A 72,089-nucleotide genomic window follows, 5' to 3' on the forward strand; every position below is an offset into this window, starting at 1 on the left:
AGGCGGCGCAGCTGCAGGCCGCGAGGAGACGAAACGTGATCCAAACGCTTCGCTGCTTCCAGCCGCCTTTCGGCCTTGCCTGTTGTCAGCGGAGGGGGGGCTGTTGCCGCTGCGTGAGCTCCTGTTCTCTTAAGTTAGCAGAGACCGGCATGGCAGCTGTACCGGGAATTGAGGCTGGGAAACAAATGGCCAAGGGAGCCGCTCAGGTTCCTTGGCAAAGGGGGGGGGGGCGCGGGGGCGGCATTCCAAGCTGGGGAGGTTGATGGAAGGCATGAACTCCTTCCCCAGGAGTGCAATTTATGATGACTGAAGGAATACCGATCGCATTGAGATCCTGCATTAGTATCTTATTAAAAACAGACGAGGCGAACTCGGGACGTTCGTTAGGCCAAGTTATCACGTTAGGCCAAATGTCCCAAAGCACGGGACATTTGGAATTTCTGTTAATGTTATTAAGCAATAACATCCACGCAGTAGGAAGAACTAGAAACGCTCGGGACCATTTTCTTCACCGTGCAAAGGATGCTTCTAAGTCCTGCCGCCGCCGCCGCCGCCGCCGCCCTGATGAATTCCTTACAACCCAAAGCAACCCTTTCTCAAACTCACTACCCAGCAGAGACCGAAGACTTCTCCCGCCTTCCCCTTCCCAGACTTTGAACCTCGAAATCTACACATCCCGCACAAAACACCACCTAGAAACTCCGAAGCCTCCTTCAAACAACCGAGTCCCCGCTTGCCTCCACCCCACCACTCTTTCTTTCTTTGATCCGATTTCTTCTTAACCGATCTGTTCGATCCATTGCGGCCGAGCAGGGAATCCCTCTAAGAACGCGTCATCCTAACCAAGGAAACCCGCGCTCGCGTAGTACAACGCAAATGCCCATCTTTGGCAACGACAACTTGCGACAATGGAACAGTCTAACCCTAGACGCTGGGGGGGGGGGGCGTGAAAGGACGAGGCCTGGACCCAGGATATCGAGCCCGTCAAACGCCCTGGCCGGCCTATACTCCCGTGGCAAAGGGGACTGGATGAGAGAAAGAGGCCAGTCGTCCGCCTGGGTATGCTGCGTCGGGCTTAAGAGGAAGGGTGATCTCGGCCGCCGCCGCCGCCTGCTCGTTCGCCCGGTGGGAGGTTCCGCGTTGCGAGGCGGGGTGTGGCTAAGCTGCCAGCTTGACGTTTGCGAATCCACATGGTACACATTTTAAGAGGCAGGAGACGGAATAATAAGAACCGTGGATTTGAACTAATGCCATTGCACTGACTCATCCAGGGAGAGTAAAGGAGCTCAGAGAAAAGGATACAGAGAGAGGCGCTTGGCAGAAAGTAGGCGGGGGGCTTGTAACAAGAGGGGGCGAGATCGCCTTCAAGAGAGAAGGGGCAGCGTCAAGGGTTAAAAGATCATTAACTGAGAGGCACATTTTTAACAACGACAAATAAACAAACAAAGATCCTCAGATCCCGGACTGAATCATCCAGTCCGGTTAGAGCAGGAAGCTGGCACTTTTCTGAAGGGCTTAATTACACAGGAGGCGAAGATCCCCCTGACTTCAAAACTACAGTGCCACCGAGGCTTTGAAAGCAGAAGAGGGATCCACAGGAAGTTGGAAGGCAGGGGATCGGGCGCATCTACCGTGACGGCTTTCTCCTCTTTAGATGATAAAGGCGCATTTGGAAAGGGAAGGAGTTTTTTATTAGCATATCTCCGGTTTAATGAACAAAATCAAGTTTTAATTTTCATTCGAGACTCAATGATTTGACTCTAGAGGGAGTATTTTTTTTTCTATTTACTATACGCAAGGGAACGTTTGGGGGGGATTGTTTTTAGTTCTCCCAGTCCTGTATCTGAAGGAAAGAGAATCTCAGGAAAGGACTGCGTTTTCCACGGCTTGAAACCGAGAGAGGGAGGAAAGCGCCAAACGCAACAACTATCTCCGTTCAGTGTCCTCGGAAAATCCTAAGGCGGCAAAGCAAATAAAGATCGGAAGCGAGCGAGCCAGAGAGGGACAGAGGAGGCAGCGCGCTGGGAGTTTTTTTTTTTAAATTAAAAAAAAAGAGTTTATTTCCCTCCTGCTTCCACCTCGGATCATGTACCAGGACTTTCCAGGGAATTTTGATACCTCCTCCCGGGGCAGCAGTGGTTCTCCTGGCCATCCGGAAACTTACTCCAGCGTGACACCTCAACAGGTAGGGGCGGTCGCAGACACTTCTGCCACGAGCTGCTGCGAGCGACATTTCGGAGTCGCTGTTGTTTCCCTTTCATTCTGAAATGCGCTTCAGTGCTCTGTGCCTTTTCCCCCCTTTGGCCTAGAAGTACAGCTTGGGCGCCCGGCCTTTCTTGAGCAGTGTTTCTGGGTTTGGGATGCCATCGTACTAGGTACAGACGCCGGGCTCGCGTTGTCCTCGCTTTGGACCCCCACCCGCGGGTCTCGGCAGCCCGCTCTCCCCGCTCCCTACAATTAGGCGAAGCCAGCGATAACCTGCCTTCCCTCCCCCCTTCCTGCTCCGTCCCTCAGAGCGCTCCTTAACCAAATAGTAAAGTTCACTGACCACACCCAGTCCACCTCCTGCGAGCGCGCTCAGACCTCTCCCTGCTCAGGAGATTCGAGCGAAGACGACTGGGGTGGCGCGTCTCCTTTGGCCTCCAGTCCAACAGCCGGCCTTCTGCGCTACACCTTAAAAGGAGGCGGAAGCGACTGCTGGCGAGGCAAGAGATTGGGCGGGTTGGGGGGTGAGCGCAGACTGGACTAGATCGCGAAGTTCCAGCTTCGGGGGGCCCGCGCAGAGAGAAGGCTGCGTGCGGCTGTGAGTCGCTGCCGAAGCCTAGCAGCTGAGTAAGTGGGAAGGCGGTCTGCTCTTGGTGAAGGTCTGAGTCTATAAAATGGGTTGACTGGAAGGGGCCGGGCTGGGGCGAGCCGCGCGCTTGGAGAACGACCCTGGGGGTCTGCGCGACCGGTCTGAAGCGGCCGTTTTCTTGGCGGGTTGTGTCGTGCGCGCTTCTGGTGGAGCGAAACTGGGGCCGAAGGGGAGAAGAAGGGATCTATGGAGAGGGAGAAGACAGTAGCCAGCTTTATGGCGGGTCGGGTTGATAATTTGTTGCGAGCACTGCCAGAGTGGGACTCGTCTTTGCCTAGTGGTCGTTGAGGCGCTTCACCTTGAGTATCAGTTTTGCACCTCAGGAGGCCACCTTGAATCAGTTCCAGGATTCAGACTCACTACACGTGCCCTCCCAAACCGAAAGAGGAGCCTTCTTTTTCAAACGCCGTCTCCTACTCGCTCTTACGAGCTTTGTGAGGTGCTTGGGGCAGAACAGCTGCGGTGTGTGTGTGTGGTATGGAAATATTGGCGAGGGAGGGGGGAGAGCCATGCAGTCACTGAAATTTCAAGTCTTTAGTACTTAATGCTGAGATTTCCATTGGAATAGAAGCAATATGAAAGAACAATTCTGGCCTCACAGCCTGCATATGGAAAAGTAAAACATTCCAATGTAGTAGTGCTGTAGGGTTGGAGAAGTAGTTTAGGCCATAAACCTACAAGTAGTTGAGTTTGTGAACTGCAGTTTAACTGTGGTTGAAATCATTGATAAAAAGTTTCCTTGGATTTACTCTTTGTCCTGTCCCAAGTCCTTAAAGCGTCACTTTATAATCACATTTCTGAAGATTGTGGATTTGGATTTGATGGAGCTTTGTGTGAGACTTCTGTCTATGGACTCTGCCCAATGATTAAAAGGAATTCTGCCCCCAGGCATGCCATGGTGGTTGCCCAGACACCAGAATGCCTTTTACATGCCACTTAGATGCTTTGTGATGGCTTATGTAGAATTAGAATCCTAGTAGAGAAGGGTACCATCATCATCATCATACTCCCTTGACCTTTGTTGATGTAAGCGGTGTGCATAGGTCACCTAAGGGAGGCTAAGGGAGACACTGACTGAATTAGTTTTTCCTAAGTGTCTGAGTGGATTTGCTTTCTTTTAAAAATAGTTTTAAGGTTTAAAAATGGGCTCAAGATGCCTCTTACTCCTTAAAACTTCTTGCTGTTTCCCCTTCCTTAATTCCTTATCTCCTTGTTTGACACATGCACATGTATGTATAAACATGGCAGATGGGCTGATGAAAGGAAACGCCATCCTAATTTCCTTGAGCACAGTCCCAGATTGATAATGCATTTATGTGCATTCCCAGAAACCAGCTAGTTGGATGCCAGACTTCTGTTAACCTAACTAAATTGGGGTTTACTTTTCAGTGATATTTTTGAGGCTTGATGAAAGATTAAGCATGGGAAATTAAAGACTCTTTCCAGACATTAGGCAGCATTAAAAATTGCAAAGGAGCAGGGCCATCGACAAAGTGAGGATGCAGTCCATTTCAGTTCAGTCTTAACAGGTTTGTAGGTTGAGCTGTGGGGTTTTTTGCGAGACCTCTGTGCATATCTAGAGAAACGAACCCTGTTGTTTAGTATGGTTTCTCAAAGCCCTGTTTAAATAACTCCATTCTGTTTTCATTACATATGATTCTGGGGGAGGAGTGGGGGTGTTTAAATGTGTGTAGGGACATCAGATCAAGTCCAGATACACAGTTGAAGATCTATGTATAAATTTACCTAATTTGTTAATTTTTCTTTGCAACACTTGGGCAGTTTTCTGGGTATTTTTTTCTCTTTTGTCTAAGCTGGTTTCCTGAAGAGGAAGGAAAGGCACACACACACACACCACTGACAGATGTAAAAATATATGGAGCAAACCACTAGAATCTTTGTGGACACTTGGTTCAGATCCATCTCACACAAGATGCACAGAGAAACATTGCTTCCCTCTCAGCTCTATTTCTACATTTTTAAATCTTTAAATAATTTGAATATTTGGATGGTGAGGAATTTTTAAAAACTCTCAACAAGTTTTAAAGTAATGAACCATACAGAGTTTAGGAGGCAACAACTTTTTAACCTTTTACTTAAGCACTTTGTCCCCCTTTTTTGTTCTAGTGTTCTATGCTTGTGCCAAATATTTTTTTCATTGATTTCCAAAAACACCCAGGCTTGTTTTGTCTCCTGAATCTTCAGCGGAAACAATTTAGATTTCCAGATTTGTTTAATAATCATGATGGCTAGAAATGTTCACAATAAAAAATAGATTAAAAAGCTGAACAATTCTGCACTAGGAAGTACATAAATAACAGTCCTTACTCTGGAAGTGTAATTGAAATCACTGGAACATCTTTCCAAGAAGCGGGTTCAGGACTGCAGAGTATGTTAGCCTGATTCTCAGCACAACCTAACACAAGTTCTCAAACTGGCAAACAACATATCAAGCTTAAAATAAGACGGCTCTATGGACTGCGAGTTCAGAATCCAAATAAAGATAAATATGGGCCTGTTCTGATTTCTGTATCTTTTGTTGTCTACTTTTATATTTTTCAGGACAAACTTACCATTTTTTTCTCAATATTCTTTGTAAATCCAACTATAAATCCATTCTATCCACAACAAATTTTATTAGCAGTGGAGCATTACTACTCCTTATGTTATAAATATGTTCCAAAAAGTCTTCACGTGGGTTAAAAGACTGCCCTTATTGGCCACCACTTAAGTACCTGGCTAATTTTGAGGATGTTGCCACACAAAATATTTGCCACAAAAAATATTTTGTGTAGCAACATCCTCAAATTATTGCTGTTAGCCAGTGTTTCTGACTGCGATTAGTTGCAAAGCTAGTGGACTCTTAGTAGGTTAATTCCACTATTCTGTTTTTAAAGAAATAATAAACATTTTGTAAAAATCTCCTTTCTTTCTCTTGCTCATTTCCCCATCCCTATTTTGTTCTATTTTGAATCTTTTTATTCCTCCAAATTAACTATCATTTTACCTGCTATACAAAACCATGATGATTTCTGTGCTATGGTAGTGTTTAAGTGCTGTGATAATCTCCTGATACATAAACAGTTTCTGTTTAAAGTAGGCATTTATAGTGAGTTTTAAGTGTCTGTCCAGGAAGAAGATGGAATGTATTTTTTTTCCCCTAGTGGCTTACATCTTCAAGCAAAGCTGGGTGTGATATTTTGTCTTTCCTTTGGTATTCAGACATTCCTTGATTGACTAAAGGGAGGTTGTTGGTATTTATTGTTGATTAATTTTGACCTTCAGAATGCAAGTTCTTACAGGGCTCGTACGATTTGACCACATTTTTGGGATAGCTCTTATGGTCAGCGTTTAGTCTTGAATGATGTTGGAACTTGAAGAATGAGAAATATTTCCTGTTGAAACTGAAATATATGAAATCCAGAAGGCTACTTGCTTCCTTGCTGTCTTCTCAGTTTATATTTTTCTTAGGCCTTTCTCGAGGTGTTTTCTTAATGTGCCGGCATAAGCAAAACCCATGGCTTCTGGAGAAGATATTGCACAACCTCATTAGTTACACAAACCTATATTTCATAACTTGTTTACATCATCAGCTGGCCTGGCTTTAACTCCCCCCCCCCCGGCACTTTCTTGTGCTTGTATAAAATGTGTGAAATGTACAAGCAAGGTGAGGCACACCAAACCTCTTTCTCATATCAAGTAGCTTTAGGGTGTCTTAAAAAGAAAAACCTGTCCTGTATAAAACTTTGCAAGTGGTGCCAGTCTGTGACATTCCACACATCAAATACTTTTTTTTTTTACCAGAAATTACTCTTGCAGCGTCCAAGTCCTCACCAAAGATATCTCTCGGGTGCCCTCTGTAGGCTGTTCCACTTAGACTTCCAGAGATTATACACAATGGAAAGGAATTATTTGCTCACTTACAGTGAACTTGGGGAATCTCGCAGGGGCTGGGTGGAGTGAGATTTTCAAAGGCTTGCATTGTTTGGTACCTCTTGTAGCAATACCTAAGTCTTTAAAGAGATTGCTGTTAAATGTGTGCTCATTATGTTTTCAGTGTGGCAAGTTTTCCTTCCATTTTCAGTGTTTCATATAAGTCTTCCCCAGTGCTAACCAGGGGCTTTAATTCACTACTACACCCTGCTGTGTATTTTGTTCTCTAGGTCTAAATCAACTCTACCTTCCTGGATTTCACCTTTCTGTCACTATAAAAGTGGCAATGCTGGTCAGGCAACTGACTGATCAAATATTGTCAGTGGTCCATTGACAGTCTGTTTCAGTCTTTCTCACCATTGGACTTCCTTATTGTTTCACAATTAGCACAAGTTTTGTCACAGTTTCAATGTGCGATCCAGCAATTAACCAAGCTGTTGTATTCTAGTAACTGTCTCTCCCATCTGTATGTTTTCCAGACATATTTCTAAATGCTGCAAGGAAAGGCAGTCTGCTGCAGTTGCCCCCGTGTGTCACACTTCTGTTTTGTACCTGCTTTCACTTGCTGGGTTACAGGATCAGTGACCCTGATCCAAACTGAAGTCTGTCTGGAACTTATGCCCTCTGTGGGCAGGGTGTTCATGGTAACCTGGTGAAAAAAATATTCCTTGTGTTATCATGGTACGTGTTTCAGGGCTAAATTTTCACACTGAAAAATTAGGTGGGACAGAGAGAAAGAAAAAATACCAGAATACAGCCTTCCATGAGCCTCTGTCAGGGACTGCATTCTCTTGTAAGGTGCTGGGAAGTGTCTGCATTGTCTTACCTTTGATCTCTGCAGGTGGTGTAGATGTTGCACAAATCTCTTTGTCATATTAAGAATTCATGTTTTGTGAATTCTTCACTGTACATGTCAGTTGACTCCTATCAGCAGAGAGAAGTATATCTTAACCGTATTTCTTCCTTTTTGATCCTTACTTTTGTCTGCCTTCAAAAAATTGTGTGTGTGTTAGGGTGGAACTTATCTTTTGAAGCAAGATCCTTTTTATTGCTTTACCCTTGAGGAACCAGGCTGTAGGGGTATTTCAGGAAACACTGTACTTTTCTTTACTAATTAAATATGGTATCCTATATCTCATACAGGCTTGATGAGATTACTTATCTCGAATTATCCTGCAAGATTAAAGCTGGCTAAGTTAGAAAGGGCTGGACTTTGCTGACTTTTGCTGGTCCCCAGCTTTTCTAGTCATGGTGCTGGTAACCTGTAGATGTATAAAATAGTTATTGTGTGTTTAGAAAAAATAGGTAAAATAAGACTTACTTGATAAATCTTCATTTATATCTGATGACGAAAGAATATGAACGTCTGCACTTTTCTATAGCACATTTCTTGTAAGATTTGTTCTAGGAACAGTTCTTACATGAGGGAGGGGGCTTCCATCGCTTCCCATTCGCAAGCATATTTAGGGTTGCCAACCTCCAGATGGGACCCAGAGATCCCTCAGAATTACAACTGATCTCCAGCTGGCAGAGAGCCATTCTCCTGGAGAAAATGGCTGCTTTGGAAGATGGACTGTATGGCATTATACCCCGATGAGGCATCTCTTCTCTCAAGCCCTGCCCTCCACAGGGTCCACCTCCAGGAATTTCCCAACCCAGAGCTGGCACCCCTAAGCATAATACATTTTTAAAGGATCTTTACAGGGTGGGAGGAGAGAATGTTGGATGTGAAGGCCCTGTTTTGTCATGAGACTGATAGACTGTCTTTAGACAAGTCACTGTGTTTCTGGCTAACTGACCTCACTGGGTTGTCATGATGGAAAATAAGATAAGTGTGATAAAATACGCAGAAATTATACATAACAAAATTCTTCAAATGAGCATGAACTGTAACGGTTTGTTCATTTGTATAACCTTGTTATTAATTGGTGATATCTCTTACTATTCTAAAGGGCATTGTTTGCTACATACTATCCTTGGATTTATTGACCCTTGTTTCCCCTCCTTGACCTTGAGAGCCAGCATGGAGAGAATGTTGTAAATTTCTTTGGATCTCCATTGAAAAAAAATATTTTGTGTGTTTATTTCTTTTTTATCCCTCCTTTCTCCCCAGCCCAGACCCAAAGGGCTTAAAAGAAACACAAGCTTCACCTGTGATGAGTATATAATTTTTCTTCCTACATGCATGCAGTTGAAATATATTATGGGAAACAGTATGAGCTACAATAAAAAGCCTATCTTGTAATTTTGCCTTTATGAGTAGTTGTGTGATCTGCTCTTATTAACTATCCATCTTAGCGGATAGGTATATAACATACACATAAGGAACCTAGGTCAAGTATCAACTTCAGTGGCATTTATGAAGATTATAGTGGCCTGACCTTCAACTCTTAGTTGTTTGGGAGAGGTTTGTTTCTGACTAGGTTATTTGAAGGTCATTATAATTTATGTGACTTGTCAAATATGAACTCCTCCTTGATTATTAGTCACTAGACATTAGGGCAGACGTCACTGAGAAGGTAATTTTGCTCTCGTGTACACTCCCAACTCCTAGCTCATCTTCCAAAACATAAGCTGAAGAATTATAATGCAGCTTACATTCATAGCTTTCCCCTGGAGCCTCTTAAGTACGTATTTCCAATGTTTGGCAGAACTGGTCTATTTCATTCATGCAAAAGCAAACAAGGATTTTGTAGTGTGATGCTGAATGATCCAAAGAAGCAAATGGCTTCCATAACGTCTACTGGCTGTTGCTTGTAAATTTTTTTTGAGAGACAGAGAGAGCAAGAGTGTGATGGGTATAATTCCAAGTCCCGTATTTGGAAGATAATATTTTTTCCTCATACAGAAGCTTTATGTTTGATAGAATGTATGATAAACCTTAGATACAGCGCTAGAAACAAATTACATCAACTGGGCCTTTTCTTCTTTGGATCCAGATGCCCTAATAAATTGTCCTCCTCAAATGTTACATGTATGTGTATTGTGGTGTACAACTAGCAACATCTTCTGTTATGGCAGAAAATTATGATTAAGGCTTGGGATCATTGAGATTGCAGAATGGAAGCAAAATTAAGTGCAAGTTTGTTAATTATGAATTCCTGTATAATTATAGAAAACTATCCAGAAGTTTGATTTGTATCCCTTGGGATAATAGGGATAATAATGGATAATAAGGAATTATTCAACATGTATTTTCTCATGGCAGATAGATTGGTCTATCAATGGATTGTGAAAGCCAGAGACATAACTTTCATGCTCAGAACGTACATGTATGTATCTGAGGCATTTTCTCTCTCCTCCTTTTGCTTTCTTTGATAAAGATATACTGGTTGACTAGGACCGTAAACCATTTTTCATTAATGGTTTTAAAATTCCATTGTTGGGACATGAGATGACTGTAAAATTAATGTGTGTCTTGAATGGCTCCCTTGTTAAACAAAAAACATTCTTTCTCTTGGTACTTTCCCCTTCAGGGGCAGTCTAGTATGTGTGTCTCCCCCTCCTTCCCCTAGCAGTTTAGTGCCAACAAACTATCCAAATGGATTTACTTCAGTCTGGAAACAAGGTATACAGGTTTTCTTTTTTATTATTTTGCAGGCAATCATTACCTAGTGCCTTTTTTAAAACTGCTGCTTTGTTTTGTCTAGACAGAGCAGAGGGCTGCAGGGAATTTTTCTGATCTGAATCCCAAAACACATTTTATAGGGTATTATTAAAATATATGCACGCAAACCTGCTGCAGCTAGAGGCATCTTTATATTCTGTTTCATTTACATGTGGCCCCAGAATTGATATTTTGAACAGCTATGCCTATGTTTGGAGCCTGAAGGAGAAAATCAACTGTACTGGTGGTAGAAGAGGCACCAGTAAAGAGCTTGTACCTAGCTTTCTTTTGTGATGGGATATGTGTGTCTGTGTGAGTACAGTACGCAGGGTTACTATTGCTCTTGTAAGATTTACCCAGTGTGCTGGGCACACACACCTTGGAGGGAGATATGTATGTTCAGGCAGTTATGAAGAAAGTAAAAAAGAACAGAAGCAGATTCTCACTCTACTAGTTTTAGGTTCACCTCTTTCTTGGCTTCTACGTAGCTGTGGACACGTGTTCCATTTCTTGGGAAGGGCAAAAATACTACTTGCCTCGTGCCAATGTCTTTTCGAGAGTAGAGTGGCCCTGTTTGTTACATGAGTCAGTTCCTCCTTGAGTTGACACGTTGCCTTCTGGGAATGGGAACAGCAGGGTGGGGTGTCACCAGGGTACCTACATAGGTTTTGTCAGGAATGAATGGAAGATTTCAAAATAGGAATCTTATGTCCCCATCAACCTAAGTTGCTTTGACACTTACCATACATCCATCACATTGTATTCACTGTATATGTACAAGTTTATTTTTATATATATATTGATGGCAAAAATAATTGTTCAACATACATGCATCATTTCCCACAATCAAAATCCATGTAAGCTGCTTTGGATTCTCAGTAGAGAGAAAGATGGAGTATAAATAAAGTATAAAAAATCAGGATGAATGAATGTTCATACATAACAGAAGCATGTTGTACATTATCAGAAGTATATTCTGCATTATATTGTACTCATATTAGGATGTACACGCATACAACAAAAAGTACTTGCATACAATGTAATATGTGAAATACCCTGCATTTAGTGAACTCAATGAGAAAAGTTTAGCTGATAGTTCTAACAAACTAAATCCAAATGTGTGCTATATTGCCAATAAATATTCACTACACATGTTGTGATAGCATTTTTAGGCTTCACAATATTTGATGGAAATGAGAAGGGAAAGAAACGCATGGCAAGTTCTGTGTTTAAGCTGCTAGCCTGGCATTCTGGGCTCTTGGCAATCCACTGAAATGTCCTGTCTTTGAAATGGGAATAAAAAGTGTTGGGAGTTTTGCATGTCTAGAATTCTGTGCTAAAATGACTATTTCTGTAGGATTAAATAGCAATGTTTGTACAGTTCTGTTCTATTTGTGGGTGATTGAGTAGGTGAATTTGCATCTTGACCAACGTTCATAGCTACAAAAATATTTGATTGGTCCATTCCTGGCATAATTGGTTTATTCTTTTTTTGCATGTAAATGAGACAAGCTGGAGGAAGTGGAAAGGATTCTAGTAAAGATGGAGTTACCTATGGCATTCAGCTTTTTTGGGGGGGGGGGTAAATCTGGTAGACTTAAGCAGTGCTAGAATTTAACATTGTGCTCTCATTGTCATAGGTTGTCTTAAAGTTTGCTCTGAGCGAACCAAAAAAAGTAGGTTCAAATATTTTGTTGGACTGTGATGATGAAAGAACATGCTGGGCATTTACTGTCACTCTTGATTTTCCAGAATATTTTCATTTGCTGATTTAATTATGAACACAAGTATCTCTCCTCACTTCGGCTAGAGCTAATATATATTGATTAGACAGCCTCCATCTTGTCAAGGGACTTGCCAGGCTCTGATCCTCTTGCTTCCCTGCTTTGACTGTAACTTTCGAATTCAAAGATGTGTAAATTATACAAAGACCTAACTTGCCACCTACATGCTGCAAACTATTCCTCTCCAAACATTCCATGGCCTGTCTGTTGAAGCACCATAGAGTGTGGAAGTAATGGGCCTAACTATAGGAAAGAGGGGAAAAAACAAAGAGAGGTGCCCACTTCTTGATTTGGAGTAAGGAACTAACTGACTGTTGAGATGCTCAGGAGAAAGGAAGGCATATGGATATTCTAAATAAGCAAATGATTTGAGCTGCTCCATATTATTGCTTAGTTCCCAGGCCTCAGTTTTCAGATTAAGAACTTTCTCTTTTGATATTCCTGTTTGGGAAACGTGCCAGTATGGTCAAAGGAATGCTCACAATTATAACCATGATCCACCCAGTCTCTTCCATGGGATGTCTATCTCAGTTTCAGAATCTGTAAAGTTGGTGTCATTCAGAATGAACACTATGGGGCGAGGTGTACTGTAACTATCACTTGGTAAAAGGCGCTTCTTTTTTCTTGACTTCCATATTGTATATATTTCAGTGGTGTTCTGGTATCTCTGATTTTTTTTCTCTTTCTCTTTTTCTCTCTCTCTCTGTTCCTAGAAATTCCGGGTAGATATGCCAGGATCGAGCAGCACTTTTATCCCCACTTTGAACGCTATTACCACCAGCCAAGACCTGCAGTGGATGGTCCAGCCCACTGTGATCACCTCCATGCCAAGTGCCTACTCTCGCTCGCATCCCTACAGCCATGCTCTGCCAAATCTGTCTTCAGTTTCTGGCCACACAGCCCTTCAGAGACCTGGAGTTATTAAAACCATTGGGACAACTGTAGGCAGGAGGAGACGAGATGAACAGGTAATCACACTGATTGACGCTACTGCATATCACCCACTAGCTGGGATGGCTTGGGAATCACTGAAACTGAATACCAACTGCCAGTACAATAACCTCATGCTCCAGTTATTGTTGGGGCTGACCTATGCTGTCATCTTTCTTTTTCAAAGTGATGCAGTATTTCAGGTTAACTGAAACCCAGTATTTCCTGGATACTTTTGTATAAGGAGAGGGGTGCAAACAGTGTCTAACATCACATGCTTCTGTATCTCCAATACACTTTTGTCCCAGCTGCAAGTGGCATATATGATTCTCCCTTCCATATTTAATTCTCACAACAATTCTGTGAGGTAGCTTAGACAGAGCGTTTGACTGGGTCAAAATCATCCTATGCATTTCATGGCAGTTTGGGGACTTGACCTGTCTGCCATATCCAGCACCTTCACTACTACTTTCAAATGCCTCACCTCATTTTTTTCCATGTGAGGCCTTGCTTTGGTCCCTGGCATTTCCAGTTAAGAGATTTTGGTCAGTAGGGCTTGGGATCTATAAAACTAAATCAGAGAGACTGGCCTGCAGTTAGAACTGATGATGCTGAACAAGATCATAATATGAAAAAAATACCATTCAGAGTCTGTGTCTAATGTTTGCTGTGCTTCCATGTAGTTAAGATAATTTTACAATAAGGGGCAACAGGCAGGATTGTTGTTTAATGGTTACTGAAGTTCTTGTCCTAGAGGTAAATTGATTTCCGAAGCCAAAGTCTTGTGTGTGGCCTTATTAATAAATGTTATCTAGAATTGATTTAGTTTTAAAACAGTTAATGTTTGTTTATTTTAGCATATTTTTATACCACTTGTCTCCCCAATGCCCCCAAAACAGCTTGCAAAATAATACTATTACAATTTAAATAAATTTAAACAGACAAAACACAATGTGAACAACAAGCAAAAAACAAAAGTTACACAAAACATCTTGGGTTGGGGTGGCCACAGACTGCAAGCCATGAGCCAAGACTTAGCCTAGAGCTTGCAGTCTGGTAGCCATCTCCCTACAGTTCTCTCCACCCCTCCCCTCTGCACAAACTTTCCTCCTGCCAATTTTCCTACTTGGCCAGTCCTGAGGACACGTGGCTACAAACAGAAGAGCTGTTTGGAAATGTGCTAGTTGGAATTATGCCTTATAATTTTTCGTGTTGTCTCATGATCCTAATTCCTTGTTCTTCAGTCTATTATCCTAAAACTTGTTTTATTTCTCTGGCACAATTCCCTATACTACCTAATTGGTTTATGGTACATGAGATGATATTTTGGAGTTGGCCCTTGGCTTGCAATGATGTTAAATATATTTTGGAATTAAATTCTGCACGGGCAGAATGTAGTTCTGGTAATATGTTTCTAAAACTAGAGCTCTGTCAAGACTGTAGGTTGTGAGTTGCCCCCTGTGGGTAGTCCTAAATTTGGGGGAAGTTCCAGACTGAAGTTTTGAGCTGCATGAACATGGATCGTCTGCATTCCCTTTCCAGTACCTGAACAAATTCAAAAGCCTAGCTTGTTTGTGTATAGTCCACCTTTCTCATAGAGACTCAAGGCAGATCACACAGTGTAAATCAATATGATCAATGAGACATTTTGAAAAACCCAATACAATAGGGTTTGCATTGCAGAAATCTGAAAATAAACATAAATCCCGGTACTGGAGTACAGAGATTTTGCAGTTTGTGATCAATAGGGGCAGAATTTAACTCCCAGAAAGCAGTTGTATGCAAACCACACCACACAAATTTGGTGGTGAGAACTGGCTTTTAATCTTAGACTGTGATTATTGACTATACTCTGTTACGTGCCAAGGGGCGTTTTTGCTCATTTCTCTCTTAAAGCACACATACACGTCACCACTGAAAATAGCAGTTCCATTTTACAGTGCCCCTCCTTTTTTAATATATGGTTCAACTTACCTTGTATCCTGGCAGTAGTACATACTATCCCTGCTTCTGCCAGTAATACTGTGGCATGGGGTGCAGAAATTCTCAGCAATGCCAAGACATGAGGCAGATTGAACGACATGTATGTGGAGTCGTAGAAACTTGACACAGTGTCTGGTTTTGGTGGCAGCTCAGTATATCCCCCCCCCCCCCGCCCCTCCACGTGTAGTTCCATTGTACAAGAAGTTACTCATTTTAAAAATAAATTGAATCAAACCAGGCGATAAAGTCTCCTGGCCTGCCTGTTTTTTCTTCTCCAATGTGTGCTCTTCATTTGACTGCACTTCCATCCAGTTAAACTAGCCAGAAATTAATTGTGCTGCTTGAAATTAGCTTGCTCTTAAACACAAGCCTGTCAAACAAAACAAAAGAGAGGCTCCCCTGCGACAAGAACTTCAGGATGAGTCTAGCTGTAGCTACAAGAGGAGTGTTAAAGGTGCCTCACGTCATCATGAGTAACTTCTAGTAATCTCGGTTGAGGATCTTGTTAGCTAAGCTCTTTTAACTCCCAGCATGTTTGACTGTATTTGCATGAAAAGGCATTTGCATGAGCACTGATAGCAGAAAGGCAAATGAAGCCTCAATGCTAGAGGCCTGTTTTCAGAGAAGCCTGAATGGGCATTTTGAGTGCTTAACTTGATTTGGAGTCGATAAGAGTTCCTGCAGCAGCCCGTATGGATGCAGCCTATTATGATTTGCGCTCATAGGTATTTCCAGGGCAGTTTACAATGTTAGAAATACTCATGTTGATAAAATGCAAATAGGTCAGATCTCTTTCTACCTGGATCTAAACCAGTTGTTCATGTTCAACCCTTATTAATTTATTTAGTGTTTTTTTTCCTCCTCTGCTTTCCTTGTACGAGATCAGAACAGTGAACATAGTTCTCCATCTTATCCTCACAACAGCCCTGTGATCTAAGTTGGAAATTGTGCTACTGTAATAATTTACTCCAAGCCATTCCTAACAAGACAGGAAAAAAATATAGGAGGTGAACGTTTACAATAGCACAATATCCAGCAATATGTGGTATGTTCATATATACTGTGGAAACATATGCCCATTAGCCCCCAAACAATTATTCTCGAGTAGTTCTTTTTGCCAACCTCATGCAATCGGTGGAACTATTCTTAAACAACTGGTTATAGAAGAAGGAAGAAACAATGAAAGCTATGCAGATTTTTTTTAAAAAAAATCCTAGGCCCTCTGACCCTGTATTTTTTTAAGTGCATTTCCATCCCAACCTTCCTTCCAGGAGCTCAGTGCATGGGTAGCCCCTCCTGCATTTTATCCTTGCAGCAATTCTGCAACATGGATTAGGCTGGGAATGAGTGGCCCAAGGTTACCCAGTGAGAACAAGCAGGGATTTGAACCTAGGTTCCCCCAGCCCCTGTTCAGCATGCTAACAACTGCACCACTCTGGGTCTTGATATATGTTAACATCCGTGGTTGGTTCTGTCCTTGACAGTGCATGAAACCTCTTAATGCACAGTCACAAAGCGCCAGTGTGTGGCTATAGAATGGATTGGGCAGTTCTTAGGGTGCACTGGCATAGTGCATCCCTGCCAGGATGCACAGTATTTATTTGTATAGTGAAACTTAACAGGGAGAAGGAACAAATGTTAGTGAAGTGGCTGTCTGCATTTGGGGGAGGAACGGGGTCCCAGCACTGGATGCTCTACAGTCAGGATCCTCACTCCCAGTCTCGTGAGCTTCTGTGTTCACTCACCAGCGGCAGTAGGAACTCCTTCTGTTCACGAGGACAGTGGCCTGAGTTAGGCAGCCTGATCCTCCAACCTGTGAATTAAATTGCCACTAGACGTAGGTTTTTTTTCTAAAAATGAAGACTTCAACCACAGCTCACAAGAGCATTAAACCTGCCCCACCTATGCAGATTATATATGTTTTAATTGTTTCAGCCTGTCTGGATTCCCCTTCCACTCCAGCATGTGTTAGCTCCTTCATGACAGTTGTCTTCTGATTAAGGATGAGTACATTATCATAAAAGGAGGGTGGAATGGGGAGAAAGAATGGAAAGTAAATCTTACATGGAACCATGTTGTTACTCTGATTTGGGGGGGCAGGGGGCTATTCCAATTTATGCAGCCTTGGAGGATCTTGGCTCCTGACCTTCAAGTTAACGACTGTTTTTCATGTGGGAAGAAACAGATATTTTGTTTCAAGAAGGAGAGCCTTGCAACATCTTGCTGTGCTTTTGCCTCATAAACCACCCAAGTTGTGAAACAACTGGGAGAATCTGCTGTGTGTTTGGCCTTGATTGCAGCTTCACTGTCCTCTTGCTTAACCTCCCTGTAGTTTCTCCACTCTCTTGTTCTCCCCCTCCCCTCCCCACCTTGCCAACCCTCTTCCTCTCTGGTTTAGACTCCTGGGGGGCAGGGGGGGCGGGGGAGAGAAGAAAAGTGACTCTGTTGCTGGCAGTAAACAGGCTAACCCATGCTCTGCCTCCACTACAATAAGCACCTCTTAACTTGTATATTTAATTGTTGAAGTAACTTAATAAGAGTTTTAAGGCTTCTGTTGACAAGGTACCTGCTCTCTGGGGACAAAGGTTTTGCCTCAAGAAAGGGAAGGGTTTTTTTATTTGAGATCCTGTGGGCCAGGAAATGAAGCCACAGCATTTTGCCTCAAATTAATCTGCTATAATCACTACAGAATGTAATTAGTCCTCTTCGGAGGTTTTATGTACACTTGCTTTGCCAGTTCATCACTCTGGATCACTTAGGTAGGCCCAGTTCACGTGTGCAGGGAAATGAGGTGGCAAAGGCCTGAGGTGGTCCAATGGATTGCACCCCCTTCAGATGGAAGCGATGGATTCCAGTTTTTAATGTTCCTTTGTATAACAAAACTCCATGGCAAAGAGAAAGCCAGCACAGCAGGGAGAAAGATTCCTTCCCCTTTCTTTGCTTGCTGTAGTGGCTTTCTTTTTGCAGGGAATGTTCAGCCCAGGGGAACATTCTGATATCTGCCTTCTGAAACAGTATAAACCATTCTTTCCCACCTCAATTTCCTGCATGCAGGAGCCAAGCTTTACTATTCCAGCAGGTTGAGTTTCCATTTGTCACCTTTCAGTGCCAATGTGACATTCTTGTCTTTTGTGTTGTTGGGCATTCTGGACTTGTAACATTTTCCACTCTCCAGATTTTTATACATAAATAAAATCTGCCAGCCATAGGTAAGCTTAGGCCACTACACATTCGTTAGTCTTTAAGATTGCACAAGAACCATTGTTGGGTTCTCCCCCCTCCCCACAACAGATGATAGCACAAAATCAAGAGTCAGTTAGCCTTGTTTACAAGTTCCAGTGAATGCACATACAATCCATGTACAGCGTGCACTGGATTTTTCTTTGTATGTGCATCAAGTAATCTTCATGTTACATTAATCACATACAGCTGAATGTGCGGTTTAAAACTCTTATTTATCCAAATAGTGTTCCCAATTTGTAAAGTGAATGGATGTTAGGAGTACATATGTGCATGCTGGATATACGTGCATTCACTGTAACAAGTGAACAGAGTTAGTGTGTCATACTGGGATTGGGCAGACCTGGTTTCAAATCACCATTCAAACACGAAAGTCACTTCAAATCTTCATTCAGACACAAAGCTCACCTAGGGCCAGGCTCTCTCTGCCTAGCCTACATAATAGTGTTGTTGAAAGGAAGGAGGAAGAAAGTACCTAGTATGCCATTCTAAGTGCCTTAGAAGAAAGGCAAGAAAAACATGTTATAAACAGATTATTATTGTAGATAAATATCCAAATACTATTTTTGTACTGTGTTTCTGTTCAGAGACAAGGTTAGCATTTTAGTTTTTCAGCAAAACTCATAAAATATAATGACATACATGAAAGGCTTGTGTGTGTGTGTGTGTGTGTGCGTGCGTGCGTGCGTGTGTGTGTATAGGAGGGCGTGCATAATAGTTACATGTTATGGAGGAGGGGAAGAAGTCTTTGCTGGCATCACGCTGGTGGTGTCTTTTTAGAGAAACCATTTTGTAATGGGCAAAAAAATGTGTAAGTACGTCCTGAGAGTAAAAAGTTGCTGTGGAGTTCACTGGATATGTTCACTGTAATTTGATGTGTAAACATATAAGGAAAGGGACTTCTTCCCCCCACCCTATTTGATGTTTGCTGTCATTTGCATGCTTACAGTTGTCACCTGAAGAAGAGGAAAAGAGAAGGATTAGAAGAGAGAGGAACAAGCTAGCAGCTGCCAAATGCCGCAACAGACGTCGAGAGCTGACCGAGAAGCTCCAAGCGGTAAGTATTCTACAAGTAGATATTTCCTCTTTTCTGACTATAATTGCCTTGGGCCAGTCAGAATCCATCTTCTTAAAGTTTTTCTGTACAATAGTCTGAGGAAAATGGCCTCTCTTTCAGTGGCCTTATTAAAGTATTTGGGGATGTGACAAGGTGATCCAGTGGTTAGATCTACCCAGTGATCTACCTCCAGTGAGGTAGATCTACCCAGCTTTGGTCCTGGTTTTCTTACACAATGTGATAAAGGGGTGAGAACTAGTTAACTTTTCTTCATGTTGATCCCTATCTCTTACTGATATGTCTGTCAAGAGTGAATGTGAATGTGGAGGAAACTGAGTGACTCGTTGCAGTAGATGCTGCCCCTTGCACCTAGGTCTACAAGTCACCAGGGGAGACTGCTGAACATCCTGTATTTGGTCTGAAAACCAAAAATTATGAGATGTTTAGACACCAAAAATACTTATTTCATTTTTTTTAAGTTTAGATGTTTTAAGTTTCTTACTGATATTACCAGTGGTTGCAAGAGATAAGTGTTATTTATTTAATTGCGGGGGCAGGGGTACTTTCTGCTTCGGCTCTTCCAGGGTTGGTGATTGCTTATTTCTCTTGAATCCACAGGAAACAGAGGAGCTGGAGGAGGAGAAGTCTCTTTTGCAGAAGGAGATTGCTGAACTGGAGAAAGAGAAGGAGAAGCTGAAGTTCATGCTGATGGCTCACAGTCCCATGTGCAAGATCAGCCCTGAGGAGCGCCGGACCCCACCTCCTCACAGCCTCCAGACAGTCCGGACTGGAGTGAGTGGTGCCATAGTTGTGAAGCAGGAGCCAGTGGAGGAAGAGATCCCCTCCTCATCTTCTGACCTGGAAAAAGGGCAAAGGTCTGTCATCAAGCCCATCAGCATTGTAGGAGGTTTTTATGGAGAAGAGCCTCTCAACACTCCCATTGTGGTGACCTCAACACCTGCTGTCACTCCTGGCACATCTAACTTGGTCTTCACCTACCCCAGCATGCTGGACCAGGAGTCTCCACTCTCCCCTTCAGAGTCTTGCTCCAAAGCTCACCGGAGGAGCAGCAGCAGTGGCGACCAGTCCTCGGATTCCTTGAACTCTCCAACTCTGCTGGCACTGTAACCTTTTCCCTTTCGCCCTCACTCTACCCAGTTACTCTGGGAGAAAGCCCCTCCTTGAAATCAAAGACCAGCACAATGGTGTTCAAGCACAAGGGCTGCAAGAGCAAGATGGGGAAATAGCGTGTCCCCAGGTACTTCTGGCATAGGAGGAACCAGACCAAATGCAAGCCATAAGAGGGATTGGGGGGAGGGTTGGGACAGACGTCACACTACTGGGATCTGAGTGCTTGGACTATATGGTGAGGGGGGAGGAATTCTTCCACAGTTTAGTGTACTCTTGGCCAGAAGTGGATGCTAGCTTCAGTAAATCACTAGTCATTCCCCTGTTACACTGATGAATGGACTGGTCAGACCAGGTTACCATCTGTGCTTAGAAATACATTCCAGTTAGATGATCTCATGTAGGTCTTTGGCTTTTATTTTTATTGGATGCCATGACATTTCGAAAACTCTAAAGGCTTGTTGCAATTGTTGTTACACCGCTGCTGATGTTGGGGGGGGCGGGGTCTGTCTACAGGAAATGCTAGCTGTCATTGGGTAGTTTTGAGTTGATGATGATCATGGAGCTGAGAGGAATAAACAACAGGTCCATATGATTCTTTAGAAGTTACACTTCCAACACTTTAGAGGAGGGAGGGAAAAGCAAGTTGGATGTGCTGGATATTCTGTTAACAAAAGGAAAAGGTCCCTTTGAAGGACCCAGAGTATGGAGTGAGAGAGGCGTGGTTTCTCTTTGTGCTGCACGGGTCATGTCTTCGACACGCCTCATAAGTGGGCCAGGAGTGGAGCCAAGGGAGCTGAGGAGATTGCCAGCATCGCTTTCCACTCAGCCTTTGTTGCTGGCATGGTTTCTTCTGTAATTAGCGTTTGTCAAATCTGTTGCTGGACCCTGTGTTTCCTTTCCCTTTGGCTGCCAGCCACCTTGGGTGTGATGCATCCTCATCATCCACGTGCCTGACTCAAACGCTGGTGCCGTTTCTTGAACGCAGCCTGACTCCCCAATCTGCAGGCCACAACTCTTCAGCTGTGCTGCCGTTCTTCACTTGTGACTGCGCCAGGGAGGGGATTCACCAAAGGTGAAACTGCAGAAAGTGAGCTGAGGGCTCCCTTTGAGAACTCCTCTAATTTTTTTTTTCTGGTTACATTTTACATGTCCGTTCCCAGCCAAAGTTTTATGTAGTGCTAATCTGATGGCTTCAGGCCTGATTGTTTCTTTTCTTTTTTCTGGTTCTCAAGACAAACAAAGGGAAATCGTTCTTATGCCTTCTCTTTGTCCCTGCACATCCAAGTGGACTAGGCTGTTTGAAAACCTGTGCTCACTACTGAAATGGGCAGCATGCTTCACTCCATTCATCTCTTTCAGTGCCAAAGCAAAATCCTGTTAAAGACAATCGCATTTAGACTGTGCAGCTGCTTGGTTTGTAGAGAAACAAACTGTTGAATCTTGGAGAGGTGTGCTGGGTCCTCCATATAGTGGAGTCTGGCTTGTTTAAGAATGTCTAATTGAATCCAACCCAGCCAAGGTTCCTACGACAAGCGTGTTTGTGTGCAGGTTTCCATCGTTGTTTTTGTTTCTTGGGTGTAGCAGGCCAAATGGCTGGGGGATTTGTAATCTCATTGTGCTATTTTCAGGACCAGCTTTCTGAGCGGAGGGAACATCTTCAAGCCATGTTTAACTCCATTGGTGAGCATCTCTGCACTGGGGCTTTGGCTTAACAGCCAGGGAATTCTTTGAGTGTTTCCAATGAAGTTAGTGACCAAATTCCCATTGGTTTTAATGGATTGGGATTGCAGCCATATTTTCAGGTCAGCACTTCAGTGCAAAAGGGATATATGTGCTAGGATGATTTTAAAAACAATTCAGAGTTTTGTATCAAGAAAAGTCAAATTCTGTGACATGACTAAATCATGCAAAGTTGTATATATTTATAATTTTGCATTATTTATTCTGCCTGCGGTAGCTATGAGGAGAAAGGAGCTATGCAGAGCACTGAAGCTCTACCTCTGGCCGCTGGCCAACCTACTTAGCACCCCTCTGGCCTCCAAAATGACCTAAGCCTTTTCAATCATCTTTTTGCAGCAATAAAACCCAGAAACTTTTTTAAAGTGTGAGAAAACTGTGTTTCTGGATGCTGATAATTGTATCTGATACCAGATTCTGTACTTTAGTAGTGGGGTCTAGTAATGCCTGAAGTCAAACACAGTTCTGGCTTTCACTCTGGTTTCTAAATGCAATGCCTCTCCCAGTGAAACATTTTCTTCATGCATTTCTGGTCTCCACTGTGCTGTAACTAGGGACCCTGTTCAAAACATCTGTTGACTGGCTCAGGGAGGATTCTTCTGTCAATAGGGTGGGCAGAGAACTCACATCCAGGTTGCAACAGTTTTAAAAATAACACAGACCCCCCCCCCCCTTTGGACCAAAGTCACTGATGTGCTTAGAAAAGCTTTTCATTGCCTAGGCAAGCAGAATTTTTTTTAAAAAAACAAACCCTGCCATTTTCTCAGCCCATGTAAATGTGCACTGGGCCAATTTGGACCAGATTGCCTTTTCTTCTTAGCGATTCTTGGAAAACTGGAGGCTGAATACAACTGAGGTGCCTGTTGTGCCAGGCTTGTAAAATAAAGTATTATGGGCAGAAGGGGGATATGATGTCCATGGTAGTCTCCCAGTATGTGTGTGGTGGTGCATGACAGATGGCAACATGCAGGGCTGCCCATTTGCTAGCTGTTGTTCACTGAGGTCAAGGAGCCCATGCTGGTCTGAGAAATGTTACAGGAAAGAACTGGATAAATTAATGGATGGTAATCCTTTTGCAACTGTTTTCTGAAATAGCATGAAACTGTTGTGTAAAAGACAATATTTAGAACATGATTTTCTTGATGAAGCTAGGATGAGTGATAGGCCACCTCCACAGAAGAGCTCCCTTTCAAAAGACTCAAATGAATCTCCAGACTCTGAAGTCTTTTGTAACTGCTTCCAGTTGTAATACCAGATATACTTTTGCACATTCTATTAGCTTTTTTGTTTTCTACCAATCACTTTGCATATTCCTCCCTGGGCCTAGCAGCAGTGGCTCACCTTTGCAGGTTGGGGGTCGGGTTGGACTGCTTTGGGACCTGTTTTTTTTCTCACAACCAAACCATCTCTCTCCTCCACAATGTGGCTTGTTGGAGCCAATCAGTGCAGTTCACTCCTTACAATTACTTCAGGACGCATTTGTATTCAGGCCAATTCGTGTTCTGTTGTGTGAATCCACCTTGAACTCCAGATTCTGCCTTTTTTCTAATTATCTTTGTAATCATGTGTAAACTTGTACACCTGAAGAAGCATGCTGAGCTTTTTTCCTTATGTTACACACATGGAACTCTGGCTAAATTTGGGTGGGATGGGAGCTTTGGCCTGATGGACGCTTGTTGAATACTTCCACTTGTTCTTGGTCTACAGAGAATGAAGGAATATACCTGGATTTTTGAATTGGCATGAAACCCAACATCCTGTAAGGATTAATTTAACTATTGAATTAGGAACTCTGTGAAAACTAGTTTTCTATAACACCTGCAAGGTTATGAATCCCTCGCCCTAATGACAATGTGACATTGCTTATGTTGAAAATTATGGAAACTTTGCAGGTGAGGCAGAGACCAAGCTCTTTTAAACTCTGTATGATTCATGCTCTGATAGTTGGGTCTCTAATTCAGCAATTATTTGCTCACATATAGGTTAAATCCACATGCACGTAACTTGATAAATAGGGGTGTCATCATTCATTACCCTGAAATTCTGAGAAAGCCTAATAACTTTGTTTGAAGGAAATACTGCTTTGACTCCCAACACTAATTCTTTCGTAAATCTTTGCTTCCTATTAGTTCCAACTTTGTGACTGTTCCATTCGATTTAGAGCATTGTGCACCCCTCACACACTTATTGCTGCATGATTTCTTTTCATTTCAAAATGTTTTGCCCTGGCCCTGGTAACATAAATGGAAGATAGCGTGACCCCATGGTTTTAATGGACTGTGCGCTTAAACCCATAGAGTGCTTGTGATATATTGACAAAGCCTGAGCTATTATGTTGATATCAGTAGCTTCCCCCTCCCACTTAAAATGTTTTTATTTAATTGATTTATTGCCTTTATTTGAATCTACCAGTGTGCTGCTTTTTTCCTGTTCCACCTGGCCTTCATCCTAAAAACACTCTCTTGGGTTTCTCATTATTTATTGGCAGGCAAACACTTCTTGTGTCAGCTCCAGCAAATCTGCCCACTATTAATGTAATATCCCTTTAACTTGTGTTCCTGATTTTTGTTGCCAAAATGAAATTCTGCACCATAAAAAACTTGCAAAGTTATTTTCATTCAATAGGGTGGGTCGAATATTTTAAGAGGGTGCAAATGATCCTGTGTTTGTTTTTGTTTTATTTATATATACATATCTATAAATAATGTTTACAACTTTTTTCTGCCTCAGATTTTAAAAACAGCATTACAAACCTATGCCTTTCCCCTGCTGATTTTTTAAAAAAAATATTGATTTTCCTTTATAAAATATATTATCCATGGGTTGGGGCGGAGAGATTTTTCCCTCCTCATTCATAATTCTTCTGCAAGTTTCTTCTGCTCTGCCTGCCTTCTGCATTTACATGAACTGTTTCTATTTTAATTTTAGAAATGGCCTATGGGCAGTTTGCGCTTGTCATGGACCTCTCTGTTCTTGACATTCACGTGAATCATTTTCTGTTTAAGTAAAATGACAGTGTGCATTAAAACACTGGACAGGGTTTTTTATTCCACCATGTGATGGTACACATGATTACATAACTTACTGCTCCTGTTAGATAACAATACACATGTTAGTGATGGTTCTAGTGCACCTGGATTCCCCCTGCTTAAAGGTGCAACCTTGCGCATTTTGCCAGCAGAATGATCCAAAATTGCAGGGTTTTTACTGTTATGGCAAATATGACACTGTTCTAGCCAAGGCATGATATCGTTAATTAACAGAGCCATCCTCAGTTACACCCTTCAGTGGACATAGAAGGGTGTAATCCTTCTTAGGATGGCCTGTAACCTTGTCAGCTATCAAGTAACTGACTAAGAGAAATGTCTTTCATGCTTGTATAATACAATATAATTCCCTGGTGTTTTGATGCTCATGGTTGCTTATATGCATGGCTTTACCTATATGGGGGACAAAACCCATGCAAACTGAATGGATGGAAAGCTATGGCAACAGCAATATGGTCTCTTGAAATTCTGGACATCCAAGCCAGAATATTATCAGAAAGAGAACCTGTTGACTCCCTGTGATCATAATATGGTAAATCAGAACCACTAAATCTGGGCAGGGGGAGGGAAATTTGAAAGCATCCTTATCTATAGGATTTTTCCTGTACAAAATGTATAAATGAAATACTTATTTCTAAAGATGCATTATCAATCCTCTGCAAGTAGTAGATGGAGTTGGAAGAATGGTCTTGGAATACAAGAGATGAATCAAAATGTTTTCATCCTATGAAATGGTTTTCTTCTCACCCACTTTGTACAATTAAAAAGTTGGTTGACTTTTATGTTGGTGACTGTTTGGTGTGGAAAAATATTGAATTATGTGTAGAAATTAGATCTCAGATTTGTCTTTGCTCAGTGAGAGGATACAGTGTTGTATATATAAATTCTACTGTGTAGTCTTAAGTAATTTTGGTGAGAGATGGTTCATCTTCATTAGCACAATAGTTTTCCTAGTGTAAAATGGATGAATGCTTTAAGATCCCTAAAGAAAAAAAAGGCCTGACTCTCATTCTGTTTACATGGCTGTGATCCTAAATGCACTCACATTAGATGTATGTAACTACACTGGTGATAACCTTGGTAGAGGAAGTGATCTGAGTGATCCAATTTGTGCTGCAAAACTATGGAGATTAATAAATGTTTGGGTGTGCCATTCCCCACCCCCCGAATATTTTAGCCACATTCCCTTACTTTGAGGGAAAACAATTCCTGTTGAAAGTTCTTTGAAATGACCAAATTGGAATCCTTATAATTTTTGTAGCTTTTCCTACAGAGAAGAAGCTTGCCCTATGCTGTCATCCTGTTTTTTGTTTTTGTTTTTGTAATGGAGACGTACAATATTTGCACTAAAAACCACAATGATTAAAACAATTATATGGAAACTGCTTTGGGAAAGGCTGCTGCTAACAAAGAACATGCTAAAATGATGGTCATGCTTTTACACTTAATGGAATAGTACCATTTTTTAGAATAAAATCAATGTAGATTGAAAAGAATGAAGGTTTTATAAATATATATATATATATAATTATTATTTTTTACCTTTTCTCACTCTTCATTTCATTCTCCCATCCTGTTCCATGCTCTGTCACTGCACCTTTTCGGCTGGCTGAATGTGTTTACTTCCCCCTCCCCTCCCCATGTTAGAACAGTTGTAAATTCTGCTTTCATGGCACTGCGGACACCTTTTTTTTCTGGAAAAAGTGAGAACTAACTGGAGTTCTTTGTTTTGTTGAAGTCATTAAAAGATTCTCTTTGTTATGACTAAGTAAAAGCTTTGTATTTTCCTTTGTCAATAACATGACTTGATGCCTTTTTATATGGCAATTGGGGGAAGTGTTTTTCCTCAGAAGAGATGCTGCTTAAATAACGTTTGAGAAATTGAGGTGGGGGTGGTTGCTGTGGAAGAGGCTGCTGTGGAAGGTAAACATTCCAACAAGCTCTCTGCCTTCCCTTAATGAGGAATGTATTACAAGACAACAAGGAAGTACAGTAATGGTTGGCTGCCCTGGCCTCCATCCCAAGCCTTTAAGATTATAAAGCAAGTTCAAAATAATTTTCCTAGGAACTCATTATTATTATTATGAAGGCAATAACATGGTGCACTGCAATTGTATCCAAGCCTGTTTGCATAGTTTATGCTCCTTGCTTGACAAATAGTCTTGTGCTTTTATCTTCCTGCCTCACTAAAATTAATCAACAAGTGGGGCTTCTTTTCCAGTCACTGTTAAACTGGAAAAATGACACCCATTCAGTAACTTTTAGATGCAAAGGATCCTTTGCCAAAGGAGTGTTTTAAAAAAACAACACACAATTCAATGACATAACTACCACCCTGCTCAATCAGAGCAAATGGTTCCTCTATTCTAGTGTCTTGTTTCCCTCACTGGCCAGCCTTCAAGCAGGGAAGTCCAAAAGTAGGACCTGAAGGCCTCGGTGTTCTTCCATATCAGCAACTGATCTTCAGAAGTACATCGTATTTTTCTAGGCCTCAATTCATGAGACAAGTTTGAAAGCATACACAGAGTATCTCCTGAAAAACTTGACACTTGAGAACAGAACTGTCAACTGAGTAGAAAAAGAAAGCCGCCTGGTACATTGGTGTGATGCAGCAATTGGCAAGTGACACTTCTCACTGCATAAGCAAAATATCGCCAGCTGGCTTCCGCAGATGAAACATTAAAGGCACATCTACAGAAATGGCAACTCGTGTCAGAGTTGGAGATTCCAAGTACTTGGCCATAGCCCATCTTAGCCTCCAGTTCTTGATCTGGAGAGTTCGCAGTTGCCCCCATCCTGTGTTTCCTTCTGCCTTTGCAATTTGACAGTCTAAAGAAATACACATGCATGCAAGTTGAGTTGTTTGCATTGTTTTGGTTTTCCATTTGCATAAGTGTCAACTGACCAAAAGTGTTAATTGACAAAGGCCAATGTATATGCTTTGTACATAATTTTTAATGCCAGACAATAAATGCATGTGGTGTTCATCAGGTTACTGAGATGGCCAATGACAGCTGTATACACCAGGGCAAGATTTGTACACAATCGTTTTAAATTCATCTTGAGAAAGAAGCATGTTTTGCCTTATCTCCACTGTAGCATTTTACCACTGAAAGTTGCAGATGGTGAACTTTCTGCAGTTCTTAAATGTGCAGGAACCCCTTCAAGTTCTAGATCTGGTAAGCCTGACTAGTAATGATAGCTACTCAGTCTCACTTAAAATGTTGGTGAAGGAAGCCAATATATTCCTTGCAAATACTGATGTATATATTTAACCATGGGCACTCCCATATTTTTGGATGCTGTGCATACAGTGTGTTCATGCTAGCCCAAGGTATTTAATGTGCTTGCTTAGGTTTGTTTATGAATGCCAAAGTGGTGTATCATCATTACCTTAATGACTAGTCATGTTTGTTTGTCTACGACACTTCCTAATGTGAAAAGTGCCTTGCAATCTTTGGCTGGGTCACTCCTGGTGCAGGAGGTCACGATGCACTCCCTATATACAGGGGAGAAAATGAGTTGGAAAAAGACAGCAGTTTTCCAAAGGCTTCCCATTGTATTTGCATCAGACCCACCATCTCCAGTCAGAGTGGATAGCATCGCTAAGCCACAGCCCAGGAACTACTTCCTGTTGCCTTGGTCTGGTAGTCGGCCCTATTGCTCTAGTCTCCTGTAAAATGCTCTAGTTGCATCCCCTGGTAAAGGAGAGAGGAAGGGGAAGGAAGGAAAGGTAGAGGAGCAGAGCAGGAGGCATTGCTACTGTATGCTTGTTCACTGCTGCTGAGCTTTTAAAATGGTTGAAGAAACTCAAGGAGATGGCCACTCTGGCGTGGGGCTGTGGTTTAATTATAATAGCAGGGAACACATGAATCTCCTTTACACTGTATCAGAGCATTGGTCTATCAAGGTCAGTACTCTCTACTCAGACTGGTGGTGGCTCTGAGGTCTTTCACATCACCTACCACCTGATCCTTTTAGCTAGAGATGTTGGTGATTGAACCAGATGTTGGTGGTTGAACCCTCTGCATGCACAACAGATGCTCTACCACTGAGCCATGGTCCCTTCCACATAATCATATGCAATGTTACTTCAATTTAGGCTGAAGTAATTCAGCATACAATTGCACTGTCAACCACCTAAATTTCCAAAAAAGAAATGATGGTAAAGCACAGCATAGTAAGTCCTTCAGGATTTTTTTTTTAATTGAAGAAGGGGAAGGGACCATGGCTCAGTGGCGGAGCACCTGCCTTGGATGCAAAAGGTCCCTGGTTCGATCACCAGCAGCATCTCTAGTTGAAAAAATCTAGTAATAGATAAGAAAGACTCCTGCCTAAGACTCTAGGAAGCTACTCTGCAAGTTTGCATAGTCAATGCTGAGCTTGATGAGCCAATGGTCTGAGTCAATACAAAACGACTTCATGTGTTCCTGTGTGTTCAAGAGAGCAGAAAGCATTAGATTTCTGCCTAAAATTATGCCCATTTGCCATTTGCACACTGGATTTTGATACATTTCTGATCTCTTTGTAGAGGTGAGCTCAGTAAAGGGGGAAAGGAACTTTGTTCATCTATCTTCCCTGACCCTCCCCAGCTGCAGCTGTTGAAGGCAGGAAAGATGTTTTCATACTCTCCTGGCAACAATTTAAAATGATTTTAAAAAAACATTCTTAGTCAGATAGAGCATGGTTTCACCGGGAGTAAAGTTGGTGGCATCACTAAAGCAGTAATTCTTTGCCCTTCCTGCATAGTGCTGAAAAAGACATTCCGATTTTGGCTAGATTGTATAGAATATATTAGTCCTGTTATGGTAAAGGTGACAAGTGATGAACTTCAGGCAAAACACATCTGGCTGGAGATGACACCAAATTGCACAAAAGCTGAACTGCAGTTGTAAACCTTCTGTTGTGCAAGTTCTCTGACCAGCAAATTCAATTGTATGGGATTGACAAAATAGCACTCTTCACCATTGTTGCGCCCCCAAAACCACCAGTTATTTTTTGCATTTCAGCCCACACCATGTGCTGTACTTAGCCCTCCCTTTTTGTCCACAGTGTGCTTTGCAAAAAGAGTCAGATCACTTTTTACTAAAGACTGTAAAAATTCTCTTAGCAATTCCTAGCTAGATTGTCTTTCAGCCTCAACAGCCCACAGACTGGAATCTCTACATAGATACTATAATTTGGATCTGAAGGATGAAATTATATGGCAGCTTTAACCACATGACTGTTTAAATCTCCTTTCTGTGGGAAGCTAAGCTCAGCCGCGCTTTTCCTTCCCACAGGAGTTCTATCCTCTGTTGGCTTCTTTCCTTCCTTCCTTCCTCTTTCTGACATCCCAAATTCCTGTGCAAAAAGGTTTTATTGCCAGTTTTTTTGCTCCTTGGACACATACTGCTTGTCTTTGCATTACCAATCAGCACAACAGAATGGTTCCCTGAAGGGTCAAATGACTGTACAATTGTTGTTGGGAAGAGTGTTCTATATCTTCTCTCTCTCTCTCTCTCTCTCTCTCTCAAGGCCTGCAGCTGGTTGTTCATAAGGTAAATTGGGGATTTGGAGAAAATCAGTTAAACTAATGCACATTAAAACATCACTTTGATATGGAAGTTTGCAAGCAGAATTGCAAAATAAATCTAAGCTAGAAAGAACTTTTAAAACAGTGTGCAGACTAGTTCCTCCTCAGGTTAAATTTTTTAAAGAACCCCAAATTATAAATTAGATGTTTCTGAACAATAGCAAAGGAGTTGCTTCTCCTTTGGGGCAACATTTTTCAGCCTTAACTTGGAGATGGAGGAAGTACGTGCAGTTTAAATTAGGTTAGGGACATGCCACAGGTGAAGGCCTCAGGATACTCGGAGGCATGAAGAAACGATGTGGATCCCTTTGACGGTAGAAAGATCTGTGTGAATCAAACAGTAATGCCGTTACTGTTCAACAACATCAGAGGAGATCTGGCACAGTACAACTGAAGGGTAAACCAAATGGATGTCTCCATGTCTGTAAATTTTGGAAGTGAACAGGTATGACTAGCTTTACCTTCACATCACTTTAGAGTGCAATATAAGGTCAGACATCACAAGCTCACTACTTGCCTGGTGTGAAATAGTGTTGGCTATCCTCACTGAATTAAATGAATGTGCATGTATAGAACAGTAAGTGCTAAAGCTATGATCCAGCTCCTGGACTTTGCAAGCAAACAGCCTCCACATGAACAAACAGGATCTAGGACCAGATTAGGAATACCAAGTATCAACTGAGGGCAGGGAAATTCCCTCGCCTGCCTTCAGTTGCCTGCCCTCACTCCAGCAAGCGGCAGCCTGGGGGAAATGGAAAGAGTGGAACAGCAGCTCACGATGTCACAATGTCTGTGTAAGCAGAAGCGGCCTCATTCATGGCATGGTGAGACACTCGAGGATCCCTCCAAATGCTAAGGTTTTTGCCATAGAGTTTCAGGGAAATCTTAGAGTGGCCCATGATCTGGTGATTATATCCAGTTATGCATCCAGAAATTATTCTGTGACATTGTGGGATGCCGTTTTGGTGAGCCATATATGTGTGTGTGTTGTCACCATGCATAGCACACACACAAGAAGCATCTGTTATTGCCACCTCAATTCAAGTGTACTACTGCAGACCAGGCTAGGCCATGCAGCAGTAGTGGGAGAGGCTTTGTCTTCCTCTAGCTATCCTTCTTGTCCTGTGAACACTGACCAGCCCAGAGACTCAGTTTAATCTTGCTCAGAAGTTTGCAGGAGCCATCGGGGGCAAGGCTGCAGTGCTAAGGGGTGGGAGGAATGAGCAGCTGGCATTAAGCACTGTGTGAATCCAGCAATGAATGACCTTGTGGTGGCTGGAGTGTGTGGGCTGAAGATTCTATAAGCCAAGGGAGGTAGACCGCTGTATTCTCATTAACATTTAGAGTGAAGTTATGATATTAAGACCAGCTATTAATGCTACAATTCCATACGTGCGTGCCCAGGAGTAAACCTTACTGAACACAGTGTGATTTGCTTCTGAGTAAACATACATAGGATTGTGCTGTATGAACCTTTCTGAGGACCTGAGGGAAAGACCTGCATTTGTGCACAATATTTTATCCAAAATGCAGCAAGATGAAAAAATGGCCTTGCTGGAAATGAACAGACTATAAGAGGTGGTATCTCACATTTGAAGGTAGGAGCAGAAATAGACCAAAATGCTCCATGAATGCAAGAGAATGTGGACCTAAATATAAAATCTTGTTCTCCCGTCTGACATTGCTTTGATGGCTCTGTCTGTACTACAGTAGTTTTATACATGATCTCCTAAAGACTCTTGGGAATTGTACTCTGGTGAAGTGATGCTGAGACTCCTTTGTTACAGATTTCTAACCCCTGCCCAACAGAACTACAGTTGCCAGAGTTCACTGTCAATAGGGAATGACCAGTTTAAATCTATAGAGTGGGTGTGGTAGGACTGCCAGCTCCAAGTTGGGAAATTCCTGGAGATTGGGGGGAGGGGTGAAGCCTGGAGAAGGCAGGGTTTGGGGAGGGAAAGGACTCAGCATGGTATAAGTCCATAGAGTCCACCCTCCAAAGCAGCCATTTTCTCTAGGTGAACTGATCTCTGTGGCCTGGAGATCCATTGTAATTCTGGGAGATCTCCAGCCACCACCTGGAGGCTGGTAACCACAGTGTGGCCTGCCTTCTACCTCTGCACTTGTAGGCAGACTCCTTTAACAACTGCATGTCTCGTCATCATACCATTTACTTTCCAATGAACTGAATGCTCAAAGTAGTTTTGAGCGCTTATTGCAAGGAACACTTGCTGCTCTGAAGGGACAACAACATGGTTGCTGGGTCAGGATATGGAATGTGGAACCTAGAGTCAAAAACAAAGGATGCAATTGTGGCCCACTTCTTGCAAGAATGGAGAATTTGAAGACACTGCCTTTTCTGAAATGTGTTTTTCATAGCTGGAAATAGGGCACCAAATCCAGAGAAGACACTATACTCATTTGGCCTAATTTCCTGTTTTGGAAGGTTCCTAAGTCTCCTCCTTCTAAGTGGAGATGCAGAAAGGCTATAATTGCCACCCTCCCTCCCATGCAATCCTGTCATAACATGTCAGTCAGTGAAGATTAATGTAAGCACGTCATGTCACCTGGCAGTCTCCTTGCTCAGCGGGTTTATTTATCTTTTGACTCTCTGTTGACATTCAACAGACATAGGGCTTTTACCTGGAGGAACCACTTTGCTCTTTACAATCAAACTGCCTAGAATAAGTTCTCTGAATTAAAGCACCACCCTTGGCTCAGGAGAACAGTGACTGTTCTTTGGCTCTCCCTGCAAGAGCTGTGGAGTAATAGATATGCTGCAGTCAAATTAAGGCCCCAAACACTGATCAGATGATAGGTCTTGCTGGCTTGTCTCTCAATCATCCCTGAATGTGAGAATCTGGCACCAAAGCCTCTGAGATTGCAAAAGTTGCCATAGACAAAAACTGACACAAGTGAGAAAAGAATAGTTTTAAAATTGGCCATTAGAGAACAAAAATTCTGACTGTGCTACCTTAAAGTACTACATCTGACAGAGGCACTTTTTGTTATTACTACAAAGAGGAAAAGGAGTCTGCTTGATGGCCCCAAATGTCAGAAAGTGCAGGCATGACATGTCTGTGGTACCACATATTCAACATTCTATGTGCTTCTGACAACCCAGAAGCATGGATAAATATATCACCCAATGCACCCAATCTCCATACCATCCCTGCAGATAGTTCCTCACAGCTGGACTGGAATTTTCATGGGTCCAGAAGGCAGTAAGAATTCCAACCACCAACTTCCTGAAACAGGTAGCCGTATTGCTCTCTCCTGTCCTTGTTCCACAAAATGATCACAACGTGAAGATCTAATAGATTTATGGAAGGTTAGGACAAAGTCAGGACAAAACTGAAAGGTGCCTCTGTGAGATAGAAGAATATAAACAGTACCACCAGAAAATGAGGCTGAGATTGCTTGTTTCATGTTTCACACTCCATTCTTCAGCTTCCTACTTAGTCAGAGAAAGAAGTTTTGCATGGATTCCATGATTTCTAGGAACACAATTCTCTAATGGTTTCAATTGCATTAGCAGTTTGCCATGTAACCTGGTACATATGTTGAGATCTCGACAACTATTGACCAGTCTCAAAAGTTCTGTTCTTGAGCAAGGTGGCAGCTGGACAGCTTCGAGATTTGCTGGATAAAGCAAATTGTTTAGTTCCTTTCCAATCTAGTTTTAGTCCTGATTGTGAGACTGAAACAGCCATTGTCACTCTGGTGGATGACCTACTCCAGGAGATGGACAGGGGAAATATGACTCCGTTGATTCTCCTGAACCTCTCAGCGGCTTGATTTGATTGATTTGATTTATTAGACTTTTAACCCACCCTCCCCACGTGGGCTCAGGATGGGTCACGACAAATCTATAATGCAATAAAAGATAAAAACATAGAAACATGCAATAAATATGAGTAAAATAGTCAAGTACAATACAAAATAATTAAATCCAGATCATTCCAAGATGCAGCATTTGTTGTTTCTCAATCAGTACACTCAAGCACTCAAATACTGTGGGGTGCGACACAGGGGGGTCACCAAGATTGAACCAGCAAAGCAGGGCAGCCTAAAAGGCATGGCAGGAAGGCTTTTGAGACCACCTATCATGGTGTCCTTCTGGACTGCATTTCTGGGCTGGGATTGGAAGGCACTGCTTTGCAGTGGTTCCAGTCCTACCTGAAGATGGTTTCTGAAGGTGGTGCTGGGGGACTGTTGCTCACCCCTTGGCTTTTAGTCTGTGGGGTCCCACAGGGTTCCATCTTATCTACATGAAAATGCTCGGTGAGGTCATGTGGAAATTTAGGCTGGGTTATTACCAATACGTGGATGACACTCAGCTCTATCTCACACTTCTAGCTGATTCCAAGGGGGCTGTAGAAACACCGAACCAATGCCTAAAGGCAGTTTTGGAGTGGATGCGGGATAAGAAACTGAAGCTTAATCCTGACAAGACAGAAGGTGACTGGGAGATCTGACCTAGGATTTAATGTGTCACTCATTCCGGATGGAGTTGTACTCCCCATCATTTTGGGATGCTTTCGGACCCGGCTCTACTGCTCAATAAGCAGGTGGCAGCTGTGGCCAGGGGTGTCTTTGTCCAGCTTCAACTGGTTAGCCAACTATGGCCTTTCCCTGGGCAGGAAAGATCTCGCTCCTGTGGTGCATGCCCTGGTTACAACTAGATTAGGTTACTGCAATGTGTTTTACTTGGGGCTGCCCTTGAAAAGTGTTCAGAAACTTCAATTGGTGCAGAATGCTGCAGCCAAGATGTTGATTGTAGGACAATTTTGTCCAAACATGCCTATTCTAAAAGAATCAGCCATGTATGAAGCATGTGAGCACTCCTGCAGCCAGAGCAATGACATCGCTTCTGGAAATGTTGTCTTTGTACAGAGTCCGGAAGTGTGTACATGAACAACTATCTACTGGTAAGTGCCAGGACCACCCCCCCCCCCTCCTGCTGGGAGCCTTTGGGGTCCTGGCAACCCTACATGACATATTTGTTCATTTAAAAGACTGATCATGAGCATTTAAGGTATAGTATTTGGAGATTGGGAGTGGTGCATGGGAAAGGGGAGGAGATGGAGCTTCGTGGCGATGTGATGTCACTCTAGAATTAGCATTTCTCCTTGAATAGAGCCCACCTTCTGTAGCTTCCATTTCCTACAAGGGAACTCATCTATGTAGTCTAGACTAGAGGCCTAACTCTGGGAGAACTCCAGGCCCCACCTAGAGGTTGTTAACCCTAGTTGATAGCTTACTGCCTCAGGAATCCACCTCAACAATTCCATATTAGATTCTTGTGATCTTTTTGGCCCATGGCATTCAGAACATTTTTGTTATACTCCACAGAAGGAAGCTTTCAGTATTGGCTAGTAGTGGTGTGGACTGAGGACATTTCTGTTTTAGTTTTGAATCTGGGGCTTCCACACAAACCCTGTTCCATTACTGGTTTGTTCCAGGTGGACCAGTGCCAGTTCAGATCTAATCCATTTGGTTTTTTTTGTTATCCTAAGTTTTAGCCCATGGCACGTGCACAAGGTGGATGTTGGCTGCACATGAATACTCACAAACTGTTCTTTTCAAAGGAGAGGGGGGAGGAAACTTCTACAACTTCCTTTAAGATGCTTACAATGACTTATGAAATAAGAAAGTTCTGGAGCTCCAAGGAAAATTTTCAAAAATCCTTTAAACTATGGGATGCAAATTACCATTTGCAGCAATCAATACTTAAAGCAAGAACTTCCATGGACCCACTTGACTCAGCTGTTGGGGAAAATAGAACTTGGGCGTCATGTCATCTGCATATTTGAGTCCAGGGACACCTTCTTCAGAATGAGGTCTCACTACTGCTTCTTTCAAACTTGTCAGATCTACACTTTCCCACAGAGATGTATTTATTAGCTACTGGACCCATTTGAGCAGCCCGACTCTGAGCCAAGCTACAAGTGACGCCTGACACAGGTTGGACGCTTGTCAGCTTCCCTGAAATTTTGATGGGAAATGTAGGCGTCCTGGTTTTACAGCTTGGCTCTCCATTACAGCTGCAAGACCAGGATGCCTACATTTCCCATCAAAACTTGAGGGAAGCTGACAAGTGTCCAACCTGTGTCAGGCGTCACTTGTAGCTTGGCTCTCAGACAGACATTATCAGTCACAAATCAGTATAAGTGGATCATTGTTAAAAATATAAGGGGAAACGTGCAGGCAGTTTTTGTCCAGATCACTTAGAAAGGAATGGGGAAGGGAAACTGAAAGATGGCTAGAGTGGGTCAGGAGTTCACTGCTGACCTGACCATGTGGATGCTCTGTTACTGCACCAAATAGCTCTGCATTTGCACTGCAGCGGAAAGGAAAACAATATGGAGAATCATTGCCATGTGGATGCAACCTTTCCCTCCGTCAGAGGATTCCTTTCCTGTAGTGTTCTCATAAATGCCTCTAACTTCTTTCCTTCAAATGGCAATAGATAACTCTTGATATTAATTCTAAGAGTATTGAGTTTTTAGAGTTAAACATCATGATTAGCTGAATTATGCAGTTCTGCTCTTGCTGGACTGTACCACTTCCACATGCAGGTGAGTGAAAAGGTGTTTGACTTTGTTATCTATAGATTGGCCCAAACTTTAAGGCCACACCACTATTCTCAGTATGCCCCATGCATGCAAGCAAAAACTTTTTAGGAACAAAGGAAGGATATACTCAAAACTAACAATGGATGAGAAGCATACATTTCCATTTGTGGTCATGCCATCATTTTCTGTTGCAGCAGGAGGAAAAATGCTGCAAGTAGCCATAGAGAAACATCAATAGAAAATGCAGCAGTGTGCACATTTGAAAATATAACACAGGAAACTAAGAAACATGTCTATTTAATGCATCAGATCCCATACTTTGCCAACATCAACTCTTGAAATAAAACTGCAAGAATCTTTTGGGTTCTTTTTCTCCTGCACAAAGGGCCAGTCAAAACTGGAAGCCCTACGGTAGGTTCCAATTTTATTTTTTTTAAAATGTTGTACAATTTTGTCTTAAGAAATGACATAACACGGGAAGAGTAAACCAGAGCTTCTTTTGAAATAGGCCTTTTGCTCCTGCAGCTTTTTCGTTCCAGGGCTGAGCACTACAGAGTACGAAATAAGTGCTTCTGAGCACATGCAGATTGCATCTCTCTCACCACTATGAAAAGGAAGGGCTTTCAATTTAGAGGGCAGAGTTCCAGGCTGGCCTGAGACCTGGTCTTTATTTCCTAAATAATATTTATTTTCCTGTTTCCAAGTGGTGGGAAATTTAAGTCATTTTTTGCACAGAAGATTTCTGGAGCCATCATAATCTATCACTCATTTCTGAATGTTTGAGGTTGTGCATGGCCATAATGTTTGAGCACTTACTGGGTAAAAGAAGCATAAATGAAACTGCACACTAGCCATGTGTGCAGTAGGAAGCAGTCATGCAAACATGTAGAATATGTAGCTGTGTACACGTTTGAAAATGTAACATAGGAAAGCTAACACACATGTTGTTTTCCCAGAGACCCTGAATGCCCTTTGGACTACTTTCTGAGTTATGCCCTACATACATAACTAGGTGGCTATCATGCAGTTAAGATATTTCCTTCTCTCCTGGGCATGATGGAACCTGCTAGCCATGGGGACAATGAAAGCTGATGAAAGAGCAATTAGCAGGAAACCCTTTGTGTCCCAAAGTACTGAAATGTCCAGGGAGGAGCACACCCATCCTGGAGGGGTGGGGGCTAAGAGCAGTTGCCTGGTCTGGCTGGGCATTGGTAACATTTGCCAAGAAACTGGCTTGAGAAAGAGTTGGGCTTTTCCTGTTCTGAGAACAAGTTGGATTTCCTTAGGAACTAGCACAGGCAGTTCTTACGACCAAACCCTAGGAATACCTGCTCAACCTGTACACTTCAAATTAAGGTTACATATTTTGAATCAAAGCTTACTTTTCGTCATGTTGGCCTAATATGCAGTTTCATAGAACCACTTTACTGACTTACTGTCTTACTTCATATATACCTCTCTTTTCTCTCCAATGGGGATCCCAAGTGTCTTGTAACATTCTCCCTTTCTCTATTTTATTCTCAAAACAACCCTGTGAGGTAGGTTAGGCTGAGGGTGTGTAACTAAGCCAAGGTCCCCCAAAGGCTTCCATGGCAGAATGAGGATTCAAACCTGGCACGCCCACATCCTAGTCTGATACTCTAGCCACTACACTACTCTGGCTGTCAAGCTTTGAATGTGCTATCCTAAGAATACATTCCTGGGAATAAAAACAACTGAAGACCCTTGAGTAGGATTCTCAGCAGAACTGCTTCAGATTGCTCTCCAAATCATTTTAGAAGAAAAATTGAGATAAAGGCATTTTCAACACACACACACACCCCACACACCAAATCAAGTCTGTATTACCTAGTTAACAACATGGCCACATTCAGCCACGAAAGCTCAGAAACAAGCAATAGATTATGACTGCATACATCTCCGTTTGCTCCCCCAAAGGAAACTGATTGTGTAAAAAATGTCCTGAATTTCCTAGCATTCAGGAACTGGAGGAAAATAAATTTCCTTAGGAAATAGGTGCCCATAAAGACAGATGACTCAGACCTGCCTGGAACTTACAGCCTCTGAGCTGAAAGCCCTTCCTCTTAACACAAGATATGTAGGAGGGAAATATAATCTGCATATCCTCATTGATACTCTCCCCTCCAGTATTTTAAGGTGCAGTACTTAAACCTGGCTCAGATAGAGCTCAAGATTATGTTACCCAAATTACATTCTCAAACATCCCAAGCCACAGTCGTACATCATTTTTAAAAAGTAGAATAGGAAGCAGCCGTAACTAGTTGCAGTTGTGCAGGGAGTAAAGGACCTCAAAGACTCTTGTAGTCTTATTAGTAGGATTGACACCAGCACAGGATTTCATAGAGGGATCTTGTGTAGTCAGTCTAAAACATATGTTAATCATGTGCTTCCTTGCTTTTGATATTAAACAATGAAATACATTTTCCCAAACTCTTTCTCAACAGCCTGTTTACTCAAGTTCTTGGACTTGCCCAAGGGCACAGTTTGCAGAGCCATAAGGAAATCCTTCAGTTTAAAACCCATGCAGACGTACAATACTCTTAACTCCTGTGTTTGTAGTTGTTTAATGGGAAGCCTCTTGTAGCTAAAGGCAACATATCTGGTACAGCTTCAAAAAAATATCCCAAATACAGGCAGGTTGCACAGTACAAACAACTGGGCGTTAAAGCTTGGGGATGGAAGTGTAACAAAAGCGGCACCGGAACAGCATGAAATGTTGCAATTTGGGGAAAAAATGCTATGTGTCGGCTCGTTGATGTGATGCAGGGAGATGAGTCTGGTACAGCAGTTGGTGTTGCAATTTTGGACTGAGGTTTATTAGGTTAGCTGTTGAATGTTTTCAAAATTATGAAGCCAATTCACCACTGCCTGCAGTCATGCATTTGTTTGTTAGAAGCAGCAAGGGCAACATTGCCTGCAATCCAGCAAAGACTGCTGCATCACCAAACTGGTGGTAGGGGGCTTCACCCACAGATTTGGGGAGGCACACATGACTCTTGTATAGTGTGCACCCCTCATTAGTACCAAAGAGCTCAGGTACTGTTGCCAGTTGGCTAGAAATGTGCCCTCTCCAGAATTTTCTCCAGTTGGTACAGAATGCTGCAGCCAGAAATGTGACTGGAGTGGCTCATAGGGACCATATCATCCACTCTTTTTTTCATCTGTACTGGTTCCCAGTTTGCTTCCATATTCAATTCAAGGTGCTGCTGTTGACCTTTAAAACCCTAGATTGCTTGGGACCAGCGTACCTAAGGACTGCCTTCTCCCAAATGAATGAAATTATCCTCTCTGGTCATCTTTGGAAGTCCTGCTTCAGGTGCCCTTGCCTTCTGTGGCTAGACAAGTAGCTACCTGATTAAAGGAGCTTCTTGACATGGCACCAAAACCTTGGAACTACCTCCCCAGGGCACTTTGCATGTCTCCTCTGTCATTGTCTTCCTCCAGTGGGTGAAGACATTTCTGTTTTGTTTGGCCTACCACTCCCACGTAAACTCTTATTGGTCCTCCTCTCTGGTTGTGTTGTATTTGTATGTCTATATGTTTTTTTTAACGTTTTATTTTGCATTTTTATATAACTTTTTCCAAAACTACAAATAACCAAATTAAACAACAGCATAATGGGCAATACATGGAAGAGATGAAAACCTTGATGTTTTAACAAACAGCCAATATTAACATTGAAAACAATACACTGAGTATAAGAAGTCACATTATAGCAAAGAAGCTAAGTGTATGTAAATCTACGTTAGGTAACTGATTGGTATTATGACAATAGGTTAAAAATGGTAGCCATTGTACAAGAAAGCACGATTGATATTGTGGATTATCTAAGCCTTTAAGGAGATCCGCTATTTTTTCCATTATGAAAATGTCCCATAGTTTTCTGAGCCATTGTGATACACTTGGAGTTTTTTCCTGTCTCCAGGTTGAGGCTAAAAGCAATTTTGCCGCAGCAATCAATAAAAATATCAGATTTTTCCTAGTAGATGGGACCGTCTGATCCTCCCAGAGTCCTAGCAGGATTACTTCAGGGCACTTGGGAATTGCATAGTTTGTTATTGTTTTAATTTTTTGTATGATTCGATCCCAGAACAACTGAATTTTAGGACAAGACCACCATAGATGAATATAGTCTCCATTTTGTCCACACTGTTTCCAGCATAGTGGATTCGTTTCATGATTAATGTGGTGGAGAAGAGTGGGAGACAGGTACCACCTCGCCATTATTTTAAAGGATGTCATTCTGATGCTCACTGCTTTAGATTGCAAGCAGTTTCCTGACCAGATGGAAGACCACTGAGCATCAGATAAGATTGTATTACAGTCTCTGCTCCAGTTTGCTTGGTATTTCAATGTGAGCTGATCATTCCTTGAGTTTAAAATAGCATATATTTTAGCTATTAAACCTTTCCTATGAGATTGTGTTAATTTAAGTAAATATTCAAAGTCAGTTAGTTCACGCTTTAATGAGGTTACAAGTGGCTGACTTTCTAGTAGGTGTCTGATTTGGAGGTATTGAAACCATGGGATCGTAGCATTTGTATCCTTTTCTATTTGAGCCTTGTTCAGGATAATCCCATGTTTGGTTATATCAATAATCCTGTTTTGTTTAATTACTTTCCATAATTTAAAAGAATTTAAGTCCATGCCAGGTGGGAACCAATTCTGATCTATAAAAGATGATAATGGCAAGATGGTTGGAGCAAGATGTTGCCTTAACTTGTCCCATATGTCTAAGGTGGTTCTTAGAAAGGGGTTAGTATGAATTTGAGGTGGTCTATTCTTAGGTTCAGCCCATATCACATCCTGTAAGTCGTGTGGGTAGATGTGTGATGATTCAATTTGTGGCCAACCTGAACCTTCTACAGTATTTAATAGTATTACGATGTTTGCTAGTTGGGCAGCTATGTAGTATTGTTTTAAGTCTGGGACTGATAATCCACCTTTCTTAGCAGACCGTTTCATGGTTAAATAGTTTATCCTAGGGCGTTTGCCATCCCATATAAAACTGTTTATAATTTTTTGCCAATGTTGGAAATCTTGATCTGTAAGTTTAATTGGTAGCATGCGGAAATTAAATAAAAATTGTGGGAGAATCATAGATTTTACCAGATTAATCTTTTCTGCCCACGACAACTTCATTTCCGCCCACTCTTTAATTTTGTCTTTTATCTTTTTTTGTAACGGTTTAAAGTTAGCTTCTTTTATATCCAGTAAATCAACTGGTATCTTAATGCCTAAATAAGTCCATTGCTTATGGGTCCATTGATATGTAAAATTAGAAGCCATCTCTGACCTAATGATTGGAGTTAGGTGAATAGGGTAAATTTCTGATTTGGTTTTATTAATTTTAAGACCTGAAATGTAACCAAAATCATGCAGGGTTTTTTCCAGGGCTGGTAATGAGGTGCATGGATGTGCAAGGTAAAGGACCATGTCGTCCGCAAACAGGGAAATTTTATAAACGCGTTTTCCAATAGTGATGCCACTAATGGCGTTGTTTTGCCATATAGCCTCAGCCAGAGGTTCTATGGATAAGACAAATAATAATGGGGAAAGCGGGCATCCCTGTCTGGTTCCTCTTGTGAGCTCAAAGTCTTTTGATTTCAATCCATTGAGTTTTATTTGGGCCTTAGGAGAAGCATATAATAGTTTGATAATCTGAATAAAAGAATGGCCAAATCCCATCCTAGAGAGCAATCTTATTAAATAATTTGTTTCTAAGCTGTCAAAGGCTTTTTCAGCATCTAATAAGAGCAGGATCGACTCTATTTGATTGGTTTTACAGTGATTGATAATGTTTAGAGTTTTTCTTACATTATCTGTAATACTCCTGTTTGGTATGAAGCCAGTTTGATCAGATTGTATGTAATGACTTATGATTTTATTCAGACGATTAGCCAGTACTGCTGTAAATATCTTTGCGTCCTGATTTAGTAATGATATGGGACGGTAAGAAGATGGGAGGGTGGCATCCTTCCCTGGCTTAGGGATTACAATAATTGTAGCTTCATACCATGTTTTTGGGAAGTTGCCTTTTAAAAGGATTGCATTGCAAGTTTGGCGAAGGGGTTCTGTCAGAATGTGTATAAACTTTTTATAAAATTCGGCAGGGAAGCCATCTCTGCCGGGAGTTTTATTTAGTTTGAGATTTTTGATGACTTCAGTGATTTCCTGAGAGGAGATCGGTAGATCTAGGAAAGCTTTATGCTCTGGAGTAATTTGTTTCAAGGTTGTAAGAGAGCTTAGGAAGTCCTCAATACCAGATGGTGTTGGATTCTTTGATTTATATAAAGTAGAATAAAAGTCACGAAATATATCTAGGATTTCCTTATTATTGGAAGTGTGAGATTTACCATTTCTTTTAATTAAAGAAATTTGGTTGGAAGAGGATTTCTTTTTAACTTTCCAAGCTAGGAGGCGTAACGTTTTAGGGGTTTTGTGCCAGTACCTCTGTTTTAAAAACAGTAGATTCTTTTGTATGGAAGATGTCTCAAGTGCCTCTAGCTTTTTCCTTTCTAAAGTCAATTGATTATAGTCTTTCTTATTGCAGTATTTTTTGTGTTTATTTTCAAGAGCATGGATTTTGGATATAATTTCTGATCTAGTCTTCTCTCTCTCTTTTTTATAGAATGAGGCTAATGATATGATTTTACCTCTGACTACAGCCTTCATGGCTTCCCAAATTATTGCTTGAGAGACTTCACCTTCTGTATTCTCTTTGAAATAATTTTCCAGTTCTAATTCAATTTCTTTTTTAATTGTTGGGTGTAATAAAAGAGATTTGTTCAGTATCCAGTGAGTGTCTTGTTTTATTTTTTCCGGAAAGGTCAAAGAACAGTCTACCCAGGCATGGTCCGTCCAGATTTTACTGCCTATGGTGGAAGAGATTATATTATGATAAATTTTGGGGGAAGCCAATATGTAATCTATTCTAGTATGGATTTGATGACGGGCAGAAAAATAGGTAAAGTCTTTCTCTAGGCCGTGCTGTGAGCGCCACACATCCTTAAACTCAAATTTGTCAAATAGTAAATTGAGGTTTGATCGATTTACTTTGTTTCTCTGACGTACCCTGTTGTTTTGGGATCGATCCAGGTTTGAATCTGCTATGCAGTTAAAATCCCCCCCTGCCAAAATTTCACCATCCGCATACAACCTTAAATTAGATAGAGTTTCATGAAGAAATTCAATTTGCTTGTCATTTGGAGCGTAAATAGATGCCAAGGTTATTTTTGTTTCTTCCAGAACCCCTTTGACAAAAATAAAGCGTCCCCTAGGATCTATTTTTGAGTCTTCACATTGGAATCTAACATTCTTTGAGATTAAGATTGCAACACCCCTGGCACTGGATGAGCCTGGGGCTTGAAAGTGCACATTGAAACGATTAGACTTTAATACCTGAGGCATTTCTTTCCTATAATGGGTTTCTTGCAAAAACAGTATGTCTACCCCTTGCTTCACTAAAGCTGTAGTAACACGTTTAAGTTTTATAGGATTGTTTAATCCTCTGCAATTTAGAGTAATAATTTTGATTCTATCTGTCATTAGTTATGTGTTAAATAGAATGATATAACAGACAGATAAAACTCTGTGAGCATGAGGAAATAAGGCATCCTCTGAGTCTTTGATAACCTATTTTCAGCTACTCTGTATGGTTCCTCCAATATTGCATAACATATGTTGTCAAACAGAACTGTAACATTAATACAATAACCCCATCCCACCCCCTTGAACAAAAACAAAACACCAGTTAACATAATACTGCTCCTTCGTGTGAAGGAGCAATCTCTCCAGAGGCACAGGTCTAAACTGCCTGTGTTAACACAAATAAGGAGAATGGTTAGGTTCTCCCCTTTTCTGGAGGATCCTATACAACTGGGAACTAAAATGAGTACCAGGTTTAGCCCCCCTCCCCCCCCCCCCGACTGAAGAAGTAGAAAAGAGATGAGGACTACAGTTACAGAAAGGTCTGAAGCTACAGATAGAGAAGAAGAAGAAATATTAGGGGCAAGAACAATATTGACAGACAGAAACGCTAGAGAAAAACTCTAAGAAATGATGGTTGCTTGCATGCATTTTCTCCCTCAGGCAGTTGTTTTCATCGGTATCGTGGCCCATCCCGTCATAGTGGAGGATTTCTGTGCGACAGTAGAGCTTTTGTTCAGATCCGGTGAGGATAAGTTCAGTTCCTTAAGAAGAGATGTGCCAGATAACAGATCCGTTGCTTGAAGAGTTCTTCCCTGATGTACTACTTGGAGTTTAGAGGAGGCCACCCATTTGTATCTGATGTTTGCGCTGTTTAGTTGAGTGGTTATGGGTTTAAGCTCTCTTCTCTGCAAAAGGGTTTCGCTTGACAAGTCCTGGAAAACTTGAATTCTCTGCCCTTGAAAAAGGAAAAAGCCTCTTTTTCTAGCCTCTTGAAGGATTTTCTCTTTAGTACGTGAGTCCATAAACGTAACAATAATATCTCTGTTAGTGTTTTTTCTTAAGTTGCGGAGGGAGCCCATCCTATACGCAGCTACAATATTTGGTGCCACACCGTCTTCCAATTGTAGTTCCTGAGCCAGCCATCCTGAAAGGAAGACTATTAACTCAGTTGAGCCTTCTTCTGATTCTGAGAATCCGCGAAATTTTAAATTATTTGATTTCCATTTATTTTCCAGGTCCATGATTTTATTTCTCATCCAGCTCTCGCTAGCCTGCAGAGTGCGTGTTTCTTTTTGCAAGGACAAGCTAAGCTCTAAAGCAGAGTCTGCAGTGCGAGTTACTTGCTGGAGAGACTCAGATATTGCAGTCAATTGATCCTTCATAGGTTTCAGAAGTCTCTCCATTCTATTGGCAATTTTATCTTCCAGTTGATCTATTTTAATATTTAGGTTTGTTTCTTGTACCTGGGTTTCTGTGTCAGTTATTTCCTCAGCAATGACGGAGGCCATTTTGGCTGTAGAGTGGGGTTCAGCTGCAGCGCTGTTTCTGTGCTCTCCCGCCGAAAAAAAGGTTTTTACTGATTGTGAAATCGGCTCTGAAGATTTATTTTTATTTCCTCCTGTCTTGCCCATAGTTGTAGCTTGTTAGGATCACTTTAAGGAGCTAATAATTCAGTCGGGGGAAGGGAAGATCCAGGAGCCTGAAACTCACGCGTCTAGCATACACGCTGACGCCCCGCCCCCCCATGTCTATATGTTTTTATTGTTTTGTTAACTATTTTAAATATACGTTTTAAATGCTGTTTTAATGTTTTAAATACTTCAGCGCCTTAATGTTTACTGCCTTGGGGACCTTATTTGGTGGGAAAGTGCCATAGAAACGTTTAAACAAACAAACAACATTAGTTGCTACAAAGCCAGAAACATTTCTAGTAGAACTGGCTTTTGCTTTTAGTGCACATGTGCAACTGTGGACTGTCACTGAGTATGCAAGCACACAAAATGTGTCATATGGGAAAGGAGCATCTGAATTTTTTTAATTGTACACATCCTAGTAAGGGTCTGCTGCTGTCTTCCCAACCTTCTCATATCAGTAGTAAAGGCAAATGGTTATTTGCAGTTGTAGATCCAGAGGAGTTAGCCGTGTTAGTCTGTAGTAGCAAAATCAAAAAGAGTCAAGTAGCACCTTTAAGACTAACCAATTTTATTGTAGCGTAAGCTTTCGGGAATCACAGTTCTCTTCGTCAGATGCATGGAGGGCAAAAAGAAACTGGTCAGATATAGAGGAGGAGAGGGGAGGGCGGAGTAGATGCAAACAGCTCCTTCTGATATGGAGATCAGTTTGCTTCTGTTAAGGAAATCAGTTACCTCTGATAATGAGATAACCATTCATAGTCCCTATTCAGTCCCAGCTTGACAGAGTCAAATTTACATATGAATTCCAATTCAGCAGCCCTGGCCTTAGTTTGCATGTAGCTGACATGGAGAGGTTCTGTTATTCAAAATGGTTCCCAAAGTCTATATTTTAAAAGGCAGCACTGCTTCTGAATAGAATGGAGCAAGGTGGGAGCAGTAATTTTTCCAATTAGATTATCCAAGAAGAAATGCACCCTGCATATGCACTGAAGTACCCCCATTGTTCTGTTCACCTTTTTACAAAAATTTGAGTAAGTCATTCTAAACATGCTCAGGGACATTGTACTCTTGAGACCACTTTGAAAAGGCATTGTGCACCTTCTCAAAATAATCTACATGAAACGTCAGAATTCTGGAAATTCAGTGTTGGCAACTTGCCTCAACATGTTATTCATGTGATCACTTTCCTACTGATCTACAATTGAAGTATCTTGCTATACATCTGTGTCGCTCAAGTCCCCAGTAGCTATTTCCTTCTACTTGATGGATGGAGCACATGGCTGCCCTGCTCACAGGAAGTGCTTACTTTCTGAGCCCATGGCAGCTACCTGTTTGTGGTGAATGGGTTGTCTGAGTCATTCACTACAAGCAGAAGCTAAATTTCTTGTGCCACCACAAAACTCCTTCATGTGGGCGGAGTGATGGCTTGCAAAATATCAGCTTCTGCTCATGGCAAATTACTTCGACAACTAGTTTGCCAAAGATGCCACATGGATGGAGGGGGTGGGGGGCATGGAATAGCAGCAACTACAAGCAATACTTATTATCTATAGTAGTCCTTAATAACAGCATCATAGCAAAGGTTATCAGCAAGACATTTTTGATGGTACCATAATCTGAGTAAATAAATACAACTGAATATTTATAATTTTTCCTAGACACATATATTACCTTAAAAATCTGTACTTCACATAGGATTAGCTAGTATTAAGTGTGGCTTGCTTATAGCTACCCAGTAGCTAGAGTAGAGTGAGGTCTACTCTAGCTATTGGGGGGGCCAACCCAGGTCCAAAAAGCAGTGCTGTCACTGAACACCTGAAAAGTGGTGGAGAGATTGGTATGATTTGGACTGGAAGTGCTTAACTCAGGCCCTGCAGTGGTGGTTTAGCCGGTGGAGTGCAGGGAACATCCCAGCTGCCATCACTGTGCACAGCTGAAGGGAAAGGGTGCACCCTTACTGGTGGGTGATAGGAGGTGGCAACAGAGCTTCTGGAGCTTTGGTTACAGCATCAAACAGGCACGTGGCTTCTGCATGGCTGGTGGAACCCTCCGGTATGCTAAGCGTAAACTCAGTTACAAATGCAGGTTTTAGATCCAGAGGAGTTAGCCATGTTAGTCTGTAGTAGCAAAATAGAAAAGAGTCCAGTAGCACCTTTAAGATTAATCAACTTTACTGTAGCATAAGCTTTCGAGAATCACAGTTCTCTTCGTCAGATGCATGGAGGGTAAAAAGAAACTGGTCAGATACATAGGTGGGGAGGGGAAGTAGATGCAATCAGTGGCTTCTGATAATGAAATCAGTTACTTCTGATAATGAGATAACCATTCATAGTCTCTATTCAATCCAAGCCTGACTGAGTCAAATTTACATATGAATTCCAATTCAGCAGCTTCCCGTTGGATTCTGTTTTTGAAAGGTTTCTGTTGAACTACAGTGACCTTTAAGTCCTTGATGGAATGTCCTTATAGATTGAAGTGTTCTCCCACTGGTTTCTGGATGTTGCCATTTTTAATGTCAGATTTGTGTCCATTTATTCTTTTGCACAGAGGTTGGCTGGTTTGTCCAATGTACAGAGCAGATGGACATTGTTGGCACATGAGGGCATATATCCCGTTGGAGGATGAGCAGCTGTAAGAGCCAGAGATAGTGTAGTTAACACCATTAGGTCCTGTAATTATATTTCCTGGGTAGATATGAGGGCAGAGCTGGCATCTGGGTCTGTTGCAGGGCCTGGTACCTGTGCTGGTGACTCTGCTATCTGATTCATGGTTGTAAGTGAGAAGTCGTTTAAGGTTGGGGGGCTGTCTGTAGGCAAGGAGAGGTCTTCCACTCAGGGCTTGTGAGAGTGAGGCATCATTTTCCAGGGTGGGTTGTAGGTCACTGATGATCTGTTGGATGGGTTTAAGCTGGGAACTATAGGTAACAACCAGTGGTGTTCCGTTGTTAGTTCCTTTAGGTTTGTCCCGGAGCAGGCCGTTTCTGGGTACTAGTCTGGCCCTGTCGATTTGAGGAAACATCTATCAGGACATTCCATCAAGGACTTAAAGGTCATTGTAGTTCAACAGAAACCTTTCAAAAACAGAATCCAATGGGAAGCTGCTGAATTGGAATTCATATGTAAATTTGACTCAGTCAGGCTTGGATTGAATAGAATGCAAGGAGGAACACAATTCAAGGAGACCATAACACGTATCAATTATTTAGTATTTATGTTTCGCTAATAAGCCTATCAGACATAACGAACACTATCCGTTCAATATCCGTTCAATATACAGTCATAAAATCCAATCCACCAAACAACCTTTTATTTATTTATTTATTTATTTATTTTTGATTTTTATTCTGCCCTCCCCACATTTCCAGCAGGCTCAGGGCAGATTACAAAATACATAAAGGTTAAAATATATAAAACAGTTATTATAGTTAACAATTCTAAAAACATCCATTTTACACAGTTAAAATACAATTATAAATGACAAAATGAGGAAATTAACTTCAATGTATGGATTCTGACTTTGAAGAGTGAAAAACTATATTGCAAGTTATGTAAGGCTGGTGAAGAAGCAAGGTACAGCGAAACGAGGTACTATCAATGCCGGTGCACCCATTGCCAACCCCCTGCCGAGAGTTCCCCTTGGGAGTGGCTCAGTCGTCAGGAACATCATGGACCACCCATAAACATCTCTGAGGCTACGACGGTACCTTGCCTGCAACAGTAAAGAGAGAAAGAAAGGACATTAGCTGAACATAAAAAGTTTTGGTGGATTGGATTCTATGACTGTATATTGAACGGATTGTGTTCATTATGTCTGATAGGCTTATTAGCGAAATGTAAATACTAAATTATTGATACGTGTTATGGTCTCCTTGGATTGTGCGTTCCTCCTTGCATTGTATACTGGAGACTATCCCCTCTTTAGATTTATATGAATTGAAGAGACTATGAATGGTTATCTCATTATCAGAAGTAACTGATTTCATTATCAGAAGCAAACTGATTCCATTATCAGAAGCCACTGATTGTATCTACTCCCGCCTCCCCTCTCCACCTATATATCTGACCAGTTTCTTCTTACTCTCCATGCATCTGACAAAGAGAACTGTGATTATCGAAAGCTTATGCTACAGTAAAGTTGGTTAGTCTTAAAGGTGCTACTGGACTCTTTTCTATAAATGCAGGTTTGTTGTTGTGTTATGAACATACTGAGAGTCTATGTATTGTGTTTTCCTAGTATCTCCAGCTCCTCAGATCAGAAGTGCACCGATCAGAAGAGCACTTTGAGTTCTGTGCCTAGAATGTAATTCCCATCTGAGTATGGGCCAGTTTGGATTACAACCACAATGCACAAGGAGAGAAGGCATAAGCTTCCCCCCTGTGCCATCTTCCTGATCTTAAACAGCTTCAGGAGGTGTTTCTTGTCCCTGGGGAAACTTATTTATTTGTTTGTTTGTTTGTTTGTTTATATTCTGCCCTCCCCACATCAGCGGGCTCATATGTGTAGCCTACCTGTCCAGGTGGTTTCCCGAAGGGGGTAAATAGCATCCCCCTGGGCATGGGTAAATCAATTTTCCCCGAGAAAATGGCATGGCTGAAATCCTGATCTAAGTCCTCCACCATGCACTTGGGAATGGAGTTCCAAACATGGAACTCATCGCAAATGCCCGATTGCCATAAAGTGGGGGAGACACAAAGTAAAGTGTAGTTAGACCCTCAGAGGCATTACAGCTACAGTGATCTTGTTCTCCAGAAGTCTAATTGACACACCTGAACCACTGAGGATGGATTTTTATTGGTTTTTTTTTTACTGTTATCCTTCTTCATTAGAAGAAGAATAACTTGGAAGGCAACAAAAAGATGGAATCAGCAAGAGCAGAGACACACACATCCACCTAGAAGTGCTTTGGGAGGAAATAAGCTCCTTAGAAGTGGGCCAATTTAATACACAGTGATAATCTGGAGGGGAATTACAATAGCTTGGTGTTCTAGCAATGCCTGATCGCTATCTTGCTCTGCAGTTCTAATCAAGCAACCAAGTTCTGCAGGCACATTCTCTACTCTTTCCACTCTACACACCTCTGCCTTGTCTCCTGGGTTCTCATGCCAATGTCAGCACTAGCACTGGTGGGCAGAAAGGCTTTGAGTGGCTGTCAATGCGGAAACAAGGAAACCAGGAATCTTCTTGCATTTATTTATTTAGTACATTTATAGCCTGTCTCTCCAGATATCTGCTTGAGGCAGCTAAAAGGGGGGAAAAAAGAAACACAACCATCAATATTACAAATTTAGACAAACGAATCAATAAAACATTTGAAATATTTTTTTAAAAAGCTCCATCTCTCCCCAGTAAAACAACCCATTTGTTGAAAGCAGCAGCCAATAAATTGTGTTGGCAAACCCCACCTTTCCTTTTTTTCTCTCTGCAGTGTGTGATGCTTATTTCCAAAAATGCCTGTTGTACAGCAGCAATCCCATCATAGTGCTAGAGCTAAGGGGGAGAAAAACCTGGGCTTGTTCTGGGGCAACTTGCATGAGACCTCTGACTTAGGCTGACAATAGCAGGTCCTTGTGTTCCAGCATGAGTTGCTAACAAAGAGATGTAAAGCAAGGGATGAGGCTCAGGAAGGGTGCCGAATCCCTCCTCTGCCCAGCAACTTCTCCCTCAGGCTGTTTCTTTCCCCTTCTTGTTTGGCTTATTTCCAATTTGGGAGACCAGCTGGGAAAAGAACTGCTAGGGGTGAGGACTGTATGCCTATGGAATCCGGAATGGCAGACAGCAGACTCATGTTGCACTTCTACCCACTGCTTTTCTTCTTGAAATTGCCCAGCTTCCCTTTAGGTGAAATGTAAGGAAAGAGGCCTGCTGCTATGCCTCATTCCTCCCTGAATGTGACAAGCATCCTGATCCTTTTGGAATATATACTAGAGGTCCCTTGAAGTTAGGAAGATGAAAATATTCTACCATCTAGAATATTTTCTACTAAGAAAATATTTAGAAGTTTTCAACAGGATTGCTTCCTTCCCTTTTCTGCCTCTCAAAATACCCTCCAGCATCTTTTGTGTAGAGTGCTTTAAAGGATGAGCAGGAAGGGCAGGTATCCTACTGGAAGTATACATAAAGACAGGAAAGGCTCTAGGCTGCTTGCACGGTGACACATCAATCCTTTTTTGCATTTCCTGTATCTGTAATTGGGATGTTAAATCTACATTGCCTAGAATGCACGTTCTGTTTAAAACTGACTCTTTCCCAAGTGTAATCCAGGTGGTTGTGCAGGTCTAACTGCTTTGTATTTCAAGCTATATCTACAACAAAAAGGACCATGGTGTTGAATATGAGACTAACAAAAACTACAACCGTGTAATAAGAAAATTTACAAACAATGCATAGTGTAAGTAGCCATCATATAAATGCTTAGTAACAATCCTGTCAGGATCTCATAAAAGCATATGTAATCCATTGTTCACACAATCAATGCATATGCAATCCGAAATAAATACAATTTACTGGAAAAATTCAGAACCAAATATATATAAATACAAGTGTCCTGACTGACTCATCAACGTCCAGCTCAAACCCCTGGACCTAGAAACATGAAATTTGGGGAGAACATTCCTTTCCTGATGTTAAACACCCACTAGGAAGATATTTTAAGAAATTCGCCCCTTAAGGGGATAAAAGGGGCCAAATGTGTTTTCCCGAAGGGATACTGCTCCCCTGTAGGCTGGCCGGCTGCTGCCTGCTTGTGCCCCCACCTACTGCCAGCTCGGCCACTCTTCCCTGATTGGGCCAGCCTTTCAAGGTCATTTGCATATGTGGGCTGATTGGGGCTCACAACATTCCACACCTCATTCCACCCCCCACCCCCCCCACAGACAGTTGGAACACAGAGGTCATTTGCATATGCGGCCTGATTGATCCTCACCTCCCACATTCTAGACAGTCTGCAGTTGCTATTTGGGAGTCACTGAATGTGTCCTGAGGTCAAATGCACCTTCCAGTCTTCCCCTCAAAGTTCACAAGGGTTGCCAACTAAAAAAAAAAACCCAAAGCAAAAAAACCCACAAACCAAAAAATGTTACATACCCAAGTATTATAACTGGATTTAAAGTAGTTAAATACCATAGCGAAGCATGGGTATCAAGCTAGTCAATTATAAATTCATATAGCCAATCTAATCCACAATAACACATAATCAACGTGCTTCCAGTTACAAACCATGTTTTGATGAAAACATCTTCTTCTGGTATGGATTGATCAAAGTTGTAACAGTTATGTGCATTTCTTCAACTCACAGTTAAGTAGACTGTGCACTATTTCCCAATTTGTACATTACAAGATAGCAGCAGCTTACTGTATACAGAAAGTTCTTCAAACTTTATGACATTGCGCCACTCAATCTCTCAGTAAAAGCCTGCGTCCCTTATGAAGTTGGCTGTAATTAGTTGGCTGTAATTAGTAAATGTTCTTATTACATGGTTGTAGTTTTTGTTAGTCTTGTATTTCAAGCTAGCAGGGTCCACAAGTGAGGCATTCCAGAATAAAGGGCACTCTTCGTGTCATTTGTGAAACAGCCATACACAGTGAGATGTAAGAAAGTACTTCGGGTGTCCTGGACATAGTTTATGTCCCAAGTGAATCTTGTTAAGGGAGGATAGAATGCAGGAGGGAAAACAACTACAAATTTCTGCCAGTATAAGGACCCGTTAAAACGCAGCCCAAACACATGGAATTAGCTTTGGATTTGGCCCCCTTCCACGGTTGCCAGCTCTTGCCTGCCAGCTGGTAGGAAACTTACCGAGAGTGAGAGGGCTCAATGACGACAATGTCAACAATGTGTTAACGTCACTTCTAGCACAACGTAGAAGTGGTATCATTGCACTGAGGCAACACTCTACCATTCATCCCAAACTGTATAGAGTTGGGGGCGGGTGCTAGAGAATTGCACCAGAAGTGACATCAGAGCATCATCAGTGCCGCTGACTGTCCCCATGAGCCAAGTGAGAGGCAGTAGGGAAAGAAGGCTGTGTGGCTGGCAATGGAAGGTCTCCTGCCAAACTGGGAGCCCTGGCTACAATCCCTCCTCCTCTGCCACTCATTCAGGGCATACAGATTTAAGAAGAAATGCTGAGGCATTGGTTTTCATTCTGTACATGAAAGGTGTGATTACACATTGTTGTGATCTATACTCATGCTCTTTTCTGTAACTAACCCAGGCGTGAACCTTCCATAGGCTTTATTTTTACATGATAGATTGATCGAGGAAAAGCTGATATAAGCCTCATGTATGCAAAACATCTTTGGAATTACAGATAAGCACTGCTAGTTTTATAGTCAACTAGCCGTGATCTAGTAATTAAAATCAGCATCAGTTGAATAAAACTGGGCAAAGAGTTCACAGAGCCAAAACTGACTTGCAGAGTGTTTGCTCGACCAGAGCTCCTCAACTCAGTTTCATTAATCAGTCCGCAACTGTCCAATTGTTCTAAAATTCAAGGAAAGACATCTTGTCTCTGTACTGTCTGTTCCTGTTTAGCAAGGAGATAAAGCAGGGCGTGTGTCCTCATTCTGAGAAGAATGACACACCTAGGGGAGTAGTTAGGAACTACTCTGAAGAGCGAGTGTAATTATTAACTGCCTAGAGTGCCCCAGTGTTGCACAATAAACCTGGGCCCCATTGCAATGGTACATTTCTTTTGCATTCTGAAACAGAAATGTACAGCACATTCTTAACATACACATTTAGGTTGTTCTTGTCCACCTTTTCAAGCAGTACACAACGAAAGCTTGGAATCATGCTTCTAACAACAGACTCTAACATACATGATCATTGAAACACATTTCTCCTAGCCTTTTTTCCAGTTGCCTCACTGCTGTGCTGGCCAAAGAGGCCACGAAAGTCTCCATAGGATTGGCAACAGAGTAAATCAGCTGATCTACACCTAATCAATAGCTATGCCACCCTAAGCAGAGCTACCCTCTTCTAAACCCATTGACTTCAATAGTCTTAGAAGGGTGTATATCTATTTAGGACTGCACTGCAAATTTCTCTTGGCCTCCCATTTACCTGATTGAGGTGGAGAATTACCTGCTTCCAGTCCCAATTTCTGTCCCTGGACTAGAGAAGCAGGAGAAATAATGTTCTCCACATAGTGATGCTCTAGGAATTTTCCATAGAGAAGCAGCCCAGAAGTATCATTACAGCCTTCCCAAACTCCACTCTCCCCCTCACACTGCCCTCCAAATCTCCTGGCATTTGCCAAGGCAATTTTGGGAAGCCGAAATGTCTGACTTAAGTCAGCATCATTATAGGGCCACATTAAGACTGTTGGCACCTTGTATTACTTGAGCCTTGTTAATTTGGAAACTGTAATCCCATTCACAGCTGCCTATAATGCTGGTGCTTCAGTTCAGCTGAGACACGCTGTTTGTTTAAGAGGTAAATATATTTACTTCATTTATACCCGGCATTTCTCACCAATAGGGACCCAATGCAATTTACATTGTTCCCTTCTCCTCTATTTTATACTTACAATATCCCTGTGAGGTAGGTTGTGCTTAGAGTGTGTGACTGGCCCAAGGTCACCCAGCAAGCTGCAGTGGCACAGTGGGGACTCAAACCTGGGTCTCCCAGATCCTAGTCTGATGCTCTAGCCGCAACACTGCATTGGCTGTCAAGTGCCACAATGGAAAAAGAATGGTTTTCATTCATATTAGATAGGCAAAGAAGACTCTATGAAAGGTCAAAGCAAGATGCATCCTTGAAGTATTTCTGTAATGATGGTAATGAATAAAATGAATAATAAAATGGCTGTTGAAGTCATTAACAGCAGTTACTTATATGTGTAGTAACAATCCTTTTGTATTCACTATGAAGTACATAGAATAACAATTTCTCCCCATGGTTGTTGTGGGTTTTCCGGGCTGTATTGCCGTGGTCTTGGCATTGCAGTTCCTGACGTTTCGCCAGCAGCTGTGGCTGGCATCTTCAGAGGTGTAGCACCAAAAGACAGAGATCTCTCAGTGTCACACTGTGACACTGAGAGATCTCTGTCGTTTGGTGCTACACCTCTGAAGATGCCAGCCACAGCTGCTGGCGAAACGTCAGGAACTGCAATGCCAAGACCACGGCAATACAGCCCGGAAAACCCACAACAACCATCGTTCTCCGGCCGTGAAAGCCTTCGACAATACAATTTCTCCCCACCTCCACCATTTCAGTGCAGCGTGCAAGTGGAGACAGTGTTTAGAGATGGGCACAATTGCAATTATGATAGAAAAATACCCATGATAATGGCGATCGCGCAATTGGGACCCGGCAGATCGGTGCCGTCCACGGCGACCAACCCAGCGTTCGGGGGGGGAGGGGTGCTTGATTGGGGCTTGATCGGGGCGATCGGGCTCGGATCGGGAAGTCAGACACACAGGTGCCAGCAATCTATTCCCCTGGCAACAGACAAAGAAGATTTTACACTAATAGACAACTGCTTTATGTGCAATTTTACACTGCCTCTGGTTTTAGTAGTTATTCTACATGATTTATAGGTAATTTATGAAATATATTTGAAATATACAGAAACTTCTACTGTAACTCTAATATAGCGGGAAGGCTCTTCCACATCTTGAAAATAGCTTAATGTGGAATACATTGACCCTTAAACTTAAAAAACACACCAAAACTACAGTCTAGACCATGTCTAAATATTGTTGTATTTTTTGATAAAGGACCCCCAATCAGTGGAGAAGTGAAATCCCTGAAATGTTCTTCGTATCAATAGGAAACTAGGAGGTCACTTGCTATTCTTCGCTGGAACTGGTGGAACTTGGTGACCAAGCCCTGCAGCAACAGGAGGATGCTCAGCCATCATTTGCTCCCACGGGAGATAAATGCTAGGCTGGAGATCATCACTGAACGACTGTTTGGTATGGTGGTACTCTTTGGAACTATTGGTTATTTATTTTGTGTTTGTTCTTTTCTCTCTCTTTTAAATCTATTGCTTGTTGCATTATTTTTAGATTTTTCTCACTGTTGCTGTTATTTTTGTAGATGTATTTGATACTTGTAAATGGTAATGGTTTCTCTTTTATTGGCCGTCGTCACACGGGCTTCTATTTAGCGCAAAAATGGCACAATTTCTCGGCAAACACTCACCTTATTCCAACACTGATGCGATTTTCTCTCTTCTGCTTTGTGTTTGCTGGTCGTGATATTTTGGGCCTCAGTGTGAATGCCTCACATCGATGTTTTTCACCTCGCCACGCCATAGGCCCACCCTTTTTTTCTCTCCTCAATCCCAGAATCCATTTCTCCCACGACTCCCCCCCCCTTTTTGTAATAATGTCCTTATATCGCTATAATGACATCACACAATGAAAATTTTCTGCTGAAGAAAACAAGTAAAAATGACTGAATTGCCATTAGAGAAAATTTTATTTTAACCCAAAACCACACCTCGCTAAAAATGGCCGTGTTCAGTCATTTTCCGTTTTTTTTTAACATTATCTAATGTTATTCCGTTATAGTGGAATTAAACGCCAAAAAAAATTAAAAAGGGGGGGGGAGGAGCTGCTTCTGTGCCCATTAGAGAGAATGGAACAGAGCGCTTAGGTGTGGACAGCTGGGAGCACGAAGAAACGCGAGGTGACCCAAAGAAACGTTACTGTGCCGATATCAGCAATGACACTATATGCTGTAAATTTAACGGAACAGATGCCCGTGTGACGACGGCCATTGTCTTTGACAATTTTCTGAATACCACCAGAAGTCTGTAAGCATACAATGCCATGACCATGGCTATACAGCCTGGAAAATCCACAACAACCATCGCTCTCCGGCCGTGAAAGCCTTCAACAATATTCTGTAAGCATAGTCTAAAAGTATTGAAAACAAGTAATCAAATAAATAATCAAAGCCTCTTACTTTCACCTGGACTTTTGCATTTGTGTAGAAGTAATTCACATTGTCCACTGCTATTAATAATTTAGATTCTGTTTGGCCGCGATGCTATTGCATTTCCCAGTTGTCCCTTCCTTTTAGCATACAAAGAATGCCTCAACACCCCTTATAGCTATTGGTAAAAGCAGCATCAGGCAACAAAGATGAGAGGAAATCATCCCAAGATTTAAATTATTCTCTTCAGGGCAGAAAAGGGATAATTGAAATTTGTTCTTAAATCAGCCAGACAGTTGTGATTTAACAAAAAAACAAAAACAAAATTATGGTACAATGGGCACCAACCTTGGGCCTCCCCTTCTATCATCTAAACATTTTTTAGCATACTTAATTGAACAATTTACATTTTTATTTATTTAGATACTTGTATGTAATTTTCCTCTCCAATGGGGACCCAAAGTAGCTTACAAAACTGTTCTTCCCTCCTTCTTTTTATCCTCACAACAGCAGCTCTTCGAGATAGGTTAGGCTGCAAGAGAGTGACTGGTCCAAAGTCACTCTCTTGCTTCCGTGGCAGAGTGGAGATTTGAACTTGGGTCTCCCAGATTGTAGTCTGACACTAATTACTGATACTCATACACATTAAATATTATCGTGTATTTATTATTCACTCCATGGTAACAATAATGCACTATACGTAGGTCTCCCCTCAAAATCAACTTGCAGATTCCATATGGGACAAAATGGCACAGCTTGATTATTATCAGGAGCTAAGCAGAGCAGACACGTTCTGCAGACGCTCCACTGGCTACTGATCACTTGCTGGGCTCAATTCAAGGTTTTGGCCATCACATACAAAGCCCTTCATGGCCTTGATCCCTCCTATTTGTGAGATCACCTCTCTTCCTATGCTCCACTATGGCAGTTTCACTCATCTGTAAATGGGCAAAATCAGCAACTGCCCATACACACATTCTCTGGGGTGGCCCTCTCCTGAAGAGGTCAGAGAGCTCCCACTCTCCTGGCTTTCTGCAAACTATGCAAAACTGAACTATGCAGGAGGGCTTTTTCCTCAGGTTGTAGGCTTGTGCTTTAAGAAATTGATGTCTTGGTGATAAGTTTGTCAGCTCCAAGTTGGGACATTTCTGGAGATTTGGGGGCTGAAGCCTGAAAAGGGCAGGGTTTGGGGAGGGGAGGGACCTCAGCAGGATATAATGTCAAAGAGTCCACCCTCCAAAGCAGCCATTTCCTCCAGGGAAAATGATCTCTGTGGCCTGGAGATCAGTTGTAATTCTAATCACCACCCGAACTGAAGGCTTGCAACCCTACTTGGTAAAGAGACAGGGTCTGTAAACTATAGGAGTAAATATGCTCTTAGTGGGAATTTCCATATCATTTAATATATTCATGGCAAATTACTTATATTTTATTTCTGCACTGTTTTATATCTGTATTTGGATCTATGCTTGTTTTCAAATTTCTGCACTCCATACCCTTAGGGTAGCCAGGTCCCCTTACCCTCCTAGCGGGAGGAGGGGGACCCAGCACTCACCTTTTGAACATCCTCACGCACATGATGACATCACTTCCAGAAATGCTCCTGCACTTTGCTTGGGGTCCAAATCAGCCCAGCATGAAGTGCCTGATGACGTCACTCCCACACTGCTCTGGAAGCACGTGCAGGGAGGCCCGTTCCCACGCCTTTTTGTCCCGCCAGCCAGGTGAGGGGGAGCAGAGGCTGGGAGTGGGGATCCCCCACCCCCACCAGGGGACTGGCAACCCTACATACCCTATTATATTGTTTGTTGAATGTACCAGCTGTTGATCACATTGACTTACACTGTGTAACCCACCTTACAACTCAGTGAGAAAGGCAGACTATAGGTAACATAAATAAATAAAATAACGATAAAGATTATTGCATATTATGATATATAGCTATTTGAATATATCTACATGGAAATGAGCAGGGCTGCTTCCCATCCCCTCCTCTTATTCCTAAGTGAAAGCAAACATGTTAATTGGGCCAGAGCCTTCTGCTTCCTGTTTATCTGGAGGAATATGCTTGAGGCTACTTTTCAATCTAAAGAGTCAGATTAAGAAAGCACATTTCATGCCAGTGTCTAGCCAGATTGCCATCACTGACACAAAAAACAGACTGAAAGGGGTCTCAGAAATATAGAGATGGAAAGGGAATGTATAAAAATGACTCTCTCTCTCTCTCTCTCTCTCTCTCTCTGTGTATACGTGCATGCATGTATCTCACATGCCTGAAAAATATAAAACACAATTCCATTCATGTTGGCTAGTGTTAAATAACCTTTCTGGAGAGAAAGCAAAGCTAGATGGCTGCATGGCCTCAGAGTTCAACACTCACATTCTTTTGCAGTGTTTGCGAGTCCCCTGACTCAGTTTCAGCCAGACCCCAGCGCACCCTGCCAATCACTCAAAAGTATATTTGCAGGATCACTCAAAGTGTCCACCTGTATATTTTTACTCATCCAGGAGTGCCACAGACTTATGGTCCCTCATGAAAACAAATTTTCTGTCATGATAGACTGTTAATCTGTCTTTACCATTGTAAAATAAAGGTGGTAACTGATTTACTTCAGGCAGGAAAAGGGAGAGGGTATAACTTGGTTGCTCTTCAGCCATTTTCTTTCCACACACACACCCAGCCCATGAGACATGCTCTCAAGCGCACGAGCTGGTATGTAATAGAGGGTGTACATTAATTACAAATGGATGAAAGACTGTGGTTGTTTCCTTTGCAATGGTAATGAAAACAAAGGGGAGAAACAACAAGCAAACCATGATCATTCATCACCTCTCCCCCCACCTCCCATTGCCACGCTTACTGTCCTGGTGACTGCTGCTGGCCAGGTTTGCTGCATTAGCAGCACACAGCCAGTTTGCAGGTGGCTGAAGAGAATCGTTCTTCCCCCTCCCTGCCTAATCCTGGCACTCAATACCAATCATTTTGCAGACTACATCACCCAGTCTTCATGAAGACATGGCACCTTGGCATATTGGAAATGGCCTCCAAGACACATGGAGAGGTGGAGGAATGAGAGATCCCCACTTCCTCCTGATTTATCTGCCAGCTATTTGGTCAGCTGGCCACTTGCCTGGCTGGCCACAACACATCACCACTGCCACAGCAAATCTAGTGGGCAGCACAGGCAGTGACTACCTGGGGAGGATAGGATATTCCTACTGTGGTAATGAAAGTAACTGTTAACACTTACGACAACCCTGTAAAGAAGTAGGTCATATTTCCCCCTTACTTCTGATGATAGAGAGGCTGAGAGAGAGTGGCTTGCTTAAGGCTATTCAGTAAGTGCATGGCAGAGGCAAGATCTGAACCATGGATTTACCGATTCATAGCTCAGGTTTTTAAATTATGAGAGCACAGAATCTGATCCAAGCAGCACCTAGCCAGTCATGTCTTTCAGCTCACAAGCAAGTAAGCTGCAGTAAATTACTGAGATAACATTTAAGAGGTTTGGAAAGGGGAGCTGCTGAGTAATGGGCTCTTTAATTTATTTTTTATTTATATCCCACTTTTCTCCCCAACTGGACTCAAATTTGCTTATAACGTCATTCTCCCTTCCCCCAGTCTAGCCTCACAACAACAACCCTGTGGGGTAGGCTACGTTGAGAGATTGAGATGGGCCCAAGGTTGCTTGGCAAGCTTGCATGGCAAAGGGAGGATTCAAACCTGGCTGTTCCAGATCTTAAGTCTGACACCCTAATGGTTTTGCCATGCTGGCACTCATGCCAGGTTGATGTGATGGTAGGGTTGGAAAAGCCACATTACGTCCTTCATAATGAAACTTCAGAAATGCATCCACGTATTGGTGGGACATGAGTACCATTGAGCTCCATGCACACAAGGACACAACTTTGAACCATATGCTAAGGTTTCATAGAGGAGCTTATGGATGGTGGCATAGGAGGACACACTGCTTCTAAACAATTTTTTTAGAAATCACAGAATGGTACAACATGTAGAGTATCTGTTCAAGCAAGTGATGGAATGTGGTTGAACCAGAGGATGTTGTTGTGTGACTCACCATCTTAAACAGTAATGCAAATGATGCCTACAAAATATCAGTGGCATTTGCACAGCCACCATTATATGAGCCCCAAAAATGCATTATCTGAGAGATTATCACATTTACAGTGTAATCCAAAACAGAGATACTCCAGTCTAAGCCCATTGAAATCAATGGGTTTAGACTGGGCTAACTCTGCTTAGGATAGCACATTTATTCCTAGTTATACAATACAGCACTTGAACTGCTTGGAAAGTGCAACATTCTTGTACTGAAAGTGCGCTCTAGGCCAAACACACTCAGACAGTGCACTTTAAATGTATTTATTTCTGTTTTTCTTCAATTCTGTCTATTTCTGATTTCAGTGTGGCAGCAAGCACTTTATAACTGCAATCTTATTTTATACTTAGACATTTTAACATGTTTTATATTTGTAACCTTAAAAATAGGCTACCTGTTATGTTCTACTGGGGAAAGGAGAGGTATATTTTAATTTGTTTTATTTTAAGCAAAAATCATAAATCAAGTAGAAAGAGGAAGAGTGGTGGATAGCACCATGGCTGTGTTTTGTAATAAAAGCAAGCACTCACTTATTGTCCTGATATTATGCACACAGGTACCATGTGTTTGTTACAGCAGAAAGGTCACTTTCATATGGCAGCATAGGTATGTGGGACTTATAAGTAATATGTGGGTAAGGGTTAGACATGGGCACAAACAGAAAAAAACCCCGAACACCGTGTTCGTCGTTCGTTGCCATCCACAAACAACGAACATGGATGAACATGAACTGTTCCCGGACATGTTTGTTGTTCGTTGTTCGTAGGGGCCAGAACCCCCCCAACCCCAACTCCCCCACTTAGCCCCCCCTCCCCTCAAACCCACTTACCTGGCCCTTTAAAGATCCCTTTAAACAATCAGCGGCAGGTGGCAGGGGGGGATCCCCCCCCCCGCTGCCTGCCAGCTGATAGTTTAAAGGGCCCTGTCCTGGCAAAAACAGCAGTGTCTGCTGGCAGCTACTTTGAGGGGTTACCAACTGATGTTTCCAATGTCCAATACCCACCAAATTTGCAGGGGACAAAGTTTACTGAATGCTCCTTCTGTGCATCGCATTTGAAATATACATTACCATCTATAGTGGGGTCAACATTAGGCCGTTAAATCTGAAGTCTAAACTTATCTAACTGCCCCACTGTGCACAAGGCAAAGGCAATTGGACAAGGCACGGCTGGGTATTTGGTGGCCAAAGAAGGGTAAGGCATCTGGCAAGCAAGCAGCAGGAGGAGGGCTTTGAGGCAGATTTGCTTAGATGAGGGATAAGATTTGAAGAACAGTGAGCAAGAAGGGAGTCCAGACTTCAAGGGAAAATTTGACATGGCAGGCAGGCATTGGGAGAAGAAATACGATAAAGGTTCACACCATATCCTTTAAGACTGGAATATCTCACACTTGTATATAATCATAACAGCTATAGCTTGTAGCCAATCAAAAACCCCAGGGTCCCTCTGCTCCCTCCCCATAAGGAGCCCTGTGCTTTCTCCGTGCCCTTATTAGGAAAATGTCAGCCTTGTAATGTGAATCCAATAGAATGAGAGACTGCAATGGTGAAAGAAACCAGAACAGGAAAGAAAGAAAATCTTGGGTGGTTTTTTGCTTTTATTTTTAGTTATAAGTTGTTTAGATGGGGAATTTGTTTTAATTATTATAATTATTAATTATTAATTAAATTATTAAACCACAATAATGATAAAACACCCATTTTTGTAATAATTATAATAATGACAGAAATGCACAAGTCTAATAGTATGCCCTATTCTCCCCCTCCTTTTTTTATCCAGGTGGTATTGTCTCAAGGAATCAAATGACATGACAGAACTTTCCCTGCCAGGGCAGGAATGCTGGTATGGGATATTCCTGTGCTGACAAATTTGCAATCTCTCCTGAAGCAGACAGAAACAATATGATACAGCACCGACTGTATTCTCTGGAAGCTTCATAAATGATTGGAAGATAAAGAACAGTCCAATGAGCAAAGTCTGACTTACTATCAAATTTGTTGCTTTCTTTTGCTTATCTGCTCTATACCTTCAGTCCCCTCAGATGCTCATCTGTAGTTTATGGCAACTGCCAGATTGCTGTTTAGTGGCTTTTCAAGTTCATTACTGTTGTGAAAGAATTTGCTTTGGCCCACTTGATTTCAGGCACAAGGAGCTCAGAATTTGATTGGAGCACTCAAGGAGGGAGTCTTTAACCATCCTACTATATAAAAGGCAAACCGTATTGGCAACAACTCACTTTTTATCCTTATGCAGGTGCATTGCTGATGACTGGCCTCGAAGTCGCTATGAAGTGCCCACTTGCCACTGGGAGGAGGCCCACCGAATCAACAGCCTAAGCACTCCTCTCTGTGCCTCCCCTTAGCACCTCCCACTGTGGTCTCCAGGCCACTATGAAGTGCCCGCTTGCTGCTGGGAGGGGGCCTGCCAAATCAGTCTTCTAGAGCACATTGTATTTTTTCTCACAATAGGTGTTGTTTCTAGTTTTCTAGAAACCGTTTCCCCAATGTAAGTTACCTCTGTGACGGACGGGCAAAGGTCCTTCTCCTTTCTGTCAAGCTTCAATCTCTTTTGTTCCTGCTTGGTGGGGGTACAGAGCTGCTAACGGTCAGATAGGAGCAATGGAATGCTGGGAGGAACCAGACTGGAGGTGGGGTGAGGTGGAAGGGAAAGCAGTAAAACTGTAAGTCTGAGTCAGATAGGGTTTGTACCTCCAGGGAGTGAAACTGGAGAAATTCTCTCTCAGGAGACTTGGAACACAGCTTTTAGAAAAACCAGGCTACTATATCGAATGTTTTAGGAGATTGGGTTTGAGCCTCCAGAGAGGAAGAGCAGAGGTATTCTTTCTCAGGAGACTATGTTGTCTCAGAACCTGGTTTCCAGGGAAAGTCTCCAAATTTTAGTGGATACTTTAAAGAGAAGACTATACTTAGTCTTCTCTTTAAAGACTAGTTTCAGGCAACAGCTGGAACTGGAATTTCCAGAAAGAGCTCACATTTATATTGTTTCGCCTCATAAAGTTTCACTTAACTAGTTTGAAAATCTTGACTGATAACTGTTCTCTGCACCTAGGAAATGACAACTGAAGCATTAAAACTGAATGAGCCCAGCAAATTTTGTAAGTTATACTTGTAAATAGTTTCTACCTGTTTGCTTAACAGTCTTATTTTCTTATTCAAGAAAGTCAATTAAAGTTACTATTTTCTATTTCCTTAATGTCTCACCTGAAATTACTGCATTTAGAATCCTCTTGAGGTCAGTCGGTCAAGTGGAGGTCAGAATAGAGGCCACATCACTACCTCTATTGAGCAGGTAATAAGGAAGGGGGCTCTGATTCTCGAAAGCTGACACTCTGAAAATCTTGTTGGTCTTGTAAGATGCCACTGGACCCAAATCCTGCTGTTCTACTGCAGACCAACATTGCTACCCACCTAAACTATCTCTATTCAAACATCATTTAAAATTCCGACTGTCACACATACACACCAAGCTGCCATAAGCCCAAGAGGAAGAGAATACCCCAATATCTGTACCTATATTCCCCTAGCTATAACTGTAGTTTTGAACCACGTCTGGGGAAAAAATCTCAACCAATGTGCAAAGCATTAATTTGTATGGAACAGACAAAACAATTCAAGGCATTTTGCAGCAATAAGAGGAATGGAGACAGATATAATTTGTCCTCTCCCCACCCCACCCCTGACTCTCCAATCCATATGGCCATCCTTGTTGTGAACCCTGGTCTGTGGACTTGAACTCATTCACCCTTCTTCACAGCAGACTGTTGATGACGTACATAAGGCATTAGTCATGCATTCGACATCAGTCATCTTTCCAGAAGTATGAGCAACAAGGAGGTAAAAATTCCACCAAAAGGGGAAGTGTCAGAAGGCAAGCTGGGATGTGCAAGTTTCTTGACTGCTGCTACTGCGATTGCAGAACAAGCTATATGATATCTCATAGGGAAGTAGTTTGTCTTTCCCCTGAGGTACGTGCCCGTAAACAGGCAGGAGCTGAAATGTTCTCAAAGACAGGAGGCATGGGGTTTTGTAGTGCCAAAAGCTTTAGAACCTAGAGTATGTATTTCACAGAAGAGAGCTACAGGCTAAGGTTATCAAACTCAAGTGGAGATCTGTGAAATGTCATGGGAATGCTTTGATCTCTTTTTCTCTCACACTCAGGCTGCATTCAAATATTATTTAATTGTGACAGCTGAATAAACCAGTGAGATAAGTGTGTAGATGCTAGCAATGTATGTGTGAGAGAGAATGAGATTATGATTTTCTGTATGTGAGGGGAAGAGAGACCAAGGGAGAGAGAGCGGCCTGTGTATGTGCGAGCAAGATGACTATGGCTGTATTCAGATTTCATAACAAACTATTTAAACAGCTTGTTTGCTGTGCTTGTGTGCATCCTATCTCCTCCTACCTTCCTCCATATCTGGCACAAGGAGCTTGATCAATCAAGATCCAATGTAGGTCCCTCAGTGTTTGTTTATTGTCCACAAAGTAGAGGTTCTAGACTAGGATTTGAGTGAAATTTTGCTTCCTGGTTTATGGGAAGGAAAACAAGTTCCAGTTTGCCAAGGCACCTGCAGTCAGACATCAGTGCAAACTGGAGCTTGATCAAACTAGGTTCAAGTTCAACAAAGCTTTGCCTGCAACAGAGGAAGGGAAGACCAATGACTGAAGAGAGCACATGAGCACAGGAAACAAGCAGCAGTATCAGTGTGCCTATCACAGACAAACTCTTGTTTCATTAAAGTTTGCCATGATGTCTGAACATTTCCAGTCATCTCTCACATACATATACTGTCATTGCCTTCCATGGTCATAGATCCAGAGGAGTTAGCTGTGTTAGTCTGTAGTTGCAAAATAGTAAAAAGTCCAGTAGTACCTTTATGCCTAACCAACTTTATTGAGGCATAAGCTTTCGAGAACCACAGCTCTCTTTGTCAGATGCAACCTTGCATGAGTCACCCAGTCCCAGCTGCTTGCTGCTGTTCAACATGCATCTAACAAAGAGAGCCGTGGTTCTTGAAAGCTTATGCCTCAATAAAGTTGGTTAGTCTTAAAGGTGCTACTGGATTTTTTACTCTATTGCCTTCTATCTCACTGTCTCTCTCCCTCACAAATACCTTATGACTGATTGATTTGTAGGATTTATAGCTCTTTCTCCAGAAGACTCAAGGTAGATCAATATTAAAATATTTAAAACCAGTTAAATAAATAATCTTGCAATTTATCTCATCAGTGTGCACACACTGCTGATCTCTGCACAGATATATCATTGGCTATTTCTAGATGTCATAATAATGATAAATGAACCAAGGTTTAATTAAATTCCAGTTTATCATAATGCCTGAATACAGATCATCCTGTAAAATGTGGTTTGTTGGACGGTGCTAAACCAGATCTGAAACCATGGTTTGTTGCTGGATTGTTTACTGTCATTTGTACTAACTGTGGTTTATCATTATGTTCAAATGCAAAAAGCCCATTTTGTTCAGTCCCCTACCCTTCACAGACACCCAGATAAAAGATAATTATTACAAAGCAGCCAAAAACCATAGTCAATTCAATAGCATCTTCCCCCTTCCTCTGCCTGCCTCTGAATTTGCCCCCCCTCCCCACCAATAATAACTCACTTAGCAGGACTGCATGCTTCCAGACTTTCCTGAGGGAAAATCTGAAAAGTGGTAGACAAGAAAATAACAACCCTGTCTTAATAAATTGCTTTTATTCATTTTTCCAGCCTTAACAAAATATTTATGTTGTCAAAAGCAGTCCACATCTACTTTCCCATCAATATAGAATTAGTTTTATTTTGGCTGCACTGGAAACATTGCCCATTTGTACATAACATTCTAGACCTACAAGGTATATACAGTCCTAGTTGAACCCAGTAGCTCTGTATGATGCTTCCAGTACCCACCAAACTTTTGCAACATTGCTACTCTTTCCCCATTTAAAATACTGGTTGCAGTCCCTAAGCTGTGCATACACTATTCCCCTACACCCACTGTATGAAATGAAAGCAACAACCCCATTAACTATTTTCCACTCAGCCACCGCCCACTAACTTTTTTACAAAGCTTTTTTACTCTCTGCTGTTCAGATCTGGAGGAGGAGAACACTGACTGAGAGGAGGATCAGTTAGAGGGATATGGGGGCATGGGGAGGGGGGAGTCAACACTGCTTCAAGACAAGCTGGTTCAGGAAGCTTACTCTCTCTTTCACAACCTAAGGCCTTGTTCTCAGGGGCAAACTAGACATTATGTGATTAGGAATCTCCCCCCATTTTTTTGTTTTTACTAATTAGCAGTTCCACACTGGTGTCCTGAAGACTGAGGAAATAGTACCCGAATGCATGTTTAATCCATTCTTCCTGTCCTGTTTTCCTGATGTAAGTTGGGTCTCAAAGCCACAATTAGATCTTGGGTGGAATGAGGGGTCAAAGATAGATTTACAGGGCCTTCTCTGTTAATCCTCTGAAATAGCCCTCTTGGTTATCCTCACATTATTTGGTTTGATTATTATTGATTTAGAAGTAATATTTTTCTTCAGCAATATCATTCAACTTCCATAAGCTTGTTACAGTCCTATTATCTGAATTCCTACTATCTATAAATGAATTGTGTACTTGGCATGGATCAACTTATATATTCATGTGTGTTTGCACACATAAACATTGCCTTCTGTAAACAGGAATTCTGTTAGTCCAAGCAATCAAGTATCCAAACATTCCTTAAGGCCTTTTGAGTATGTATGTGTATTTAAATTTAGACATATGATTATGTACCATTGATTTCTGACTCAATAAGCTTGATGCTGAACTCACATGCTGAAGGGCTTTGCTAGGAAGTGAACACATGCTTAGATGCTTTCCTGAATGAGGCCCCACACAAATGTCAGGCAAGTTATAAGCTTAACATCCTTAGGGGATGAAGTCCTCTCTGTCTTTTTATACATCAAATAAGGATGTAGCAGATTCGCAACAATCCTAGTTCCTGAACATGGATCGAAGCTTGAATTTGGGCCTCTATGCTCCATTGCTACCTTGTGGAAGAGAAATCATTTCCCGGCATGTAGTTCAAGCAGGAAAGTGTGTGTGTGTGTGTGTGTGTGTGTGTGTGTGTGTGTGTGTGTTACATCTGGTTGACCATCCATGACCTGACAGCATAGTGTCAAGATGTCATTGTGTGTCATGTCAGATTAGCAACAGGCGCTCAACAATTATTCAGTCATGTGTGGGATTTTTCCCCCTCACCACAGAAATGTGGAAATTAGATGAAGATGAGAGGAAATTGCAAGCCAATATTGACAGTAGTGTCACATAAAAGTTGTAACTAAATAAGATCAGAGGGGGAGGATTCAGCAACTAGGAAATGATCCAGAAGAGAAAGAAATGGCACTTCACCTCACTGAGTCCCTGAACTTAGTCCTCATAGCCACTCCTCCAAGGTCCCTCCATGGTGGGAGGGTTGGGGGCAGGTCCATGGGGGGGATGCAACATTGGCTGTGTCACCACGTTACTTCCAGGGAAAACCTGATAAAAGCATAGTTCCTGATTATTCCTAAAATGGCCCTACATCACATCTGGATTTCCCCTGGAAGTGACATAGGACACAGCCAAAGTTGCTCCCCCACCCTCCACTGACACTTGGAGTGGTGGTGGGTGACTGCTGGTGGGAGGCCTGGCAGCCCTAACTCCTCAAAATGTCACATTCTGAAAGATGGGGTGAGGGAGTAGGAGAATGAAGAATCATTTGAAGGTCAATTCCTTTGTAAAGAAGAGGAACAACACCTTGTTTGACAGGAATGATTATCAGAGCCAGGCCAGGACTATGGGAAGTCACACCCTGTTCTAGAGCTGAAGGTCCCAAAGGTCAATGGCTTGAGCTGGCAGCCTTAATTTCAAAGCAGTTTTCTTGTAGGGAAAAGTGAACATATGGAGGATGCCAGCAGGAGAGAAAGAGGAAATTTTATGGGGAAGGGGATACAGGGAAAAGTGAAGTACTCCCTGCAACTGGGCCCTGCTCAGCTGGCATCACACAACTAGGCCACTGGTGTACAGATAAGAGACATCCATCAGAATTCTGAAGATCTCTCTGATGAAGATGAGGTGAAATGCATAGAGGCTACTCAATATTAAAGAATTTTTTCCTGCACTATGGCTGTTCTTTCTTTGTTTTGACTTGGTCTGCCTCCCCTTCCTTTTTCGTCTCAACTGACTTACGGCAACCCCCTCATGGAGGTTTCAAGGCAAGAGGTAGCTTGCCATTGTCTTCCTCTGCATAGCAACCCTGATCTTGCTTGGTGTCCTCTCATCCAATAGTGACCATAGCCAAGCCTGCTTAGCTTTCAAACTCTGATGAACTCAAACTAGTCCAGGTTATTCAGGCTACTACTTCTGGTACTTGGTCTGATTTAAATGTGAACAACAACAACAATAAGTAAGAGGCAAAGAAGAACTTCCCCATGTGACATTGCACTTGCCCAGTGTTTCATATAAGCTGGGCCTTCTACTACTGTATGTGCAATGTCATGCCTCAAAGAGATCCATCATCCAAATGCCTGTTGTGCTGCCATGATAACATTGCTCATGTACCAGCCCAATTTAAGCAAGACTTTGAGTATATGCAAAATCATATGGCAACATCACACAAATAGGGTTTTCTTACCTGCCAACAACACATCTAAGTTAAGCCTCAGAAGATGCTCTAGCAGCCCCAAAAGCCCATCCAGTCCAGCATTCTGTTTCCCACAGTGGCAGACCAGATGCCCCAGAAAGTCCACAGAGACCGAACGAACACTCTCTCTGTTGCTAGTTGCCCCTCAGCAACTAGCATTTAGAAGTCTACTGCCTCTGAACACTCAGGTCTCATTTAGCTGTCACAGATAATAGTTATTGACAGAACCCACCCTCCTGTGAATTTGTCTAATCTCTTTTTAAAGCCATCTAAACTAATGACCATGACCACATCCTGTGGCATTGAGTTCTACAAGTTAATTATGCATTGTGTTATGAAGAACTTTATTTTATCTGTCCTGAATCAATTGCCCATCAATTCCATTGGGTGCCCCTAGTATTTATGAAGGAGAACAAGTTTTCTCTATCCCCTTCCTCAATACCATGAATTCATTCTAAACCCTAAACGACATATATTCGATAGTAGCTCTTCAGGCAAAGCTCTAGCCTCAGACCATGCATTTACTGGTTCAGGTCGCTACTCTTCCCTGACATATGGAAATAATAGGGATCTAAGTTCTTGAAACATGTCAGGGGCTAATTTTGCCTTCAGTTGGGACAGTGTTTTGCTAAGTGCTAGAAGGCAGGGGCAATGGATACACCCCTGTTTTTATTTCTTTTTCTTTCTCTCTGTGATGCTAGAATTTCCCTTCTCCCATTCTACCAGCAAGAATAATTCCCTACTAATCAGCATTTCACAGATTCATGTACATAACTGAGAACATGATGTTCCACAAGCAGACAGCAAGGGTAACAAGGTTTAGCTCAAGAAGAGATACCTACAGACTAGAT

The 72,089-nt window shown here is 42.1% G+C and overlaps 1 protein-coding gene across 2 annotated transcripts; it reads left to right on the plus strand.

Annotated features, from left to right (window-relative positions):
* Positions 1–1,143: 1,143 nt before the first annotated feature.
* On the plus strand, positions 1,144–27,067 carry FOSL2 (FOS like 2, AP-1 transcription factor subunit). Of its 2 annotated transcripts, none has more exons than XM_054978863.1 (4): positions 1,144–2,185; positions 12,892–13,146; positions 19,281–19,388; positions 20,007–27,067. In XM_054978863.1, exons 1-4 carry the CDS (start codon positions 2,087–2,089, stop codon positions 20,514–20,516), a joined length of 972 nt encoding a protein of 323 aa, XP_054834838.1. In that variant the 5' UTR covers positions 1,144–2,086; the 3' UTR covers positions 20,517–27,067. The 2 variants fall into 2 exon arrangements, with proteins under 2 accessions (XP_054834838.1, XP_054834849.1); XM_054978874.1 differs by lacking the exon at positions 1,144–2,185 and adding an exon at positions 2,578–2,832.
* Positions 27,068–72,089: the final 45,022 nt, after the last annotated feature.

Source organism: Eublepharis macularius, chromosome 1 (assembly GCF_028583425.1).
Source record: "Eublepharis macularius isolate TG4126 chromosome 1, MPM_Emac_v1.0, whole genome shotgun sequence".
Taxonomy (NCBI): Eukaryota; Metazoa; Chordata; class Lepidosauria; order Squamata; family Eublepharidae; genus Eublepharis; species Eublepharis macularius.

Coding starts and splice junctions, on each gene's coding strand:
- FOSL2 (XM_054978863.1), top strand. CDS start 2,087: ATGTACCAGGACTTTCCAGGGAATTTTGATACCTCCTCCCGGGGCAGC. Junction 2,186..12,891: donor CCAGCGTGACACCTCAACAG/GTAGGGGCGGTC, acceptor CTCTGTTCCTAG/AAATTCCGGGTAGATATGCC. Junction 13,147..19,280: donor GGAGGAGACGAGATGAACAG/GTAATCACACTG, acceptor GCATGCTTACAG/TTGTCACCTGAAGAAGAGGA.